General features: G+C 37.9%; 3 protein-coding genes across 3 annotated transcripts in view; 2 read left to right on the top strand and 1 right to left on the bottom strand.

Moving 5' to 3' along the window:
- MCM8 (minichromosome maintenance 8 homologous recombination repair factor) overlaps positions 1–22,564 on the top strand; it is a 46,126-nt gene extending 23,562 nt beyond the window's left edge. The window contains exons 14-21 of the mRNA XM_027840376.1: positions 3,876–4,017; positions 10,170–10,365; positions 11,066–11,285; positions 11,616–11,825; positions 12,878–12,954; positions 18,753–18,942; positions 21,604–21,697; positions 22,436–22,564. Of these exons, the coding sequence (XP_027696177.1) occupies positions 3,876–4,017; positions 10,170–10,365; positions 11,066–11,285; positions 11,616–11,825; positions 12,878–12,954; positions 18,753–18,942; positions 21,604–21,696 (1,128 nt within the window). The 3' untranslated portion in view covers position 21,697; positions 22,436–22,564. The remainder of the gene's footprint in view (positions 1–3,875; positions 4,018–10,169; positions 10,366–11,065; positions 11,286–11,615; positions 11,826–12,877; positions 12,955–18,752; positions 18,943–21,603; positions 21,698–22,435) is intronic.
- Positions 22,565–37,623: 15,059 nt separating this feature from the next.
- Positions 37,624–52,721, top strand: CRLS1 (cardiolipin synthase 1). The gene is made up of 7 exons (XM_027840331.1): positions 37,624–38,318; positions 41,074–41,211; positions 44,019–44,148; positions 48,102–48,187; positions 48,961–49,029; positions 51,199–51,290; positions 52,403–52,721. The coding sequence occupies exons 1-7, from the start codon at positions 37,839–37,841 to the stop codon at positions 52,488–52,490; spliced, it is 1,083 nt and encodes a 360-aa protein (XP_027696132.1). The 5' UTR covers positions 37,624–37,838; the 3' UTR covers positions 52,491–52,721.
- An 835-nt stretch (positions 52,722–53,556) lies between these two features.
- On the bottom strand, positions 53,557–70,284 carry LRRN4 (leucine rich repeat neuronal 4). Its single transcript, XM_027840330.1, has 5 exons — positions 69,955–70,284; positions 67,184–67,911; positions 64,573–64,777; positions 59,786–59,923; positions 53,557–57,686 (listed from the first exon to the last, which is right to left on the bottom strand). The coding sequence occupies exons 2-5, from the start codon at positions 67,878–67,880 to the stop codon at positions 56,411–56,413; spliced, it is 2,316 nt and encodes a 771-aa protein (XP_027696131.1). The 5' UTR covers positions 67,881–67,911; positions 69,955–70,284; the 3' UTR covers positions 53,557–56,410.
- Between the last annotated feature and the right edge of the window lie 1,805 nt (positions 70,285–72,089).

The following is a 72,089-nucleotide window of genomic DNA, read 5'->3' as shown; positions in this document are numbered from 1 at the left end:
GACTGTCCTGTACACATATTTAGATTCAAGCATTTCTAGAAAGGTTGTACAGTTTCTTAGTGGCCTCTCCTAACAATGTATTTTATAAGACAAGCTTTAGAAATTTAGAGCCTAGCATAGTGCTTTACACAGAGTAGTATATGCTTAAAATATTTGTTGAGTTGAATTGAAAAATGACAACTACCACCTTCTTGATTTGAACCTAAACATTAATTTGTTAAACAAATATAGTTATTAAGTATCTACTATATGTAAAGCATGCTTGAGAATCCCAAAATAAATAAGACATAGTCCTTTCTATCATTATGTTTTACAGTCTGATAAAGCAAGTAACAAACACAAATAACTATGTTATAACATAGAATGTGAAAGTCCAATAAAAGGTACAAATTTGTCAGTCAAAAATCATTTAAGTGCTGAATGTGTCAGGCATTGTGCCAGTCATTGAAGGTACAATAAGTGTAAAGTCAGTCTTCTTCCTTAAGAAGTATATGTTCTAATGGAGGAGACAACATATAAAATAACCAGACACCTACAAGAAATATATAGAATAGATGGAAGTTAGTATGACATGGGAAGGTGCTATCAGGTGAGAGGGAGACCAGAAAGGGCCTCCTGGAGTGACAGGTACTTGAGCTGAATCTTGAATGAAGCCAGGAAAACCAAGAGGTGGAGCTAAAGCATTTTAGCCATGGGTTCAGCCAATGCAAAGATGTGGAGTCAAGAGATGGCATGTCATGTTTGAGGAGCAGCAGGTAGGCCAGTGTAGCTAAAACATAGAGGGTGTAGAGGTGAATAAAGCGTAAGAAGACTGGAAGGGCAGGGTGGGACCAGATTATGTAAAGATTTAAGTGTCAAACAGAGGAGTTTATATTTGACTCTGGATGTAAGAGGAAGTCACTGGAGCTTATGGAGCAGGGAAATGACACGGTGAGACCTGTGCTTTAGAAAAGTCACTTTGGCCACTGAGTTGAGGATATATTGGATTAAGGAAAAGCTTGAGGCAAGGAGACCATTTGGAGGGCTATTACAACAGTCCAGGTAAGAGGTAACAAAGGCCTGAGCTAGGGTTGTAGCTGTATGAATAGAGAAGGGTACATACAATAGAAAGGTTCTAAAAGTAGACAAGTATTTATCATTTACTGTGCCAGGCACTGTGCTCAGCACTATTATATTATTTGATCTTCACAACATCCTTGAGAGGTAGGTGCTATATTATTATCACCATTTTACAGAGGAGAAAACTGAGACAGAAGTTAAGTGGCGTGCCCAATATCACACATCTAGTAGGTGTCTGAGGCTAGATTTATACTCAGGGCTTCCTGCCTCCATGCCTAGCACTCTATCCACTGTACCACTGAACTGATAAGGTCAGAAACCAGACTGCAGAGGATTTGGAAGTGAGAAGAGAGGAAATGAAGACACTAGTTGTAGACAGCTTTCTCAAGGAACATAGCCACAAAGGAAAGAGATAATGGTGATAGATAACAGAGACGTTATGCTGAAATGAGGGTAATATGATGAAAAGAGACTGGGGTGAAGAAGTAGATAGTGGGAGAAAATGACTGAATGATGTGAGATAAGAGGAGCTCATGAAAAATAGTCTCAGTTTTTTTAGTGAAGTGTGAGACAAGGTCCTCAGCTGAGAAGATGGGGAAAGGAGTGCTATAGGAGGCTTGGAGAAAAATGAGAAGGATTAGAACAGCCACTGTGGAGAGTGAAATAGCAGATCAATTAGGGAAGAATAGATTATTTATCCTGCTGCAGTAAGGGCCCAGTTGAAATTAGATATCGTAAATTTGTAGTGGATCTGGTCAGCACAGTTCCATGATTACCTCTAGCTCCATTCAGCAGCATATGGATAGGTGTGAAGGAGGATGATGGTGGGAGTAATTCAGGGTTCATATTTGGTAAGGTGTCATCATCAATAAGACAAGGGGCCTGTGAGGGTAGAATATGGTGTAGAGTTGAATTGATTTACTAACAGGTCTAGATAGGGAAGGGAAGAGAATGTAATCAGAGTGTGGGTAATACCTTGAGAAAGAGCTGAGGAGTGGATAGACTGGAGGTCGTGCTTGAAGATTAAAAAAAAAAGAGAATTCATAAGGCATAGGGAAAGGTAGAAAGATCAAAGATTATGAACTGATAAAAGAATTTATGGATTGGAGAACAAGGAAGTGGAACATTTGTAAGTGATGGCAAGATCAAATGTATGACCTCTGTGTGTAGGTGAGATAGAATTGAGAAACTGAGCAACTGAAAAGTTAGAGCAGGGATGGGGAACCTGCGGCCTCAAGGCCACATGTGGCCCTCTTGGTCCTCAAGTGTGGCCTTTTGACTGAATCCAAACTTACAGAACAAATCCCCTTAATAAAAGGATTTGTTCTGTAAAACTTGGACTCAGTCAAAAGGCCACACCCAAGGACCTACAGTCCCCTTGTATGAAGGCAGGAGATGGGAAGGAGGTAAGGATTGTGAGACAGGCATTAAACACATTGAGAAAAGAAGGAGAATGTCCTGGGGGTTGATAAATGACAACCATCAGGATCTAGATTGGGTGCTGAATTTGTATAGTTTGAACCACAGAAGAAGAGAGGACACTTAGTGACAGTGGTAGAGGAAATCTGAAAGTGCAATGGGGAACAAGGAGTATTCTGTCTACTCCACCAGGATTAGTGAAGGTTGTAGTGTGAGAGAAACTGTAGCCACTACTAGAAAAGGTGTCAATAGAAAGAGTTGGGGGCGGGGGGAGGTTAAAGTGAAAGTTTGTAAGTGATGGAGTAGTATTCCAGAGGGCACAGGGAAAGGGTTACACAGATCTGGGGTGGGACAGAGTTGAGGAGGAGGGGATAAAGTGAAGGTAGAAGAAGTAGGGAGTTAGCTTTGTACACTGGCAGCCTAGAGTTCAGAATCACTGGGACAGGGAGACTATGAAACCATGCCAACAATTTAGCAGTGAGTCCAAGTGATGGGAAAAAAGACTATTGAGGTTAGCAGATCAGATCCTACTGAAATCTTTGCTTGAAGTTCAGCCTTCTGACAGTTAACGTCTGTTGAGGGGTCTTTTGAGACTCCTCAAAGCCCTCAAACGAGACAGTTGCAGGTAGAGGTATAGGAGTCTGGTCAGGAGGTAGGGGTGACTTTCTTTTCCTGGAGAAGACCCTGGAGGGCAGGAGATAGATGAAATTTTTGGTCCTAGTGGACAGCCTGGCATTGGAAGTGGTCCTGAAGTAGGGAGCCACCAAAGCATAGGTATTCAGAAGATAGGAAGATTACTTTATGACATGGAGGTTAGGGAAAGCTTGATGGTGAAGTTGTCATTTGAACTTGGCCTTGAAGAATATGTATGAGTTGAACAAGTGGGGAAAATGTTCTAGATAGAACAAATAGGGCATGCTCAGAGAATAACTAATATTAATATGGCTGGGGAAAAGTAGAAGTAATTGGTCTGAAAAGCAAGGTTGCAGCCAAATCTTGGGAGTGTAGAATGTCTTGAATATTAGGAGGAATTCACTTTTCTCAGTAGCCAATTATGGCAGCATCCAAAGTTTCTGAATAGAAGCATGATCAGAGCTTTGCTTTGGGAATGTTCTACCACCAGAATGATAAATCAGTAGGGGGAAGACTAAAGACTGGGAGATTAGTAGTAAACTTGGATAGAAATAATAAGGAACCAAAACTTATTTTTGATGGTGGGGGTAGAGGGAATGGAGAAGAATTGATATTTGTGAGAGGTATATAAAGGTAGAATCAAGAGAAGTTAGTAATTAATAATAAAGGAAGGTTTGAGAATTCAAAGATGACACAAACTATGATATTTTTTGGTATGTTCACTTTTTTCTTTTCTTTTAGCGGCCTTACCTTATTTTCCTTAGGCAGTGTGTAATGTTGCCCCACGTGGTGTTTACGTTTGTGGTAATACAACTACTTCATCTGGTCTGACTGTCACACTTTCAAAAGATAGTGCATCTGGAGATTTTGCATTAGAAGCTGGTGCCCTGGTACTTGGTGATCAAGGTAAGAAACAAAAATGAAGCCAAGTGCAATAGACTAATGGTTCCTTATTTTTTCCCTCCTTAAATTCCTTTCTAGCATTTTTAATGTACTGCTTGCATAGCAGTAGTATGCATGGATACTTCAATAATTGGCAGCAAATGGTGCCAATATAATGACTAAAAATTTGCATAGCAGTATAATTAGTTTTTGTATTTTGAAAAGGGTGGCAAATTATTTATTGTTACTGGTACTCATTATGAATGTTAGCAGGTGTTGAGTATGAAAACTGGCAGTCTGAAGTATGAAAAATCATATATTAAATACTACATCACAAAGAGAATTATTGTATATACTACAGCTACGCATAGATATTACATGACACCAACATCTCTATACCCTGCACCAATGTAGACTACAATTCAATAAGTGCTTACAAGTCATCTAAATAAAAGATCAGTAGAACTATGGTGTTGGAACAGTGACTCACATCTCAAAATCTGTGGACTGTTTTGTTTTAGACCAGGGGTTGGGAACCTGTGGCCTTCTATGTCCTTGGGTATAGTCTTTTGACTAAGCCTTGAGGCTGCAGATTCCCCACCCTTGTTTTAGACAAATAAAAGAGCTACTTTCATTTAAAAAAAAAAAAGAAAGAAAGAAAAAAAGAAAAATTTAAGGTTTTATTTCATCCTTACATATTCTTTAAAAATTATTACTCTGTTACACTGTTCATAGTTGTAAAAGTTACTGCAAATCTAAAAATTCTTTTTAAAAATTTGTGGACAAATAAAAAATTGAGTATTTATGTGGACCTCAAAATGTTGATATGGATAATAAGTAGCCATATATATCAGTAGATGTTGATTCTCTCTCAAGAACCCTTTTAGCTAATAAGATCCGAGATTTTTACCATGCCTTTGGTATCTTGATGTCTTATAGAGTCATTAGCTTCCACTTGCCCAATCCTAATTTTTAAAGCATTATTTTCTTCAGTGAGCTTTTGTACCTTCTTTTCCTCCTTTTCCATTTGACCAATTCTAGTTTTTAGGAAGTACTTTTATTTAGTGGATTTTTGTACCTCTTTTTCCATTTGACCTATTCTGTTTTTTAAGGTGTTATTTTTCTCAGCATTTTTTGTGCCTCTTTTACCAAGCTGTTGACTCTTTTTTCATGATTTTCTTACATCACTCTCATTTCTCTCTCTCTCTCTCACTTTTTTTTTTTTTTTTTTTTTTTGGTGAGGCAGTTGGGGTCAAGTAACTTGACCAGAGTCACACAGCTAGTAAGTGTTTTGTGTCTGAGGCCATATTTGAACTCAGGTCCTCCTGACTCCAGGGCCGGTGCTCTATCCACTGTGCTACCTAGCTGCCTCCACTTTCATTTCTCTTCCCAGTTTTTCTTCTACCTGTCTTGATTTTTAAAATCCTTTTTGAGCTCTTCCGTGGCCTCGGACCAATTCATATTTTTCTTTGAGGTAGGATGTAGGAGTTTTTACTTTGTTATCTTCTGAGTATGCGTTTAGATCTTCCCTATCACCATAGTAACTTTCTATAGTTAGGATCTTTTTCTGCTATTTGCTCATTTTCCAGCCTATTTCTTTTTTATTATTCATTTATTTTAAACCTAAATACAAAATAAGAAAAGAAAAAAAGCATTGCCATGTGCACAGCAGAATAGATTTCTATTTCAAGAAAGTCTATATAATAAATACTACCATTGTGTTCAGAGCTGTCCATCTTTTCTTTGCTTCCTTATACGTTTTCGTTTGTTCTCTGCTATGCACTTTTTACTTTGTTCTTTTTTCTCCCTTCCTCTCTCTCCCCCCTACAAGAAGACTATAACTAAATGTTGATATGGACACACACATACATATACTTAGATATCTGTAATCATACTCATATATATAGACATATATATTCATATGCATCTATATAATACTGTACTATACTTGCTTGTCCTCTGGTTATCTGAGGGTAGATAACATCTTCCTTCATAACTCCAAGTCTTTCCATATTTTTCTAAGTTCACCAATTCATCATTTCCTATACCCCAGCAATAATCTAATCTTATACTGTCTAGTTATTTTAAATAATCTAAAACAATATTGATTAATATGGCTGATCTATAGTGGTTGATTAAATTTTAGCTTTAACTTTGTCTGAGATCATGATTACTACCCCCTAGTTTTTTTCCCTAATAAATTCTACTCTCGATCTTTGTTTTATGTTTGTGTGTCTCTCTTATTTCCTATCCCTCCTGATTCCTCTACTTTAGTTCTACCACTCCTATTACTTAACCTACCCCCCTGGCCCCCCGCAAAGATTCCCCCCTTATCCTCTTTCCCCCCCAACCCCCCCATTCTTTCCCCTTACTTTCTTGTTTTTATCTAAATTGAGAAGACTTTTATAGCCTTCCAAATATATGTTATTCCCTCTTTATCCCATTCCCATTAATCTAGACCCCTTCAAACCCCCCCTTATCTTATTCCCTCACCCTCTTATTTCTTTATACATTTAGAAGACTTTTATTCCCTCCTAAATGTTCTAAATGTTCTCTCTTTATCCCAGATCTGATGTGAGTATGGTTCCCTCTAAAAACTCCTCCCTTATCCTCTTCCCTCCCCCCCATTCCCTTAGCCTTTTCTTTCTGAATTTAGAAGACTTGTATACCTTTATAGATATTTATGTATTGTTCTCTCTTTAATCCATTCCTGATGAGAGTAGTATTGCAGAACTACCAGCCTTCCTCCCCCTTCGAATTCCCGTGTCAGTTCTTCCTCTTGCACCTCCTTTATATAAGATAATTACTCTTTTTCCCTTTTCCTAAATTGTTTTACTTTTTAGAATCATATCATACTCACCTCTCCCCCTATCTTTCTTTTGAATGACCCAATTACTAATAATAATCTTAGACATGTTTTACATATCTTCATAAAAAGTAAACAGTCTGTTCTTACAGAGTCCCTTGTAATTAGTCTTTGATTTGTATCTTCTATTTCTCTTGGATCTTGTATGTCAGATTTTCTATTAAGTTCAGGTTTTTTTGCAACAAAATCCTGAAAGTCTGGCAAATCATTAAATGTACATTTTTTCCATTTGAGATTATGCTTAACTTTGCTGGGTTTGATATTTTCAGCTGCATCCCCAGTTCTTTTGCTCTTCGATATATAGTGTTCCAAGACCTACTGTTAGTGTTGCTGCTGCTAGGTCTTGTGTGATTCTAATTGTGGCTCCGCCATAATTGGATTGTTTTTTTCTTGTTGCTTTTCATATTTTCTCTTTGAACTGGGGATTTCAGAATTTGACTATGATATTCCTGTAGGTTTTCCTCATAGGATCTCTTTCAGGTGGTGATTGGTGGATTTTTTCTATTTCTACTTTCCCCTCTTGTTCTAACACTTCAGGACAATTTTGTTTAATTATTTTTTGTATTATTGTATCAAGATTCTTTTTATGATCGTAACTTTCAGGTAGTCTGATTATTCTTATCTTTTGTCTTCTTGATCTCTTCTCCAGATCAGTTGTTTTTCTTACAAGATGTTTCATATTCTCTTCTATTTTTTCATTCTTTATATTTTGTTTTATTATTTCTTGGTCTCTTAACTTTGCTGGCTTCCCCTTGCCCAATTCTAATTTTCAAAGAGTCATTTTCTTCCTTAAGATTCTGGATCTCCTTTTCCAGTTGGTTGACTTTCTTTTCCTAATCTTCTGTTTTTCTTAGATTGTTCTTTTTTTTTTCCAGCCTATTTCTTGACTTCTAACTCTATGCTAAAATGGGGCTCTACTTCCAGAGTGGAGGGGACACAATCCCAAGCTTCAGGTTTTTTTGTGCAGCTGGTTTCAGAGGTAATTCTGGGAACCTGTAAGTTTTCAGTTCTTCCGAGGTAGTATGATCTAGGGAAAAGTGTTTACTACTTTCCTGTACTGTGCACTGGTCTGTGAGCAACCACAAGTATTCTTTTCCACCCTGGAACAGAGACCCAGGGTCCCTGCTGCACTGCTGCTGCAAGCTTTGGTGTGCTAGTGCTCCTCCTCATCCTGGGACTGAGACCCAGGACTGCGACCCTGATCTGAGCATGAGCAAAACAACAGAGTCCTGCCCCCAGTGCCAACAAAGAGACCCCAGTAATCTCCTTATGACCAATTGTTCAACCCCATTCCTATCTGGGCTGAGGAGTCCAGAAACTGCCACTGCAGCTGCCACTGATTTAGCCACCCCCAAGGCCTGCTTCTGGTTTGCTGGAGCCAGATCTGTGCAGGACTGTGCTCCACTCTCACCCTAGTATAATAGACCTTCCTGCCAACCTTCTAAGTTGTCTTGGGCTGGGAAATTGTTTCACTCTATCCTTTTGTGGGTTCTACCCCTCTAGAATTTGTTTTCAGTCATTATTTAAAGGGATTTGGAGGGGTTTGGCATAGAGCTCAGGCGAGTCCCTGCCTTTTCTCTACCATTTTGGCTCTCAAACTTCAATTATCTTGTAAATAATCCCTTAATATCATCTAAATGGTGCTGCCCCCAGTACATACTTCTTCAGTAGTTCTGAAATAAAAATTATTCACAGAAACTCTTCAGAATAGCTACATATAAAAACCTTGAGGGCAATATTTTGTGTGGGTGTCACTTATGATACTTATGATATATGCTATATTATGATACTTATGATATGCTATGTTAAATACCAGAAACATTTAACTTAGCATCAGCATCTAGAATCATTTATGTTAAAAGTTACAGTTTTATCATAAATATTCAATGTTAAAACTGGAAGAGTCCTTTAAGGCCCACTACTTTCTCATTTTGCAGAGGAGGAAACTGAAGTCTAAGGGTTAAATTATTTTCTTAAGGTCACATAGGTATTAACTAGCAGGTCAAGTATTTGAACCCAGCTCCTATGACTCCAAATTCAGTACTGAAAATTAATGTTGTAATTGATAAATTTAAAAAAAACCAGCAAATTATTTGGTATTTTATTTAGATAACTTTTAAGCACTTTTTGAATTGAACTCTATGATGGTACAACGTATAAGTGGTTTGTTATGAGTGATATTGGTATTATGTAACATTTCTGTTTAGCTATAGCAGGGACAACAATTCTCTTCATCAAAACAGGAAAATGATACATGTTGGAGAAGATGTGGGAAAATTGGAACACTAATGCATTGTTGGTGGAGTTGTGAACTGATCCAACCATTCTGGAGAGCAGTTTGGAGCTATACCTAAAGGGCTATAAAACTGTGTATACCCTTTGACCCAGCAATACCACTTCTAGGTCTGTATCCCAAAGAGATCATAAAAAAGGGAAAAGGACCCACATGTACAAAAATATTTATAGCACCTCTTTCTGTGGTGGCAAAGAGTTGGAAACTGAGGGAATGCCTCTCAGTTGGGGAATGGCTGAACAGGTTGTGGTATGTGAATGTAATGGAATATTATTGTGCTATAAGAAATGGTGAGCAGTCAGATTTCAGGAAAACCTATGACGCTAAGTGAAGTGAGCAGGACCAAGAGAACATTGTACACAGTAACAGCAACATTGTTCGATGACCAACTTTGTTAGACTTAGGTCTTCTGAGCAATATAATGATCTAAGACAATTCCAAAAGACTCATGATGGAAAATGCTATCTACATCCAGAGAAAAAACTATGGAGTCTGAATGCAGACTCCTTTTTTTGTTGTTTTTATTCTTTCTCTTGGTTTTTCTCTTTTGTTCTGATTCTTCTTTCACAACGTGACTAATGTGGAAATATGTTTAATATGATTGTACATGAATAGCCTGTATCATATTGCATGCCACCTTGGGAAGGGGGGGAATTTAGAACTCAAAATCTTATAAAAGTGAATGTTGAGAACTAAAAATAAAATAATTAATGGGGAAAAAAACCTATTCTCTTCATGATTTAATGTTTACTATATTTTTCATACTTCAAACTGCCAGAAACTAGCTGATCATTTATTGCAAAAAAAAAAGATATTTGAGATCCCGATATATTTCAACTTGAACTACTTAGATTTAGTGTATGTTAAGTGTGAAGTACTAGGTTATTGATTATGCATTTGCTTTTAAATTGTGATCTAGTTATATGTTTATATTTATTAGTTTTTCTTATGTTTAGCTTAAGAAAAATGCCACAATAACAGTTACTCCTTTAATCTAGGACTTTATTTTAATCGCAGGTATTTGTGGAATAGATGAATTTGACAAGATGGGGAATCAGCATCAAGCCTTGCTAGAAGCTATGGAACAGCAAAGCATTAGCCTTGCTAAAGCTGGCATTGTCTGCAACCTCCCAGCAAGAACTTCAATTATTGCTGCAGCAAACCCAGTTGGGGGACACTATAATAAAGCCAAAACTGTTTCTGAAAATTTAAAGTAAGTCTTTATTAACAGTTAATGACTCAATAAAATGGCAGGTTTTTCTTCTAATAGAGGTCATTTGTGACCAATTCTTGATTCAACTATGCTTTTGATGGTTCTGTAAAGGGCTACCTCATCAGTTTATTAAGAAATGGGCCAGAAAAAGATGTGGTAAAAGGTGGTATTTGAGTTGCGGCCACTTGTCCTTCCAAGGAAAGGTGTATCAAGCCTAAGGTTGGATGCAAAGTAGTATTAAGTAAAGGATATTGGGGTAAGGGGAGAAGAAAAGGGAGTAATAAGTATGCCCATTTCACTGATTTATAGGATAGGAAAAGAAGACTTCATGAGCCTATATGCCTGTGGCCTATATGCCAGGAATTACTGACCTTTACATTGGACTTAATGCTATGTTTGCTGATTGATCTTAAAAATGAAATTTCTCATTCTTTTGTTAACTGAAAATTTTATTTCTTAAATTTTACTTGGGGGGCAGCTAGGTGGCACAGTGGATAGAGCACTGGCCCTGGATTCAGGAGGACCTGAGTTCAAATGCGGCCTCAGACACATAACACTTACTAGCTGTGTGACCCTGGGCAAGTCACTTTAACCCCACTGCCTAGCCAAAAAAAAATTTTACTTAGTATTTTTGAGTAATTGGGGAAACAACTTTGTAGATTTTCTAGTTCTTGTTTCTTTTTGTTTATATATCTTCTAGAATTGGGAGTGCTCTGTTATCTAGATTTGATTTGGTATTTATCCTACTGGATACCCCAAATGAGGATCATGACCATTTACTTTCTGAACATGTGATGGCAATAAGAGCTGGAAAGAAGAAAACAGTTTCAAGTGCCACAGTGTCTCGTATGAGCAGTCAAGATTCAAACACCTCTTTGCTTGAAGTCATTTCTGACAAACCTTTATCAGAAAGACTAAAGGTAGACATTAGACATTACCTCATGAATACATTTTCTCCTCAGTTTTTTCTTCTGTTCATGTTTAGATGTGAGAAATTAATGTATTCTTTTTTATACTGCATTTATATTATATACACTTATGTTTTATGCCTTTACTTCATGTACCACGTGAGGGTTAGGGCCAGCATCAGTTTTATCCAAAATGATCAAACTCAAATAGATTTTGAGAGTCAGAATCTCCATTATAAGACTTAATATCTAGAAATTTTAAATATTTGATTAATTATTTTTTAGTAATCTTTCTATTTTGTCTACATATCTGTAATCCATATACTTGAATCATTGCTTTAGGTTTCTCCTGGAGAAAACTTAGATCCAATTCCACATCATTTATTGAGAAAGTATGTTGGATATTCTCGGCAGTATGTTCATCCAAAGTTATCTCCAGAAGCTGCTCAAATTCTCCAAGATTTTTATCTTGAGCTGCGGAAACAGACTCAACGATTAAATGGCACACCAATTACCACAAGGCAGTTGGAGTCACTAATTCGTCTGACGGAGGTTATTTTCTGTTGTAAATATTTTAATAATTTTTATTTCTTTAGTTTTACTACAGTTTTGCAATACTATATTAGTTTTAAAAGCAGATTTGGTGTCTTTCACGAACAGGCACCTGGATACTTCATGAAGTATACAATCAGGAAATAAAGGATATAAGTCCTTTAGTAGATCTGTTGAACACACACAAATACCATGCTGGTGAACCAGTTTCTTTGTGTCTTCCATTATTGCCAGTTCATTCTAGCCAGCGGGACTGCTGGCATTCTTTGCAAGATTTGACAGACCATAATCTCCTTTTGGAGTATCTGAGAAAAGGATATAAAGTATCTTAGAGCTCCAAACTACCAAAAGTTACATATATGAAAATTACAGGTTTAGAATGTCCAGTATTTTATTCTAAAACTTGACAGTTCTAGCATGGATAACGGAAGGCTCATACTTACAATAATCAAAAAGTCACTTTATCATTGTTAGAATTAGGGCCTTGTGTTGGCTAGTGTTGCTTAAAGTAAAACACAAGGGAGACAACTAAGAATTTAACTTCAAAGTAATTACATTTAAATTATTTTACATATTTTACCTTGGTGGTTTCATACTTAAGTACTTCGAGGGTCCATGACTTTATCCATGTGAGTACCTCCTTCACTGATATAGTTCAGAACACTTCCACACCTTAGCAGACAATCTTTGTGATTCCTGGAGCTAAAAATTTTGTCATCTACTTGGTCAACACTTCTGATGAGCTTCTTTGACCTTAGCTAGTCTGATCCACTCAGAAGAAACATTATAAGTCATCATGTGTTCATACTTGACAATGTTTCCACTTTAGTAGACCTGGCCACCAGCTGTACTCCTCTTACATAGCCTTTGACAAGCCAAGGTCATCTTCACACTGTGATGAGACCTCAAAGTAGGACTTCAGTGGAAGTGGCATACTGTTGCTGTACTACTATTTGAGATGATTAGTTCCCAGCCTATAACAAGCTAAAATATGTTTGGAGTTGCACCTTTAACATGAAATATAACCCTGATTGTTATGGATTTTGTTGAAGGCTCGGACAAGATTGGAATTAAGGGAGAAAGCAACCAAAGAAGATGCAGAAGACATAGTTGAAATTATGAAGTATAGGTAAGATTCTAATTTTAAATTAAGCTAAGAAATGATGTTAAATGAAATGACATTTTATTGTCATTAGAAGGTTAATTTATGTGTACCTGATTTTTCTACTGAATCACCGTACTTCTGTGAAAACGATTTTCATAACAATAATAACAGTGTGTACAACAAAATTGTTCTATATTTAAAACATACTACCTATACAATAAAGTAATTGATATAAAATATGACATTTGCAGGGAGACAGTTTAAGCCCATTATGGTTCTGCATAGCCCTAAAATCACCATCACCCCTACTAAGTAGTACTAAATATGGTCAAATAAAAGAGAAATTTCAGCAAAACACCATATTAATCAATTGATAAACATGGATGACATTAAAGTATATGGCTACACTGAAAGGTACATTAAACAGCTTCTTCATGGAAGCTTTTTCCAATGATATTCAAATATCATTTGGACTCAAGTGCGAAATTCTTAATTTACATCAAGGAAAAATATAACCTAAACCTTTGAGCTTGAATCCAGAGCATAAACAGAACACAGGACAAAGGAATTACTTATGAATAGCTTGATTTTCTCCAGGTAAGACATGCCAAGTATAAAGTCATAAAGAAGAAAGCTATGGTGTTAAGTGTCAAAAGACTTAGCAGCATCTGAAGTCAGAGTTCAGTGAGTGACTACTTTTAGAGAAATTAACACCTTTGCAATGCCAGTCTTAACATTTGCTTTTGTAACAGTAAATGAACAACAGTGGATTGTGAAGTATCCAAATAAAAATCTGTACAATATTTATGAAATACAGGGACCATCACCCAAGACAGCTATAGGAAGATTAAGAGCCTTCAGAAAAGGAGAAAAAGGGCATATAGATGTTCTTGGATGGCCTGATAAAAAGATTGAAAACTTGAGAAATATTTTTGGAACAGATTCCACTACAAAGCAGTAGGCTGACAAGATGCTTCTGGACTTAATTAGTATAACTTAAATTAGTTTCATTTACCTTTATCTCAAAAGCTTATTAGAAATCAATTAACTAACTCTCAAAGATGTTCTCACAAAAGGGGAAGTGGTGTGATTGATGATACAACATTAACCTCTTTGGCTGCAATATTCTTAATGCCCTCAAGCATATCTTTTTTAGTAGACTATTTGATTTCAAGACGCAGTTGATCAAGGTGCATACTACTACTACCACTTCAACCCTAAACTTACTTTCCTGAGGTAGGAAAGCCTGTCACTACCTCCTGATAAAGTCTGTCTTCCAAAAGTAGCTCATGAAATTAAACCTTTCTTTATAACTCTAACCCAGTCAATGATCATACTACACACAAACAATGGATTCTGAAACGACTTCTTTGTCAGTTACCAGTTATCTCCTCTTTGCTCATTTGTTATCACTTTCACTTTTATGATATTGTTTGGTGCTTGCTATGTCCAATGGCTTTTCTAACTCATTTTGAAGCAAAGCATTCATAATATACAAGCATAAGACTTCTAAGTATCCCATCATAATCTCAAAAGATCATTATAATGTGGTCCTTAACTCTCTCAAGTCTCTCGAGCTTCCTTTTAATAATGATCCCTATACCCTACACCCATGCTTTTAGTATAACAAGATGAAAACATTGTTTTATGAAGTAATCAAATGTAGGGAATTTAAGAGAGAGAAAAGTCAAAGACGACTTTGGAGGGTCTGGTATAGGAGACTGGAATGATGGTGGATCCCATAATAGAGATATGGTTGGCTGCTGGCTATTGTAGATCAGTTCTCACAGCATCGAAGGCATCAGTATTCACTTAAATGTTATTTTTGGTCTTTTGCCTTATGATCTACAGATTCTTCTTTTGGTAGGGGTGGAAAGGAAGGTTTCCCCTGGTCAACATTGCCCTAACAAACTGAAGTTAACAAGGTATAGATTAACTTCATTTGAATAAACTGGTCCAGTTTTTCATAGAATTTTTCTACTCCTATCTTCTACAATTAGTTGTTCATTAGTATTTAGGCTAAAGTTGTTTCATGATGAACTGATTACTTGTGTTTATCATGAACCTTGAAAAGCAAGACAACCAAATGCCTCTCCAAATTGTTTTTTGTTTCTGATAAAACCCAAGTCTGCCAAGTCATTTCTTAATCCTAGGAAGACCTGTGAGACATCATTCCATTTAGCATCAATTTCCTCATTTCTTTTAGTTTCATTTGTGGCAAGAATGTCAATGTGGATATAGTTCTGTTCTTCTAATACTATTTGTACTAGTGAGTTATTGGATAAAGTTTATGTATTAAATACTAACAGCTATATTAATGTTTACACCTATTCTAAGAACTATGTGATTCTTAGTATCTTCTATCCTGTTTTCTGCCACCATTTTTGTGGGAGTTGAAGGGGTTACACAAGATTGAGTTCTGGTCTGTATTTTTAACTACTTCATGAGTCACCATAACCAAAAATTTCATCACATAGTGGCTATCATTTTTGTGGTAAGTTCCTCTATACATACAGAATTCATAATCTTCTCCCAAAAAACCTAACGCTCTTCTAAACCTCTATATTTCTGTCAAGGGCACCATCATCCATCTGGTTACCCAGGTTGGCAATGTCAGAGTCATCCTGCACACTTTATTCTCCATCACCCCATGTACCTAATTACTTGCTAAATCATGTCAACCTCCAAAACATATCACATCTGTCCCCTTCTCTCCCCAATCCTGGGTCAGGCCTTTATCACCTCTCATTTAGACTACTGTGGTAGTCTAATAATTGATCTTCCTGACTCAAGTCTCTAACCTCACCAGCCTGTTCTCCACACAGCAGCTAAAGTAATATTCCTAATGCACAGATCTGATCATGGTATTCCCTTGCTTAGTCAACTCCAGGGGCTCCCTCTTTTCTCAATCATCAAATACATACTCCTTTGTTTGGCATTTAAAACCTTTCACAATTAGGCTCCAAACTACTATTATAGCCTTACCCTACAACACATAGTCCAGCCATACAGGATTTCTCCATGATTAGAATGATGCCCTATCTTTGTTTGTACCTCTATACTTTATTATGCTTAGTTTCCTCCAAAAATCAATTCAAACACTACCTGTTATATGAGGCCTTTCCTGATTCCCCTCCTCCCTGCCCCAGCTACTAGTGTTCCCCTCAAAACCACTATCCTGTATTTTGTATGTTTTACAGATACTATGACATAGCCATATAATATAATCTTTCCCAAAAAAATGTAATCTCTTTTACATTTTTGTAATTTTGTAATTTTTGTGTTTGTGTCCTTAGTATTTAGTACAATTCCTGGCATAGAATAGGTATTTAATATTTATTTATTGATAGATGCTTAGTTAGACTGGATATTTTTTAAAACACAACATTCTATTAACAGATGTATACTCAAATCCTTTCCATCTTAGTAAAATCTAGCACAGCCTTCATTCGGCAGGCATACTCTTCAGTGAGCCAGGGTTGCCTCCATGCTGTAAAAAAGCATTCAAATAAGAATTCTGTGTCAAGTCTGAAAAAAGGGAAATGAACAGAAGTTTTAAAAAATGTATTTTATCACTGTTGTTAGTGAAGTTGATTCTATGCCAAATAGTTACCATAATGAGAAGACTGAAATGAAGAGATATGGTATCCAAGGGCAACTGTAAATTTCTTCAGGGCAGAGATTATGTTTTCTTTTTTGTCTTTGTATTACCAATGCCGATCACAGTGCCTTTCATATTGGTAGGTGTGTAGTCATGTAAGAAAAAGCAAAAGACAGTTGAGGAAAAATTAGTTTTCAAAGTGCACGGCTTAAGACCCAGCTAAGCTAAATCAACCCAAAAGCATTTGTGGATGAAACAGAAAGAGTATAATAAATAGATGTGAAATGGAACATAGATGCTGATCTTTTCTCATCACAATAACAAGTCTGAAATTTGGATTCTACTACCTCAATATCTAATGTGCTCTGTCAGTTAAGTGATAGTGGCACTGAAGAAATTCGGTTAAGAAGGACAAATGGATAGTAAAGAGTTCCATGCTAAAGGTGACAATTTTAAAAGCAGTCAAGGATTGATTTTTTTAAAATAATTCTGACAAAAATTTATTTTCTCTCCTCCCTCTTTTGAACTCTTGTAACAAATATGCATTGTCAAGCAAAACAAATTTCTGAACTGGCCATTTCAGTAATATTGTCAGACAATAAACATTTATTAAGAGCTTATTATGTGCTAAGTACATAAAACCAAGAAAGACAAAAGACAGTCCCTGCCCTCAAGGAGTTTATAATCTAATGGGGGAAGACAACATACAAAAGAAGGCAGAAAAGCAGAGTTGGAGAGAAGGTGCCCAGCCCCAGGGCAAGATGAAAAAATCCAAAAGAGTGAAACCAGGTGGGAAATGAAGATATGGATAACCTCAGCTCCCTTCTTAAATGGAAGTTCTGGTTGGTGAGGGGTCTCAGTGGCAGAGAGTACTAACAAGGTGCAAGCTCCAGGGCTGAAGTGATCTTGCAAGATGAAAGTATGGTATTGAGGTATGATGGAGAAGTCCAGAGGAGTGCAGCTAAATAGGAAATGATGAGGTGACTGGCCTTGTCAAAAAATATGTTTCATTTAGCACCTTAAGTCTGTCATCTCTATCAGGTATCTCCCAGTGGATAGCATATTTTATCACTGATCCTCTGGAATCCTGATTCATTATTCCATTGATCAGGGTTCTTAAGTCTTTCAAAGTTTATAATGTTATTGTATAAATTGTTGTTCTGGTTCTGCTCACTTTGAAAACTATCTGTTCATGCCCTTTGACCGTTTTTCAGTTGGGGAGTGGCCATATTATAAATTTTAATCAGTTCCTTATATACCTTGAAAATGAGATGCATCAGACAAGCTTGCTGCAAACATGCTTTTCCAAGTTTCTTTTTTTCTCTTCTAATTCAAGCTACATTGATTTTGTTGGTGTAAAAATTTCATTTTAATATAATCAAAATTGTCCACTTTATGTTCTGCGACCCTTTCTATCCCTTGTTTCATCATGCATTGTTCCTCTGTACATAGATCTAAAAGGTAATTTCTTCTTTGTTCTTCTAATTTGTGTATGGTACCCTTTATGTCTAATTCATATATCTATTTGGGGCCTATCTTGGTGTACAATCTGAGATGACACCCTACACTTATTTACTGCCTTACTTGTTTTCTAGATTGAATTCTTACCCAACTAGCTGGGATCTTTGGGTTTATCAAACACTAGGCTACTGTATTCGTTTGCTTCTGTATGTTTGTGTACCTAATCCATTCCAGTAGGCAGTCTATATCTTAACCAATATCAGATTGTTTTTGATGATTAATGTTATGTAGCAGAGAGATCTGGTACTGCCAAACTTCTTTTCTTCCCACTTTTTTTCATTATTTTCCTTGAGATTCTTCACCTTTTGTTACAGTAATTTTCTTTTTTCTTTTTATTCAGTTGGAGGGGTTAGAGGGAAAGGATAAATAGCAATAAGTTGTCAAGAAAAAAAAAGAGGGCCATTGAAACTTTTTTAACACAGAGAATAAAAGTAGGAAAGCCAGAGAGAAACTTTGAGAAATAAGAAAACCTTGAAAGTTGCTTGTTGAAATTGTTATATACACTGGAAAGGAAACTCAGGATTTATAGTTTCATGTACAACTCTCTTTCTGTTTCATTTTGTATATGGAAATTCTCATTTTTTTTAAATTTTCTAATTTCAGAATAAACATTTTTTAAAGATGTGGTCTTTTACAGTCTAAAGGTTTATGACTAATTTTTGTTATCCCTACCATATTTGCCAAATCTCTTTTGTTTTAGTATGCTAGGAACTTACTCAGATGAGTTTGGGAATCTGGATTTTGAGCGTTCTCAACATGGTTCTGGAATGAGCAACAGGTCAGCAGCAAAAAGGTTCATTTCTGCTCTCAACACCATTGCAGAAAGAACTTACAATAATTTATTTCAGTATCAACAACTTCGACAGATTTCTAAAGAGCTAAACATTCAGGTAATATTTTTTTAAACAGTGCTTTAAGGTTTGCAGAGTGCTTTTGGTGGGGGTGAGGGGTAGGAAGGACCAGACCTATTTCATTGGCAAAAGGAACTCCCAGTAGGAAGCTCTACCAATGCACTTTCTCCAGAATTTATAATCCTAGAAAACTGAGTGGGGTACTAAGATGTTAAGAGACTTGCCCAGGGTCATACAGCCAGCAAGGGTCAGAGGCAGTGCTTGCATCTAGGTCTTTAAGACTCTCAGGCTGGCTCCCTTTCCACTCTTTCTTAGTGTTAAGATATTTTACATAATAATATTAGTGTTAAGATATTTTACATAATAATATATCAGTCACTTTTAAAATTTGCAAAACATTTTACATATGTTTCACGTCAGCCTCATGGTAAGCAAAGGTAGGTGCACTGCAGGTGTTATTATCCCTATTTCACTAGTGAGCAAACTGAGGTTCTGACAGGGTACCTAATCCAGGGTCATACAGCTAGGAAGTTTTAGACCCTGGGATTTAAACCTCTGACTCCAAGCACTACATCACACTCTCAAGGCAATACAGAAGTAAGCCAAAGTGTTCATTAAAACAAAATATGTATATTAGATAAGTTACTATAGAATTTAATATTAGCAGTCTACTACTGAAATCAGGATGTTTAATCAAGAATATACAAGCTCTGTTGCTATTTGGATAAAACTGAGTATTTCTTATCCCTCCTGAGTTATATTCTCAAGTTTTGTATTCCCATTTATTGTTTGGTGGTCATCTTTGTAAGGCATTATTGAACTGCATAAAGCTAATAACTGGACAAAGAAAGAAAATAAATTTAGAGGTTTTTCCACTCAAAGTTATCTACCAGTATGATTTTTTAACCATATAAGGGAATTTTAAAGGAAGTCACTTGTAGTGAGTATATTAAAGTGTTGGTTAAAATTTGTAGTAGGATTTTATTGTTTACTATTTAATTTCATAAATCCCAAACTTGAACACCTTCCTTTAAGCTACAGTGCATTTCTATATTATTTGTTTTCTACTTTGAAGGTTCCGTGGGAATTGGTGGGAGCACGTTGTGCCTCCTGGGATACTGAAATATAAAAAAGAACCAAAAGTAAAATTATTCACTGTCTCTTCGTTTATTTTCTTTTCAAAATTTTTTGTTGATGGATTCTGTTTTCATTTCCAAATACATCTCTTCCCTTCCCCAAATCAGAGTCATCCCTTAAAACAAAGAAAAAAAGACATGAAAAAAGAAGTTCAATAAAACTAAATATCACATTAACCAAGAAGGAAAGGATGTGTGTACATTTTTTCCTGGTTCTACTTACTTCACCTCTTATGTTCCTGTGTATTCTTCATATTCACTGTTTCTTACAACACAGCAATACTTCATTACATGTATGTACCATAATTTGATTAGCTATTCCCCAGTCAATGAGCATCTACTTTGTTTCCAGTTCTTTGCTTCCAGAAGTGCTACTGTAAATACATATTTATAGGTTATGTTGTGTATGTAGGAACTTTCTTTGACCTCTTTGGCTATTCAAACATTTCTTTAAATGCACAGAAGGAAGTTCAGGAGACAGTAACCACAAAGACAATTATAAAAATAACATGCTGAATTTATTATTATTTTTAATAAAACAAATGGCATAAAATAGAGATTCACATTAAATTTACAGGCTTTTTGTGTCTTGCTTTTATATGGAAATACTCAGATGTGGGGGGTTGTGGTGTTCAGAATTTAAAAAAAAATTTTTTTACAGCATTCAACCCCAGTTTTTATGAAGTATAACTGATTTGGTTCTCTTTTAACCTTCATTATGGCATAATATTAGTTCATATATCCATTCTGACTTTTTTGTGGAACATGGTACCAAGTATTGACCTAAACCTAATTTTTGCCTGCTTTCCAATTTTCATAGCAATTCTTGTTTGTTTGGGTTTTTGTCCAACATTTTGGGGATTAGGTTTGGTAGTTCAGTTATGATTTTTCCCTATTTAAGCTGTTCCACTGGTTCATATTTCTATTTTTTAACTAGTATCATTTATGTTTTTTTTAGCCAGTAATCTGTGTCCCAAATTGTTCAGGCCTATTTCCTGCGCTCATAAAGATCAGTCTATCTCTCGTTGGCTGTGCCATATCATCTCTAAATCTTTGTCACCATCACTACTCTGGGTGCCAGCTCACACATCCCTTCTCCTGGACTGGGATGATGTACATGGAAGCACACCACCTTCTCAGAGATGGTGCTGTCCCATAGTATTGTCTCCCCAGATTAAATCCATCATGAAGTCTGCCCATCTTCCAACACAAACACATACATCTTTCCCAGTTAAAGCGTTCTTTAGTAGACCCCTTTTATCACTTGCCTTCTCCAAGATCAAACCCTCCAATGCTTCAGATTCGGAGTGAGTCCTGCCAGTTATATGCTGGCTTTACATCCCTGGGCAAGTCATTTCCTTTCAGTGACCCAGGCAACTATCTAAGACTAGAAATAGCAAATGGCATCCATATGCAGTCTGCACTGGTAGAGAGAGTTTCTTCACTGATATAATTACCTATACCAATGAAATCATAGGTCTGAACAGGTATTCACACATAATTAATGTAAGAATTTTAGTTTGTTTTACAGTTTGCTTACACAGAATTTTCTTTTCTCTTCCAGGTTGCTGACTTTGAAAATTTTATAAGTTCACTGAATGACCAAGGCTATCTCTTGAAAAAAGGTCCAAAAGTTTACCAGCTTCAAACTATGTAAAGTGAGTTTCCCAGTAATAGCTTGTTTTACCATCAACAGTTGCTTTAAAAAAAAAGTTTTCTTTATGTGTGAAATGTAGAAGAAAGTATATCTAAATTTATTGTTAATATTAGTCATATAATTTTCTTAAAATAAAGCACAAAACTTAAATTTTTATAGTCAGAAATGCTACATGAAAAGACGACCAAATAGTAGATAAGGTAAATTAAATGCTTAATTTTTTTTAATGGCAGGCAGCCTCTTTTTCATTTTTCCATTTTCCCCCAAAGGCCAACAGTTGTTTAAATTTTCCTTATTAAGGATCAGAAAAAAACCTGAGATCAATCTCAGTCACTTTTTTATACTTATTTAAATAGTTCCAACAAAAAATTGTATAGATTTTTATTGGAGCTCATTTTTTCTTAAATTTTATATTACTAATTTAGAAATTAACATTTGAAATAAATTTAATTTTTAAGTAACTTTTTCATCTTGACATTAACTATTGTATATTCTTTAAAATTTTAAATTCTTCAAAAACTAGTTTTCATGTGTAAAATTCTCAATTTAAAATTTAAAATATTAATATTAAAATGAGTCAGGTTTTTATGCTTACTGTAAATGATATTGAAATTTAATTTTGTAATAAATATTTATTTTTTACTTTATGTGTACTCCTTTTTCTGTTTAACTAAGAAAATGAGAATTCAGTATAAAAAGGATATGACTGCTTGTTTTTTCTTTAAAATTTCATAAATAGGATAGACCTAAAGATAGGAAGAAAGCCTACAAGCTGAGTCTCCTCGCATGTTATGGTTCTGCAGAGTGGTTTGCGGTTTAGAGATATCATGCTTTTTAATGAACGAATGATTTTAAAACTATTTATTGTTTGTTTAGTTTTGTCTGACTAAAATGGTTATGTTTTTGTTCTTATCACTGATTCTAAAATGATCTATTTTTATTTTCTAAAAACCTTTTTTACTTAAAAATAAATATGAGATTTGGAGGAAGCACTATGGTACTGCTCCTTCTTCCCCATCCTTCCCCACCTCAAGTTACTTGTGCTCTTCAAGCTATATTTCATGACCTTTTTCCCTTAAAAGTTAGCTTTGGCATCTGTTTAAACTTTATCCAATATAAAAGCAGTGGTTGGAACTGATTGCCTCATTTCTACATGTCTCTGGCAGCTCCCTAGGATTTATCTACTAAGCCATAGATGAGTGGATACATGTATAATAATTGTGAGTTTTCTGTTGGTAGCAGAATAAATAAAATTATTAGCAATTTTTGCTGTTCAGCTGTATATATATATGTGCATTTGTCTCAGAGATTTCGTAACCCTATAGGAATGAAGGATATGAACCACTTGACACAGGTCACATTTTCTATCCCTCATATTCTGCAGAGCCAGGTAACATCAGTAAGCCATTGTCCTGGAAATTTTTTGAGCAATTGCTGCCAAACCCTGTTCTACAACCCACTATGGCCCCAAAGTTTCATCCTAATTCCACCTAGCCCTTCGCTGTGCCCTCTGGAATGCATGTTCCATAGGCAACACACTTCTCTTCATCTTAAATCTTTTCCTCACCCACTCCATCTACTAGCTCTTACTGAAACCTGGCTTTCCTCTACACAGCCTCCCTGGCCACCCTTTCCAGCACTGGCAGCACCTTCACTCATTCTTCTCACTGGCCTAGAAAAAAAGTTGGAATGTTCCTTTCTCCTCACTGTTACTTCCAGGTTCTCCCTCTTCCTCCATCACTCAGTAAACTCTCTTCCTTTGAGGTTCATGCTATTGATATCTACCACACAAATGTTATATCTATCAAACAAAATCCTGGCAGCTATTGTCTATAGATCATCCCAACCCCCCCACCCCTTCCTTCCTCAATGAGTTTTATTCTTGGTCTACAGTTTTCCTCTCATCGTCAACTCCTACTCTCACACTAGGTGGAATTCAATATTCATATTGATTCTCCCTCAAATACCCTAACTACTCAGTTCCTCAATGTACTCACCTCTTATGAGCTCTTCCACAAAGATCCACAAACCCTCGATTTTACCATCACCCACAAAATGGACCAACTCTTAAGATCAAAAATTATGAAAACCCACATCTAATCATTATCTACTGGCTTTTCACCTCTCCCTTTGCCTTCCTTTACTTAACCCTCTTCTTCATCTGTACTTTGACCTCCAGTCCCCTGACTTCTCAATTCTTTCCCAGTCTATCTCCCCAGTACTAGCCACTGTCTTTTCCCCATCTCAACCGCTTAGTGAACCAATTCAACTCTGTCTGCACTGTCCTCCTCTCTTCAATCCCCAGTTCCCTTATATGCCAATTATGCCCAGTCAAGCCTCAGCCTTGGATCACTCCTACCATTTGTTGCTTCCTTCCCTATATAGGTGTGGCTGAATGAAGGTGGAGCAAGGCATGCAAATGTTTTGACTGGGTTCACTACAAGTTTATGTTGTTGTTCAGTCATTCAGTTATGTCTGACTCTATGATCCCTTATGGGATTTTCTTGGCAAAGATCCTGAAGTGATTTTCCATTCCTTCTCCAGAGGATTAAAGTAAAGAGAGGTTAAGGGACTTGCCCAGGGTCACACAGCTAGTGTCTGAGGCTGGATTTGAACTCAGGTATTCCTGGCTCCTGATGCCCAACATTCTATCTACTGAGCCACATAGCTGCCCAACATTTATGTTACACAACGTCATTTGAGCCCTCAATGCTGCTAGGCAATCCTACTATGCCTGCCTTATCAACTCACTATCCTACTTTCCACAACAGCTCTTCCAAACGTTTTTTTGTTTGTTTGTTTTTTGCTTACGCAGTTGGGGTTAAGTGACTTGCCCAGGGTCACACTGGTAGTAAGTGTCAAGTGTTTGGTCTATTGCTGGATTTGAACTCAGGTCCTCCTGACTTCAGGGCCAGTGCTCTATCTACTGCGCCACCTAGCTGCCCCTCCTCCAAACGTTTTCATCCCTCCTCAAACCTCCCATGGCTCCTGTTCCTCCCACTCAGGTGAGAATTGTGCCTCATATTTTACAGAAAAAATTGAGGCCATTTACCATGAACTTCCTCCTCATCTATCACTTAGGTGCCTTCTGTTACTTTCTTCACCATTCTCACGTGATGAAATGGCCTTATCTTACCAAGGCTAACTCCTCTACTTATTCAAACAATCTCATTCCATACTATTTCCTCCAACAAATATATACTTTTCTGTTATCCCCATTCTTTCACTTATTTTCAGTCCCCCTCTCTACTGGCTAATATTCCTACTGCCTATAAGCATATCCATGTCTCTGTCATCCTAAAAACAAAAACAAAACAAACAAACAAAAATCCCTTACTTGATCCTTCTTTCTCTACCATCATTCCGTATCTCTTCTACACTTTGTAGCTGAACTCCTGGGAAAAGCCATCTACAATGGGTGTCTCCACTTTCACTCCTTTCACTCTCTTCTTAACCCCTTACAATCTGGCTTCCAACCCTATCATTCCACCAAAACTGCTCTCTCCAAAGTTACTAATGGTCTCTTAGTTGCCAGATCCAGTGGACTTTTCTCAATCTCCTCGTTTTCTTTGACTTCTCTGAGGCCTTTGACACTTGATCACTCTCTCCTTGTACTCTCTTCTCTCATTTTTCTCCCATCTCTGTGCTGATGATTCTTAATTCTACCTATCCTGCCTCAGTCTCTCTGCTGACCCCAACTGCCTTTCAGACATCTCAAGCTGTAGGCATCTTAAACTCAACATGTCCAAAACAACTCATCAATTTTGCCCCTAAACCTTCCCTCCACCCCCCATTGTCCCTATTACTGTAGAGGGCAATACCATCTTCCCAGTCCCTCAGGTTCACGATCTACAGGCCTTCTTGGATTCTTCACTATCTCTTATCCCCATATCCAAGCTGCTGTCAAGGCCTGTCAGTTTTACCCTGCAACATCTGCTGAATAAGCCCCCTTCTCTCCTGACACTGTCACTACCCTGATGCCAGCCCTCATAATTTCACACTTGGACTGCTGCAGTAGTTGGGATGATGGATCTGCCTGCCTCAGGTCTCTGCCTATTCCAATCCATTCTCCATTCAGCCACCAAAGAGATATTCCTAAAATGCAGATCTGACCATGTCACACCCCCTACTTAATAAATTTCAGTGGCTTCCTCTTACCTCCAGAAGCAAATACAAAATGCTCTATTTGGCATTCAAAGCCCTTCATAATCTAGTCCCCTCCTACCTTTCCAGTCTTCTTACACCTTATTCCCTAACACATAGCTCTTTGATACTGTGACACTGATTTCCTGGCTGTTCCACAAATGGAACACTATCTCTCAGCTCCAGGCATTCTATTTGTCCCTCATGCCTAGAATGCTGTACCTCTTCTGCTTTGACTGCTGACCTCCCTGGCTTCCTTTAAGTTCCAATTCAAATCACTCCTTCTATAGGAAGCCTTCCTCAACCACTCTTAATTCTAGTGCCTTCCTTCTGTTAATTTTTTCCTATTTATCCTGTATATAGTATCTACTTCCCAAGTTTGTTATGAGGATAAAATAACATTTGTAAAGTAATCTGCAAATCTTCAAGTGTTAAATACTAGCTATTTTTTTTATTGTTATGTCATTTCAGTAAATGTCTTTTCTAAGATATTAGAAAAGCCTATTGGCCGATTATCAATAGGAAGCACACAGGTGGAGACTGGTGGAGGCTTCTGAGCCACAATATTAGGAATAGCCACATACAGAGTTATCCACAGAATCAAAAGCAGCAGTCACACCTCTAGGGATCTAACGTGCCTATGCCAGTACAAGTTGGGGGGAGTGAACTCAGAAGCAGTGCTGTACATGCATTGACGAAACAGCAGGGGAGTATTGGAGAAGGCGTGGATGAGCTGATTTTAGCTTTCATCTTAAATTAGTTGGTGGCACTAGCTCTAGGAAAAGTAAATTTAAAAGATGAGAAACTTGGATTTAGGTTAACTCTTAGCAGAGCTCCCCTGGAAGACCAGAAAGCCTACGTGGACTCCCACATTATCCTTTTCCATGCCTTCATTTTGCCTTCTCCCATAGACCCTACCAGGGCTGATAGTCAGAAAAAGCAGTATGGCTGATCACACCACTTGGATTAAATGGGATTAAATGATAAGATGGAGGACCATCAGGCCTTATCATCTGCCTTGTCACTGCATCCTAAGGCCCTCTGGACCTTGCCAACTGCACTTTCTCTGTTGCCTTCAGACCCCCAGGCTTTATATCTGACCGGTCCTTAGGACTTTCAGGTCTTTCCATCCAATCTGCTGATGAAATCTTTTATGTGTTGTCTCCCTCACTTAGTGTATAAACTCCTTGAGAGCAGAGACTCTAGATTTTTCTGTTTGCATTCTCAGAACTTAGCACAGTGCTTGGCACTGATTAAGTACTTAATAAATGCTATTTATATGAGGCTTCCTACAGGGAGCTGGGGTCCAATTGTGGGTAAATGGCTAATTGTGACCCAGCAGAGTCCCACCTAGGTCAAAGCTCTCCTGTTAATTTGTTTTTCAGCTATGTCCAACTCTTTGTGACCCCATGGACCATAGCATATCACTGCTGTCCATGGGGTTTTTTTGGAAAAGATACTGGAGTGGTCTGCCATTTCCTTCTCCAGTGGATTAAAGCAAACAGAGGTTAAGTGATTTACCCAGGATCAGGAAGCTAGTAAATGTCTGAGGCAGGATTTGAACTCAGTTCTTTCTGACTCCAGGACCAGCATTCTATCCACTGGACCACCTAGCTGCCTCCTGTTAATAATGATATGTGATTCTTAAAGCTTGCAAGATCTATTGTGATATCCATGTAACTTGTCCTCTAATATGGGTACCTAAAGTAGTGGTGTTCTTCAGTGTAAGCAAGCCTAATTATAGGCTCATGGGCTAACTTAAACCTACATAAATGGTAGTATGTTACTATGTTAATTATTCACAAAGAGAGTGTCTCAGTTGCCCAGAGGTAGCACTCTTCCTGGGCAAGTAATCACTTAATTCTTCGTATTACAGTAGTCTTCTGAAAAGCTGCAGTATCTCCACTTGACCACCAGAGGGTACCCAGACTGAAAATGCCTAGATTGATTCCAGGTATTAAGTTCAAACCTATTATGGTTTTAGAGTTATCTACAGAAGTGACATGCCTCAAATTTGGAGTAGTTTTCAAGCGACCCATGTATAAGGGGAACCCTAGGTACCGTATATGGAAATTAATGAAAATGCCTCCACATCCTTAATTAATTACTGAGTAATTTGTGGGTAAGGAAAAAAACTGTACACCTGGAAGATAGATTTCCATACTACCTTTCAGATCTGGATGAAATTTAAAACTGTCCTTGGTTATTCAGAACTATTTCCTATACATCACAAGAAGGTCTACACCAAATCTTTCATACATACACCTAGCTACTTTTGGATGATATGTAAATGTTAAGCAAAATGCAAATTTTTTTTTTTCAAGGAAGTATTTTTGGAAAAGGGGGCTTTGGGGAAGAGAGATATTTTGTCCTAAAATAAAAATGAATGCATATAAGAAATAAATGGTAGTATACATATCATGAATATGGAACAATTTAGAAACCAAATTATGACACAGGTTTAAACATTATGTGGTAATGCACGATTCAGTTATTCTGACTAGGAATGTGAATTGGAAGAAGTTCAATTCCACAACCAGCTTTAAAGTGTGTTTGTGTGTTAGGCACTGTAGTATCCCCTAGGGGATACTAGTCTTGACCTGGTATAGCCTTTTCCAACAGTAGGAAAGAGTCTGTTTTTAGATCATAGCCTCAGGGCCTATTTAGTTATTTCATACCCAGCATGATTGCTTACAGAAGTCCCTAAATATTTGTCTGCCTTTTGAACTGAAGTCCTATGTTGCCACTAAAACTCCCTCAGTATAAACACTATTTGATTTATGTTCATAAAGTGGAAGAATCTCTTAGTCCAAGTAGCAGAAGCTGGGGAGTAGTGATGGAGAGACAGAAATTTCTGTACTTAGTCCTGGAGAAGTAGTAATCACCTTTCAGTCTAGAAAGGACTACAACCTAAGGGGGTAGGTATGAGATACTTTTCAATGCCTTTTGGGTCCCTGGTTTATGCCAAACACCTCAAAAAGCCATTGGGTGTTGCTACTGACTTCTGCTCTACTTTCCCCTAGCAACCAATTTCTGTCCTCCCTACATTTGTCTTTCAAGCACTTTCGAAACAACTCAGTAGCATTTAATGTAAGTCCTTATTGGATAGCACTTCCTGTAATTAATAGTTGATTATTCTGAGCTAATTAGTCAGAACGCTTGTTTCCTCTACTTTCCTTCTGCTTGGGTTTGGCTCTCAATCTCTAATTTGTTAGCAGTTCCATCTGAAGGTATATAAATGGGAGAGGGGGAATACTCAGTGCGTTTTGCCACTTTTTAAGTAACTGATTTTAAAAAGGTGATGGAAGAAAAGGTGAAGATTAGGTCTGTAAAATTTCTCAACTATTCTCTGTGGCCAAGTTTGTTCATTATAATTATATAGTGTTCAATTCCCTTTTGTTCTTTTCATTTATGTTATTATAGTCAATGTGTACATTATTTTATAAAGGTGGAGACTATAGGTTTGGAATATTTCATATAATAGTAATTGATATTTATGTAGCAATTTAAAGATTGCAAATCGCTACATACACATATATAATATATATATATATATATGCATATTACACTTTACATTGGCAAAGCCACTTTCATTTGATCCTTACCACAACCCTGAAAGAGTTGCTATTATTCCCATTTTACCTATGAAGAAACAGAGCCTGAAAGAAATTGTTACTTGTGTCAAGGTCACATAGCTCTTAAGAATCTGAAACTGAAATTTCAACTTAGGTCTTCCTGATTCCAAGTCCAGCACTCTCTCTGCTGAACCACCTATATAATTATTTGTTGTCAGACATCCTTGATAGGCTGGTTAGATTTGCCAAACTTTTTCCCCCTCTTTTTACCTCTTTGTTATAAGAGAGGCATTGTTGGTTAAGGAATAGGGGAAGATATTCTGGGAAATAAAGGAATGTAAAAACAAAAGATCAACAAAAATAAGATTATGAAAAGGAAAGCCTATGCATTTTCACTAGAAAAATACAAATTTTATTATCAGCTTAAATCATCTTTTTTACTATGTGTGCCCCTACATGCTTGGTGACAGTAGCTCATGCATTCAGTGTTTATGAGATGGTCTTATACATCATGATATAGAAACATTAAAATTATAAAATGTTTAAGTTCCCTCGCTATGTGCTTCTATTAATGTTTTAGTTTACTGTTCTGTCTTAATGTGCTAAAATTGGAACTGTGATTCTTCCATGTTTTCTGTTATTTTCTCCTTCAGTCCATAACAACCCATTCTGTTCATTTATTAACTAGCATTTTCCACTTTGCACATTTCTCGGAAATGTGGGCTGAGGAATCAAGGACAGTCCATTGTTAATGTCCTTGGGGGTTAGGAAAAGCTGTAACTTTTTAGACTGTTGTGATTTAGTCCCTTATTTTGCTGTTAGGCCTTTAAGCTCAAAGTACAAAATACACCCTTCATATTTTATAAACAACATTATTTTAAAATTTGTAATGTCGCAAATTATTTGCTGTATTTTTTATATCTTTGAGCCATTTTGTTTATCTTGTCAATTTGTATAGTACAACTCAATAAGAAAAAGAATTTGATAATGCCATATACATAACAGCAACTTTTGGATTTGGAGCCAGAGGACATGCATGCAAGTTCTGGCTCTGCCACGTATTATTTGTGTGACCTTGGGCAAATCAATTTCTTCATCTGTAAAATAAGAATATTGGACTAGATCAGGAGATCTTAACTAGGGATCTGTGAACTTTTGTAATATTTTGATAATGATATTTAAAAGTAATTGGTTTCCTTTGGAATTGTATGCATTTTATTTCATGCTTTTAAAAAAAATTATTCTGAGGAGTCCATAGGCTTTACTAGACTATTAAAGTGGTCTGTGATGCAAAAAAGGTTAGGAACACCCTTGAGAAAGAAAAATGATATAAACAGATCATCAGGATGGAAAAGGTAAATATGAAAAGCCAAGACAGTCCACAAAATAAAAAAGCTAGAGCCGGGATTCCTTATCTTTTTTGTATAATGGACCCCACTTTGGCAGTCTTGTGAAACCCATGGACCCCATCTCAGAATGTTTTCAAATAAAATAAGTCCTAAATTTTCAGGCAGAAGTTAGATTTGTTTTAAAAGATGTAATTTTTTCCCCACTTACAATCATAGACCCCCTGAAATCTATCCACAGATTTCCTTGAGAGGGTCCATAGACCCCAAGTTAAGAGTCCTTGATACAGATAAAGAAAGCAACTCACATTTGAACCTCAGACTGAAAAGTTGTAAAGATTTGAAATAAGTATTTATTGACATTGAAAAAAACACCTACCTAAAAAGGAATTGAAAAAAAAAAATGGTTAAAGGCAACTCCTGAGACGGCATGAAAAGGAAAAAACAGAACTATTTCCCTCTGCCCCTGTTATCTTACCTAAGTATATAATTTTTAAATGGGGGTCTAATAAGACTTTCTTCCTTTTGACTACAATAAGATTATTTAATAACTATCTTGACTCCTGGTTTACATTAGTGGCATAATAGTAATTTTGTCTGTTTCCTCCTTCAATAAATTATATTTTGATATGTGTCTGAGATATTAATGTTTCAAACATTCCTGAAAAATACCTGGCCCATTAAATTGCTCATTTTGGCTTCTCTTAGCTCTAGCTACCTGAACATAGTGGAGAGGAAACAACTGTTATAAATATTTATGGAGCATGAAAACAGAAGATGTGCTATCAGACCATCCAATCAACAAATAAGCATTTATTAAGAGTTTACTATGTATAATATATCCCTCAGAGCTATGGGTAGATGTATTCTTAACCAAACAAGAGACAGCCAATTACAGAAAAAAAAAACCATAATATTGATTATATAAAACAAAGGGTTCCACACAAACAAAATCAATATATTTAGGATAAAAAGGAAAGTCACCAAAAAATCTTATAAAATTCCTCTGATAAGGGTTGGTATGTAAGATATATAATTAACATATATACACACATATACGTGTGTTTTACATATTTACACATGTTTATATGCACACAATACATATTGTTTATGTGTGCGTGTATAAACATACATAGATACCAATTCATTTGCCAATAGTCAAATGATATGAACAAACACTTCTCAAAAGAACTGCAAACTATTAATACTCATATGAAAGAATGTCCACATCACCAATAAGAGATATGAAAGTCAAAATAAGCCTGAGGTTTCACTTCATATACTCCAAATTGACAAAGATGCCAAAGGTGATAAAAGTTAATGTTGGAGGGGTTATGGGAAGATGGACACACTAGTACATTACTGGTGGACCTATGAATCAGTACAATAATTTTGAGAAGCAATTGTGAATTACACAAATAAAGTAAATAAAATGTCCATACTCTTTGACCCAGAGAGACCATTACTAGGCTTATACCCCAAGGAAGAAATTAATAAGAAAGTCTCCATATACACAAAATTCTTTATAGCAGCAATTTGTGCAATAGCAAAGTATTGGAAACAAAGTAGATTCCCATCAATTGGGGAATGGCTAAACAAATAGTGACACATGAACATAATGGAATATTAACTCTGCTGTAAGAAATGATGAATACAGAGAAGTATAGAAAGATCTACATGAACTGATGCTAAGTGAAGTGAGTAGAGCCAAGAAAACAACACACAGTGACCACAACCATGTAAATGGAAAGAACCATAAAAAAAGACAAAAGTGAATGCTACAAAATTAAAAGCACTAATATATAAAATGGCTCACTAAAAAGGGAAGGCAGAGAGACAGTGGGTGAAATTGTTATTCAGTCATTTCAGTTTTGGCCAGCTCTTTGTAACCCCATTTGGGGTTTTCTTGGTAAAGATATTAGAATGGTTTGCCATTTCCTTCTCCAGCTCATTTTACAGATTAGGAAACTGAGGCAAACAGGATTAAGTGACTTGTCCAGGATCACACAGCTTTTTCTGGGGTTGCATTTGAACTTGGGTCTTCCTGACTCCAGGCCCTGTGTTCTATCCAATGTGCCACCTAGCTGCCCAAACATAACTGCAGATACCTCATGGGAGAACTTAACTCACATATTCAGATTATGAGACTGATAACTCTACATATATATATCTATAGATATATATACACACACACACACACACACACATATACATATATATGTATATGTATATGTCTCTACCTACTGCATCAATGAGGTTCCTTAGGTTGAAATGATGATGTTAAAAAAAAAAGTTAGGGGCAGCTAGGTGGCACAGTGGATAGAGCACCGGCCCTGAAGTCAGGAGGCCCTGAGTTCAAATCCAGCCTCAGACCAAACACTTGACACTAGTGTGTCACCCTGGGCAAGTCACTTAACCCCATTTGCCCCTCCCAAAAAAACCCAACTTTTTTCTAAAGGAACTTGCTATGCACCAAGCTCTGTGCTAAAAAGAAAGAGGAAACAATCTCAAGAAGCCTATAATCTAACAGGGGAATAAAAAGACTGGACCTGTGATTTCCTTGTTATAGGAGACTTCCAGATGAGAACATTCCTTTCACCAATGTAGGAAGGCACCTTCTCTGCAACTCAGATTACTGAAACATTGAATGACCTGCCCAGGATCAGTCAGGGGTGGGTCAGGATGAGTCAAAGATGGAATTTTAATTCAGTTCTTCCTATGTTTAAGGACAGTTCTCTATCCCAAGCTGTCTCAGAGGTAGACAGAATGTAAATAGATAGATACATTTTGCCTATAGGGTAGGTGGAAGGTAAACTTAAGAGAGCTTAGCTGGGACAGGTGAGAGCCTCCTGCAGAAAGTGACATTTGAGCTCAGTTTTGAATCCAGGGATTTTAAAGAGAATGTAGAGAGAGCATTCCAGACTTGGAAGACAGCCAGTGCAAAGGCACAGAGAGGTGAAACAGTGTTGTGTCTAAGAAATAAGCAAAAGGGTATAAAAAGGAAATGACTGTACCCTTGCCTTCAAAGGAATTTATTAAAGGGGGGAGGGGGTGTGAGAGTAGGGAAGGAATGAAACATGCAGAAGTTAGAATATGAATAATATTTTGAGAGGTCAATAGCGGCATAAGAAATTTGAGGACAGCATGAATATTTAAGCTGGAAGGATAAAGAAAGGTTTTGTGGAGAAAAATAGCACACCAAACTAGGCTTTGAAAGATATTTACTTCACAGGAAATGTGAGGAGAGTCCATTCCAGGTGCCAGGGGGAGGCTCATGCAAATGTATGGAAATCAAAGAGCAGTAAGAGACAAAGAATAACAAGTTCAGTGTGGCTTCAGCAAAGAGTATGATATGTAATGGAATAATACAAAATATGCATAGCATAAAGGTTAAATGGTAACTCAAACATCTAGATTTAGGTAATAAGAATCAGAACCACGTTTGAGGCAGAGGGAATAACAAAGAGTAGATGGATACAAGTCCACTATCAAGACGACATGGATAAGTCCTTAGTTAAAGAACTTGATTATAGAGTTGTGTTAAATGAGATTTTGAACCTACACAACTCAGGGAATAGTGGTTATCACTAATAGAGATTGGGGTGGTTAAGTGACTGTGTGGGAAAAACATTAAGTATGCTTTTTGATAGGTTGAATTTTAGGTGTCAGATGTCCTGTGGGCAGTTGGAAGGTCAAGAGAGAGATTAAGGCTTGAGATAACAGATGTTAGAATCATTCATGCAGTATTGAAATTATGGGAGCAGACTGAGGCAAAGCAACCACACTGAAAAAACCAAAAGATCACAGAAACCACACAAGATGAAAAACACCTGATCTCTTTACCAGCTATTTTGCATGAAATTATAAATCTCTTTCAGGTACTCAAATGAAGTAACAGTGCTTTACAAATCTTAAAGCACTATATAGATACTAGCAAATACCGGACAGCTTGCTTTTCTTTTTAAGTGTATAATAAATTTAACATGTTACTTTCCAAGCTGTCCTGCTTATGTGATTCCTTCTGGCCTTGTTTTTGTCTATTTCAAAAAATGTTCCAATGACCTTTTTTTGATCTTTTTACAATCCTATCCTAGCTCCCTCCCCTTGCTCACTCTATCCTCAATTGAGGGGGAAAAAAAAGGAAAAAATATTTCTAATGTAACCCCTGCCCCAAAAATCATCAGTATGGGTCATTGGTGGAGATGAATACTCAGCCTTGCTCCAGAAGCAAGACAGCTTCAGTCTTCATCAGTACCCCCTGAGGATTCATTGAGTTTTAGTCTTCAGAGTCGAGTCTTTGGGCATTTCTGGCTTCCAGCTCAAGACAGAAGATGGAAGAGGCCAACCTCACTTCAAGTTGCTGAAGGAAAAGATTCTGGGAAGACATGAGTAGAGCTGCAGTCTCCATTATATATACACCTATTCCCAGCTTGATTCCGTTTCCCTGTGGTTGAGATCTAGGAAACCCTATCCTGATTAAGCAGAGTTATCCTGCTCCTAAGGAAAGAGCTCCTTCACTCTGTATTGTCTGGTATACATTCTCTTATGTATACCTTCTCTGAGTTCTGTTTTACTGTGATTTGGATAAATGGAATTCTTTGCTATTCACTATGTGTTAACTGTGGAACAGGTTTTTGGTAGTAAAGGGGTTAAAGCCTTGGATATAGACCTTGGGGGGGAGTCCCCCTTCTCCTCAGAAATAACAAAGCTGAGGCAGCTAGGTGGCACAGTGTATAGAGCACCCGGCCTGGAGTCAGAAGAACCTGAGTTCAAATCCAGCCTCAGACCAGACACTTGACACTTACTAGCTGTGTGACCCTGGGCAAGTCACTTAACCCCAACTGCCTCATCCAAAAAAAAAAAAAGGAAGGAAATAACAAAGCTATCCGAAGTTAAACTGAACCTGATCATATCCTGTAACATTTAAGGGAGTATACAGATAATTCTTCTAGCCCAGTACCACTCCTCTCAGAGGAGAGAAGAGCAGTCTCAGGACAAGAATGAAAATCTTTCTTGGAGGCGGGAGAGAAGAGGCTGGAGATGTCTACTCTGCCTCCAGACATACAAAATGACAGGCTTCTCCTTACACGTGGGGTTCTTCCCTACACTAACAAATATACCGTAATTAAGCTAAATAAATCCCCACAAAAACTATGTCCTAAGGAGACTGCAAAGAAGCACATCGAGGACAGGGCTTTGGGGCATATTTATATTTAGGTAGCAATAGGAGAAAGAGTAATCAGCAGATAGAAAAGAAAATCAGTGTCACAGAAGCTAAAGGAGAAGAAAATGTCAAGGAAGGGAGTGATTATTAATGAAAGTTCGGAGATGTGGATTGACAGGGCCACGGGATTTGTCAATAAGGAGAGAAATGATAACTTATGGAGGAAGCAGCTTTAGTAAAATAATAGTGAAAGAAGTCTGATTACAGCAACTTGTGGAGTAAGGAAGGAGAGGTATCAAGTGATATGCTTAAGAAGAGAATAAAAATATTCTGGTGTGACTTAAGTTTAGTGAAGGTAGGAGAGGGCTAAGAGAATGTCTCTAAATTCTGAATCTCCATTAGTTGTTCACTTTAATGCCTTAAAATTTTGACTCCTTTCACTTTTGTCTTAGGTACATAGACTTTTGTCTATTATGGAAGAGAAAGTAACAACTTTAATTACAATAAAGCCATATTCCAAATTACTAACACTTTCTCAATGTTATATTGGTTCATTTTCAATTGAAGGATTTACTTTGCAGAATCATTTTTTGTCTAAGAAATTAATGCGCTACAGCATAAACTTTCAGAAAGTTAATTCAACCTGAAACAGAACACATCTCTGATTGACTCGCCCAAGGTGATATGAGCGCAAAACAAGAATTCAAAACTGGAGCCAACCGTATTCACTGCCCACTTTCATTGCTGTTCCCTGCGTGTGTATAGTTCTGGCATAAATAAGACAAATCCCTCCTCGTTACAATAGGGTGCTGCTTACGGAGCATAGTCTTTCCTACCCAAGTTTCTGTTGCCAATTGAATATGCTACAACAGCAACTCACCCAAACAGTTCCAAACAAGGCTACACTCATTTAACGAGCACCTACTATGTGGCTGGCACCGTGCTAAGCAAACACACCGTCAGCATAGACTAGAAGTCCTACACTGGAAACAAGCCCACCTTTGACATCCACCTTCCGCCTTCCCTTTCCTGCGCCCCATCCCACGGCCCTGGCTCAGAACTCCACGAGCTCCCGAGCGCTCAGACGCCGCGCTTCTCGGCCGGCCCACGCTCGAGGGAAGGCGGGAGGGCGTAGCCTCCTCCGGCCCTCCACGAGGGGCCGGCCACCTCCACCTGTCCTCCCCAAGTAGGAGCGGGACGGGCGCCCGCAGGATTTAAAGCGAGGGAACTGCGGCCCCGTTCTGATCCTGGGAGCGCTGCAGACATGCCTACGGGAGGCAGTGGAGGAAGGGGGTGTCCGTGATGCCAGTGCCCAGTCGGAAGAAGCAGACCGAGGCTGCGGGGGCGCAAGCTCTCGTCTCCCCGCCCAATCCGCGGGCCCCCGTCGTGTGCCCCTCCCCCCGCCCCGCTCCCTGATGGAATGTGTCCCCAGACCACGGTCCCCTCTCTCCTCGTCTCCGGGGCTCCCTTCGTGGCTCGCGCGCCCGCTCCCGGCGTCAGCCGCCTCGCGCCAGTTCCCCGCCCCGCCCCCTCGCTCATTCCCGCCGGAGGCCGCGCTCCGCGCGGCAGTAGGAGGCACCGTAACGGCCCCCGCAGTCCTCACTAACGGACCCGGTCGGGGTAAGTAGCGGGGAAGGCACCGCGCTGTCGTAAAAGTGTCGTGAAAGGGCCCGCCCCTGGCCACCCTTGAGGCCACCTGGACGGGGGCGGAGGCGGCTGGTCGTTCCAACACAAGCATGCCGGTGTCCGCTCGGGGGACGCGGCCTTGCCGTGGGGCTAGTGGGTCGTGAGGGCGACCGAGGGTTCGCCTTCATGGAGAGGCGGCTCTTCTGCGCTTCTTGCTGCTCCTGCTGCTCCTCCTCAGGCCGCTGAGGCGATTTCCGCGCTCTCTCCACGCCCGGCCGCCGCGGGGCCATGCTGCCGGCCTGGCTAAGCCGGGGGTCCCGGGGGGTGTTCCACGGCGCCGGCCGCAGCCTGTCGCGCGCGCCCCGGGCCCGCAGCCCCGTGTCCCTGGAGCGGGGGGCCTCTGCGGGGGCCAGGATCGAGCGGGAGCCCGCCGAGGAGCCGGTGGCGGCAGCCCGGCGGTGGTCTAGGGTGGGCGGCCTCGAGGAACTCCTGGCGGGCGCTGGGAGGCGGCCCCGGCCCGCCTTGAGCCCTGGCCCCGCCGCCTCCTGCGGCTGCTGGGGCCTCCTGCCCACCCACTGGGGGCTGCTGCCGCCCGCGCCGGGCAGCCCCCGGCCCAGGACTGGGGTCCTGGCCGGTCTGCGGCTGGTAGTGTCCGGCCGAAGGGGACACAGCTCTGGAGGGGGAAGGGGGGCCCCGGAACAAACGCCGGAGGCTGCAGGTGCCAAAGGCGTCTTGAACTCGGCGTGGGACCAGCGTCCCTCGAGCCTGGTAGGTAGCCAGGGGCGGCACCTGCGCCCTCCCCCAGCTCGTGGGCCAGGGCTCCTGCCCGACCCGGAGCTGCGGCCGAACCCGACGAGCGAGCATCCCAGCGTGGGCCATTGAGGGTGTCACTGGCGACAAAGCCACCAGCCGGCCCGTGCGGCGGCGCTTCCACGCGCGGTGTCTGTGCCGGAGCTGAAAAGTGGTTTTCGTCTTTGTCATTAGATGAAAAGTATCGTTAAGTGAACTCTTCTTGTTGAGGAATCAATAACAGGAACACAAACTTTCAGCTGACTTAATTTTAAGCATATGACTATTTGGTTTTCAGCTATACCCCAAAAAGACTAGTTACTTTGAGTTCTAATCAAAGCATTTATAGCTTTGATTTTTAAAATAAAAATGAAACTTCTTTGCTTGAGATAGGAAATATTTTCCAACACTTTTTTTTTCATTTGGTACCTGGCATCTGTTAAATATGGACCAAACATTAAGTCAGTCAACGGAGTTTTAAGTGTGGGAGAACTTTTGTCGTCATGATAGCAAATCTCACTCCAATTGTTACATCTTCAATTGTTGTGTCTTCAGTGGCCCTCTATTAGGCCATTCCATCAGATGTGCAGCATGATTTGAGGTAACCACATCAAGGCAGAAGTATAAGCTGCCTTAATAGCTAAAGCATGTTGGCATTTGAGTGCTGTATGGTTTGAGGTTGCCATATCCTGGCAGAAGTTCCTTCATAAACTTCAGTCGTTTCTCGAGCATGACACAGGTTGAGTGTCATCTGGTTGGGTAATCTGAGATTAGCTTCTTTAACTTTTTGAGAGTTTTACAAATTTAGCTTAATGATTGTGAATTAATTTAGTAATATATTCTAACTGACCTGAATTATGTGGCAGAAACAAACTAACTCCTTTCACCGGTATCTTGGGATCCAGTCTAGCTTCTTCAGTCATAATCATCAAATTAATTTACCTGGATGTACAAGACTGTTTATCCTTGATTGTTTTATCTCATTCGTTCTCCCAAGAATAATGCTTAATATTTTTATTCTGTTTTTTGCTTTTTATTTCATTACCCTCAGCCATTAAGTGATTTATCACATTTTTCTTCATTGTCTCATTGGATATGTTTAACTTGCTCTATACCAGACCGTGCCTGGAAGTGTACATCTTTGTTCTTTGGACTGTGGCAATGGAAAACAGAGTGTGACCTTTTAACTTGAATTTTGACACACTCCTAGTAGGGTTCAGTTAAATTATGTAAGGGGGCCCATTGAACAAAATCCATTCCACAGTTACTTGTTGAATGTCTGCCCTGTGCTAGGTGTATTATGCTATGTGTTGTAGGACAGGTAGCTGGGGAAGGATACAGAGAAAGATGATATGGCCTAAATAAATGTCTGAAGATTTGTATTCCACTTGAATTACTGAATGACAGTCCTATTTCACTGTAGAGTACTTTTCAGACATTGTGTTTTTTAAAAAAACAAACTAGGTTTAAAAACATTGGTTGCCAGATTCTGTTAGAAAAATGTAGTACCTTCAGAGTACTCTTTTTTCTTAGAATCTTTCAGTTAAGATTTGATTTTTCAAATGTGTCTTCCAAGTTTCTATGAAGCACCAAATAATGGGACAATGGGTCTCAGGGTGAATGAGAAGAAAATCCCATTAGGGAGTTAGGAGTAGCAATTCAGAGTTGGATTTTAGGAAAGTCACATTATTGGAAGAGTATTTCTGTTCTACCATTTACAGCTGAAGCTTTTAAGAATTGAAATGTTGTCACTTGAAAAATTTCTTGCCAAAAATATGGGAGCTTCTTGAAGGCAGCTGCAAATCAGCTAATTTGTCACTTTCAAGTTCAAATAGCTATTTGTAACTTTCAAATCGTTTTCAAGATGAAGCATAGATGCCAATATATTCCATAAACATCTGCTTAGGGAAGACATTTGGTGGAAGAAATTAGTAGGGAGGCCCTGAATTTTAGGGTGGGGTGCTGTTTAAATTTAGTTTCCCAGTTCATAAATTTCTTTAAAATTGTTCTGGATTGTGTATTTTCCTTAACTTTCAGCAGGGCATCTGAGTAGAGATATTCTTTAGACCAGCCTTAAAGGCCTTACATAATGGTACCCAATCTACCTTTGTAGCTTTATTTTCCTTTCATATACCGTGTCTAAGCTGGACTAAAGATTGTTCCACAAACAAAAGCCATGCTTCTTTGCCTTTTGCTCATTCTACTATACACAGTGGATGAAATGCCCTCGTGAAATCTCCACCTTTTAAAATTCCATTCTTCAACAAAACTTAAACCTCCTTCCTAACCATTTCTGAAAGCATAAACTATTTCTGGCTTTTTTGTTTTTGTTTTTGTTTTTTTTTTAGTAATTTGTATTTGCATTTTTTTCTCTTTCCTTCTTTCTCTTCTTAATTGACACACTTCTACTTAGGAGGCTGCTTGTAGAAGCAACCAGAATAACTGTCTTGTTTATATTTCCCATTAAGACGTAGCACAGTGTAATCCAATTAATGCCTAGTAGGAGTTGAATAAATTTTGGTAGACACAGAACTAAATTAATAGTGACTCAAATTAAAGTATATTCATAGTCCGTGATCCTGATTATTGGTGGGGAGGGAAGATTCTGCCAGAAAATTATTGGCTTTCTGTTAAACCACTCCTTTAATCTTTTTAGGATGTGATAGTACTAGTTTAAAGTTAAAAACAATTAAAGTATATATTAATTTTTAATTTTCTTGTTTTTCTGTTCCAGTATGAAAACCCATGGACAATCCCAAATTTATTGTCAATGACAAGAATTGCCTTGGCCCCAGTTTTGGGTTATTTGATTATTGAAGAAGATTTTAATGTTGCACTAGGAGTTTTTGCTTTAGCTGGGCTAACTGATTTGGTGAGTTATAATATGTGTCTACAGAAATTATGTAATTATATTGAGCCACTGTAGTCATTTATTAAAAGAGCCAGTGAATGTTGCTATACAGTAATCATCAGACAAATCTATAAAATTTGAAGTCAGTATTGTTGTTAATCTCTTAGATGCATCTATTCTCAGGTGGTAGCAATTCTTAGTATTCCTTTATATTTAACTGTTACTTCAATAACATAGTACTCTACATTTGTACAGCTGGTGGGCATTTTTGAGGTGTTGTCATGTCTAAATAGTTCATACAAATGAAAAAATTGAGACACAGAGAAACTAAGTAAACTGCCTAATATTACATAGCTAGTTAGTAGCAGAGCTGGAACTAGAACCCTGTGTTCTTTCTGTGAGACTGTACTGTTCGACTATTCAGCCAAACTGGTGTGGTTTGTGTGTGTGTGTGTGTGTGTATGTGTTTTTTATGAAGTTATCTTGTCTTGAATTAGTTTGTCTTTCTACTTACCTCACCTTATGTAATTATTGTAGCCCCTATTGTCTAAACTCAACCTTTTCTTATAGTTTATAAGTGTACTTGAGTACTCTTCTTATACCTTTGTAGTTTACCAGATTTTTTCCTAGTGGATGGCCCATTATTCATATATATCTACAACGTACAACTTTTCACTAAGGTGATGATAGTCTACTGTTACTTTGCCAACAGTCCAATATTTAGTGTGTTCGATGAAAACACAAAACATTAAAAGACCCCCAAAATAAAGATTCTAATGGTTTTAAACCTTATAGTAATTTTTCATACACTATTCAAAACATGTATTAATGTATTTTCTTAATGTAAATCTATTCCACCAATCAAGTTTATGCTTTGAAATTTACTTGTCTTAATTTCATTTGCAGTAGTAAACAGGAAAATAATATTCCATATCAAAATTTTTGATCAGAAAGTATTTATCTAGCATATTTTTATGTAACATGATAAGCAGAGATCAGATTGTCAGTCAGTCCATCTGTAAGCATTATTGAGCAACCTACTCTGTGCCAGACAGTCTGCTGAGCGCTGAGAATATAAAAAGAGGCAAAACATAGTCTCTGCCCTCAGTGATCTCATAATCTAAAGGGGGCAGGGACACAACAATATATTAAAAGAAGGAAGGACTAGAATTAAGCACTTTCTATAGAAGAAGGGATTTTAGTTGGGGCTTAAAGGAAGGCAGGGATGCCAGTAGGTGGAGCTGAGGAAAGAGAGCATTCCAGACAATAAGAGAAAGTGCTTGGAGCTGAGAGACAGTGTCTTGTTCAAGGAATAACAAGAAGGCCAGTGTCACTGGATCAAATAATACTTGGTGGGGGAACAAGGTATAAGAAGATTGGAAGGGTTCAGGGGGGTAAGGACTTTGAATGCTGAGCAGTAGATCTTGTATTTGATCTTGGAGGTTCCCTGTCGGGAACCAGTGGAGTTTATTGATTAGAAGAGGTAAGATGGTTGGACTTGCACTTTAGGAATATCACTTTGTTGACTGAATTGAATGGAGCATGGATTGGAGTAGAGAGAGACTAGCAGGCTATTCCATTAAGGCAGGCATGAGGTGATAAGGCCTGGACCAAAGTGGTGGCAGTGTCAGAGGAGACACAGGGACATATTTGAGAGATGCTGCAAAAGTGAAGTTAACAGGTCTTGTTAATAGATTAGATAATGGGGGGGAGGGAATGAGAGATGATGAGGAATCCAGGGTGACAAACTCAGGTTTCCATCCAGGGTAACTGGGAGGATGGTGTTGCCCTCTATTGTAATAAGGAAGTTAAGACATGGGGAGATTTTAGGGAGGAAGATAATGAGTTCGGTTTTTGATAGGTTAAATTTAAGATGTCTACTGTACATCCAGTTCAAGATGTTTGAAAGGCAGTTGGAAATGAGAAATTGGAGGTAAGCAGAGAATTTGAGGCACAATAGGTAGATTTGAGAATCATCAGCATAGAGATGATAATTAAATCAATGGGAGCTAATGAGACCACCAAGTGAAGTAGTGTAAAGGGAGAAATGAGAACCCAGAGCAGAACCCTGTGGGACAACCAAGGTTAGAGGGTTTGACCTGGATGAGGAGCTAGTAAAGGAGACTGAAAAAGATTGTGGTCTGATAAAAGAACTAGGAGAAATTGGTGTCCCAGAAACCTAAAGACAAGAGAGTATTTAGAAGAGGTGATCAACAGTGTCAAAGGCTGCATAGAAGTTGAGGAGAACGAAGAATAAGAAAAGGCCGTTGGATTTTGCAGTTCATAGAACATCAGTAACTTTGAAGGGAATTGTTTCAGTGGAATGATGAGGCTGGAAGCCTCAGGCCTTCTTGAGGATTGTGCCTCATACAAAGACAGAGATTGTTGATGCTATAGAACATGGGAATAACTGAACAGGCACTAAAAATAGTGTATAACTAAATCATATATTACCTGTATTAACCACCCAAGCTGCACACGTAGATTATTGACATAGTAGAGAAATGATGAAAATTACAGGTTTATAATTGAGAAATTTTTAGAAGTGAAATGTGTAACAATGAATTAAAGAAGTATGGGGAGAGGGTGTATAACATCAAATTTTAATAACACTTCAGTTGATTTTATATGTCTTGTAAATAACATATTTTTTGTTTAGCAATCCAGGAACGCTGCTTTATTTTTAAGTGATCTCTCATAGAATTAACAGATTGCCATTAGTGATTTTTTTTTTCTGGTGTATATAGCAGGATCTTGTTGCTGTGAAATATCTCTTGTAGATTAATGATGACATTTGTTTAACAAAACAAAAACTCTTCTATTTTCAGTTGGATGGATTTATTGCTAGAAACTGGGCCAACCAGAAATCAGCATTGGGAAGTGCTCTTGATCCACTTGCTGATAAAATACTCATCAGTGTCCTATATATTAGCTTGACATGTGCAGATCTTATTCCAGGTAAGAACTCAAAACTAATATTCGGTATTGTGGCAAATTTCTTACAAAATTGATTTCTTGGTTTTAAGGAACTTAGTGGCAAGAAACATCCTCTACCAAAGCATATCAGCAACTGATTTGCAACTTATAGTCTTAATAATAGTTGCCTGGGTCTTAGAGGTTAAAATGATTTGCCCAAGGTCACATAAAACCACTATGTGTCAGAAGCATGATTAGAACACAAATCATCTGATTCAAAAACTCTAATCAGACATGTAATGTTCTTTCTGTCATAATAATATTGTGATAAAGTCTAATAATAGGCCACAGATTTCTTTTAATCAAGGAAAATTTGATGCAAAAGTTTCTCCAATTTAAATTTTTCACCAACAAAAAATAATATAATTTGGTTATAGAACCGTATTTGTTCTTCCTTAAAATGTAAGCACTAAGTCAATTTTTATTTCTTTAAGAGATTGAATGCTCAGAACTTAAATATCTAAGGTAAATTTTTTTTTATAAACAGTTCAGACTCTTTGCTGAGAGATACTACAAATTATTTTTAATACTATTTTATTTTTTCTCCAGTTACATGTAAGAACAATTTTGAGCATTTTCTTAAATTTTGAATTCCAATTTTTCTCTCTCCCTCTCTCATCTTCCCCCTTCCTAAGATGGTAAGCAGTTTGATAGAGGTCATACGTGTTCAGTCTCGCAAAACATATTACCATAGTCATGTTGTGAAAGAAGATATAGACCTAAATGAAAAAAAAAATAGTATGCTTTCATCTTCATTCAGACTCCACCAGTTCTTTCTCTGGACGATGGCATTTTTCATAATGAATCCTTTGAAATTGTCTTGGATTATTGTATTACTGAGAAGAGTTAAGGCATTCACATTTGATCATTGTATGGTATTGCTATTACCTTGTACAATATTCTCCTGGTTCTGCTCAATTAACTTTGTATCAATTCATGTAAGTCTTTCCAGGTTTTTAGAAATCAGCCTGCTCATCATTTCTTATAGCACAGTAATAGTCCATTGCAATCATATACCACAATTTGTTCAGCCATTCCTCAGCTGATGGGCATCCCCTCAGTTTCTAATTCTTTGTCACCACAAACAGCTGCTTTAAATATTTTTGTACAGAAAGGTCCTTTCCCCTTTTTGAATTATTTTTAAATAACATCTGCATTTGTATTTTCTTATATTAAACCTTTTGAAAGTAGTATCATGATTTTCTGAAACACATGACTATATTTTTTCCTAATAGACGCCTACTTAAGAAAAATGAGAACTCTAGAAGTTTGAATATTCCTGCTATATTTTATATCTGTATTACACAAAATTCTATTCAACTCAACAGATGTTCATTGTGTACCTACTGTGTGCAAGACACTGTACTAGTCACTGGCAATATAAAAAATGAAAAACCTAGATGGCACAGTGGGTAGAGTGCTGGATTTGGAAGCAGAAAGGCCTGAGATCAAATCCTGTTTCAAAAACTTTGTAGCTGTGGAACCATGAGCAAGTTACTTATCCTCTATCTGACTCAGTTTCTACCTCTATATAATGGGGGTAAGAATAGCATCTACCTCCCAGGGTCATTGTGAAGATCAAATGAGGTAATAAATGTAAAGCATTTTGCAAACCTTTTAAAAGTTCTAGATAAATGTTAGCTATTAGCTTCTTGAAGAACTTTCAGTCTAATGAGAAGATAGAGCATATATGCAAATAAGTTTGATCCAAAATAAAATGTAATAAAGGCAAAGGAGAAGAGAAAAGGTTCTCTAAGAAAACTTGAGGAGATTATTTTTTCAGCTGGAAGAGATCAGAGTGTTTTAAGATTCATGAAGGAGGTGGTTTCATAAATATAGGAAAATTATATTTCACTTCTGTTGACATCTTAGATGGGTTGAAACATTAGGTACTTACTATGTGCCAGGCACCATGTTGTATTGTGGATACAAATAAGTACAAGCCAGGAAGACTGCCCTCCAGGAACTTAGAGGTAATGGGGGAAGGACAGCACATAAAAAGGGTATTGTCAAAGTGAGGAAGGGGACAGCTGACACAGTCTGCTATGGAAATCCAAGTAGTGAGGGGAGGGTGGCTTCACTGCCAAGAGTAAAGTAGAGAACCTTGAAGTAAACAAACAGAAAAAGGCCTGCGAACAGCCAAAACGTCTCAGAAACATCCACATACAATACCTGAGTTTGTCTTGTCTCTTCACTTAAAATAAAGAGCATTTGTACAAGTCCTGCTTTATGCTACTGTGGTAGAATCTGAAGGTAGAAAAAGAAGAAATTAACCAGGGCAAGTTACTTAACCGTTCTGAGCCTCCCTTTCCTCATACTTTAAAAGGGGGCTAATATTTTGACCAGTCTTCCTTAAAGGCTGTTAGAAAGACAGTGCTTTGGGGCAGCTAGATGGCACAATGTATAGAGCACTGGGCCTGGAATCAGGAGGACCTGAGTTCAAATCCAGCCTTGGATACATAACACTTACTAGCTCTGTGACCCTGGGCAAGTCACTTAACCCCATTACCTAGCCAAAAAAGGGGGGGGGGGGGTTAGCTAGGTGGCCTAGTGGATAGAGCACTGGATTCTATCCACTGAACGACCTGAGTTCAAATCCAGGCTCAGACACGTAACACTTACCAGCTGTGTTACTCTGGGCAAGTCACTTAACCCCAATTGCCTCACCAAAAAAAAAGAGAGAGAGAGAGAGAGAGAGAGAGACAGTGCTTTGCATACTATAAAACACCTAGTTAAATTTAAGTAATATATTGGTATTAGGAGAGGCCTTCTGTCCAGCACTCAGTCTATTTAGATATAGCCTTCCTCACAGTCTGAGAGTCTCAGTTATGTTTTCCTAACCCAGGAAATCAGTCAATGGTAAAATTGGGGGATATTGTTTCTTAGAAGCAAACTCCCTGGCAGCAATAAGGAATAGCTGAAGACTTGAGAAGTGAAGAGGAAGACATTAAAAAATCTTTAAATAGGGGCAGCTAGGTGGAACAATGGACAGAGCACTGGCCCTGGAGTCAGGAGGACCTGAGTTCAAATCTGACCTCAGACCAAACACTTGACACTCACTAGTTGTGTGACCCTGGGCAAGTCACTTAACCCCAATTGCCTCACCCCCCCCCCAAAAAAACTTTAAATAGTAGCCTCTGGGGCCTTTTAATCCTGTATACATCACTAACCCTTGAAGGCATCATGGTATATTACAATACAGTACAATAATTGAGGTTCACAGTGAAACTCTGAAGTGATCAAGAAAAGGGTTGTGGTCTGTATAATCTTTGAAGATGGAGAAATGATTAACCCATTCTAAAAAGTTTTCCATGCACTGTGATTAGAATTTAAATGTTTTGGGATGCAAGAGAGCAAACTGCATTTAATTTGAAAATTTATGTAGAACACTTTCCCTGACAATACTGAGTAAATGGGGTATTTAGATGCATTTATTAATGTCAACTGGACATAACTGACCTCTAACCTGTGGATAGCTGGAGCTGAACAAAGCAGGCTAGAGACAGGAGAGTCAGGAATCAGACAAGTTTAATTTCAAAGTGAGGGAAACGGCTTGCAATGCCTGTGCCAGGGTGAGGGGACCCAAGGCATTGTGGGGACATCTCAATACTCATACCAGTGGCTATGCAAGTGAGTTACAACCCTGACAGTGAGGGATAACAGCAACAATGAGACAAGTTTGATTCATGGCTTCATGACTGGAACATGGCTACTTGTCTGAGCTTGTCAGGTTCTTGTCCGACCTCAGCAAACACCTGGTGCTGGTCAAAGCAATATGACAATTATGTGATTTTGTCAGAGGGTGAGTGCAAAGCATTGTTGTTATGCCATGCTCAGGGTAGAGCTTGCTTGCTGGGCCTTAGCTCGGGAAAAGAGGGTGTCTCCTAATATCTTGACAGTGTATACGTTAAGATGATTTCATTTTCACTTTTCAGTTTCACTTACTTACATGATTATTTCAAGAGATATAGTGTTGATTGCTGCCGTTTTTTATGTCAGATACAGGACTCTTCCATCACCAGTAAGTAAAAAATGTACTTTATTTTAAAGTGAGATTACTTAAAACTTTATAGAGAGAAAAAATTCTGTGAAGACCACAGTCTTGAAGTGTTATTCTGACATACAGTGGGGGCTATTTGTTGAAATATCTTTTAGTGATGATTTTTGATCCCTTAACCAACTGATTCAATTAGTGGTTTGTTTATTTTTTTTTTTAAAAGCATGCATCATCATGCTTCATAAAAGAGACTAAAGTAATTACTTAATAACATGAAAATACAACTAAATTTAAAAGGTGCAGGAACTTATTTTGTAAGTTCATATTTCTTTTCAATTAATTGATTCATCTATTTAATTGAATATTATCACAGACTTAATAAAAATTGTCTTTTAAGGGCAAAAGCCAGCATGTTGTTAACTCTGCTTAGGACTACTCTAAAGGATTTGCCTGATGTCTAAATCACCAGCTAGATTCTAACTAAATATGATGGATTTTTTAAAATGATACTGACTTTACTATTTTTAATCCTCCAAACTAAAAGTAGTGATTCTAATTAAAATACAGTTTTAAACAGATGTTTTGTTATGCATTCAATTTGATTTAATCAAATGATTCCATTAATCTCTTGATTGCATAAAGCAGGACCTTGATGTATAATGTATTGCAGATATTACTATTTATATTTTATTCTATAAGTTATACATAAAATTTGATCATAGTAAGTTTCTAAAAATTACAGTTTTTTCTTTTCAAAAGTAAACTACATATCCAAACTTTTATTATCACTTTCACAGCGAACACTTGCTAGATATTTCAATCCTTGCTATGCCACTGCTAGGTTAAAGCCAACATTCATCAGTAAGGTAAGGACAATATAAACTCTTTCAGTTCTTTATTTTACACCCTTTTTTAAATCTCTTTTATTATGTTGTTCATTCCCAATATTAAAGATGCACTTAGATTTTTTGTTTCTTTCTCTGATTATAAAAAAAATTTTCATTATAGCATTTTGCTAAAATAAGTGTAGGTCCTTGGATCTGCTGAAGCTACAGATGAAACATGGCTTCTCATTTAATGAATTAGCTAGCAAATGATACATGCTTATGACACATTAGAAGAAAGTGATGTCACCTACATACTTCTATCTCACCGGCTTTCCTCCTCAAGTTCCTAGATCTTTGTCAGTCTTATGATTAGTTTTATTGGAAGATTAGGAATTTTAGTATACTCTTCAAGGTGATTTATATTTGAATTGGGGAAGGTGAAGAGTGGAAGGGTAACTGGTCTTGGACAAACAAAAAACATTTCTGCTGCCTTCCTGCAATGTAAACATCACATATAATCTACTTTTATTTGTTACTATCACATGCAAAGGAACAAGAAAAAGCATTATTTCATAGGATAGTATCAAAACACTAAGACTATATATGCCCAATTTGCTCTGCTGGATGCCAGGATGCAAAAATTGCATCATTTCACAGTAACCTGTACTTAGTAGTGATATGCTTTTTTTTTTTTTTTTTTTTTTTGGTACGTGAAGGTGATATTTCTATAAGGGTATGCTATGTACTTGGAACTGCTTCTCTAATAGTAACAATTTGCATTTCCCTATCAGTGCCCCATCTCCAGTTGGTTAGCTTGGAGTCTGGCCTTGGAACAATTAACTGGTCTACAGGGGGATGGAAATCACATCCTTGTTCTCATAAATACCATGTTGTAACCAACTTAGCTAACCTGCTCTAATGGGATTTTAATTTTGTCTGTATTGTTTTGGCTTCTAAATGCTATATATTCAGCAGCAGTTGAAAGGGAGTAACACTAAATTGGCAGGTGATTCAAGGAAGGATAAGGACAAATGTTTCAGTGTCTTATCCTTGGAGGTAGGCCTCCAGGTAATAATATTAGTAATAAGAATAAAATAGTTATAGTATTTGTTATATGCCTCTTTCGTGACCACAGCAACCCTGTAAACTTCTTAAGTGCAGGGACCATGGATTTTCTAAAGTTGATTCCTTCCCCCTCCGTCACTCAACCTTTGCTAGTATCACTTAGCACAGTGTCCTGAGTATGTGGATGTTTAATACAGTTTTGCTCTTGTTAGTATAAGCACCTTTTTGAAGTAGTTCTCTTTTTTATTATTACCTGGTTGGGAAAGTAGTAGTATAACACAAGTAATAAGGTGTTATGGTCTCCTAATAGTCTTTTTCCCTTGTCTATACCACTTCCCTGTTTTCTTTCTTCATTGTTGTCTCTTTATACTCCAGTCATAGGGTCAATATGTTCTTTGTTCCCTTTTCTTAGTAGTCCCTTTTTCATGCCCGTATATTAGGGACATCCTCCCAACTCTGGAAAATTTGCTTCAGTGAGGGTGAGCAATGAGATGAATATTTAACATTGATGGGCCAGGGGATGGGTGGTATAGTGAAAAGATCACTGAATTCAGAAGCCCTAAGTTCTAGTTTTGGTTCCACTATTAACTTGATGTACGACTTTAGATAAATTATATCATTTCTATATTACCCCCATCTAAACAGTGGAGATAATAATGCTTGCCCAATTCACTCCATAGGGCAGAAAATATTTTACTTTTGTTTTTGTATCCCTAGCCTACCATAATACATGACATAATAATAGGTAGCTTAATAAATGTTTGTTGATAGGGTTGTGCAAATAAACTGAGATCATGTGAGATCAGTTTGAAAAATTATTAAAGCAATATACAAATGAATGATGTTGGTATTATTTCCAAACTAGTGCTATTCTTCTCACATCCATATAGAATAACCTTGCAGATGTATTCATTTGTAAATCCTCAATATAATTAAATAGCTAAAATTTCTTTAAAAGAAAAGTATGTATGTGTTATTTTTAATTTCTATATCAGGAATATTTCAGTTCAACATCTAACATTTGGTGGATGCTCTATCTTAAAACAGCCAGTTTCATTGTCTACTTGTCCGTGTGCTACATAATTGAGAATAGATCTAGGTGGCCTTGATTTATTTTTTGCCTAAACGTTTGTTTTTCTGTAGGTGAATACAGCAGTTCAGTTAATTTTAGTGGCAGCTTCTTTGGCAGCTCCAGTTTTCAATTATGTTGACAGCATTTATCTTCAGATACTTTGGTAAGGTAAAATTTTAATTTATCACTCTGAGAATTTTAATGTAACTGTCTTGGTAGTTTTAAAAATTATTTCATCTGTAGTGCTACTTTGTCAGCAGTATCAACAGTATTGATAATAATCTGTAGCATTGAAAATGTACCAACTTTATAAGTATTAAGTGTTGTAGCTTATTGTGATATTTGTGTATACTTTGCAATTGTGAGATTTTTTTAAAGAACACAGCTTGTATCAACTGATCATTTTCCCACAAATAATCTCTTGTAATATTTTCCTTGAAAAATAAGTTAATCAAAACTGCCTGTATGCTAATTATATACATTCCTATTGTGTTTTCAGCTATTTGTTAAGAGAAAGTAATGATGTGTGCTTGAACCTTGATAATTTGAAACCAGCATTAATATATTTTATTTAAACTGAATACCATTTCCTTTTAATGTTTTCTTCATTTGCATTATTATGCAAGTACTATTTGTGTCATTCTTTTGGTTTTGCTTTATTCTGCATCATTTGTAGAAATGTGAAGTTACTAATTGGGGCAGCTAGGTGGTGCAGTAGATAGAATGCTGGGCGTGGAGTCAGGAAGGACCTGAGTTCAAATCCAGCCTCAGACACTTAATGCTGTGTGAGCCTGGGCAAGTCACTTAATCCTATTTGTCTCAGTTTTCTTATCTATAAAATGAGCTGAAGAAGAAAATGGCAAACCACTCCATTATCTTTGCCAAGAAAACCCCAAAAAGGGGTCACAAAGAGTCAGACGTAACTGAAAACAACCAAACAACAATAACAAGTTATTACTGATTGCCATACAATTCTCAAAGTCATCCATTCCATCTTTCAAATATTTGATTGTGTTTGATGCATACAACACAAATCTTTTTTTTAATGGTTAAAAGATCATTTGACTTTTGATAATTTTTTCAAATTGTCTTTTGAAAATTATGCCTACTAAACTTTAGCTAAACTTTCTGTTAACTGATGGCAAATTTTAACATTTCATTATCTCATGGCTCATATAATGTGGAAAAGGAAGTTTAGTATAAGGCAGGTACATTTTTTTAAAAATTGTTATAACCTGTATTTCTTTTTTCTTCTTACTTCCCCTACAACAAAAGGTGTTTTACAGCTTTCACCACAACTGCATCAGCCTACAGTTATTATCATTATGGCCGGAAAACAGTCCAGGTGATAAAAGGCAAATAAATGTCATCCATCATTGTTAGCTGGGAAGCAGGAAGACATCTACATCAGAATCAGCTGGTAATCTACAGGAGTCTCTCTTTTTTGTTAGTTTGGAAAAGACTTTATCAAAACATAAACCATGTCAATGTCATCCCAATTGAAGTCAAGTGCATTGAAATTAAGCTTAAATCATGTACTGTACATATGTGGAATTTTCCAATGTATTTTTAAATAAAAATATAATTTGGAATTTTTTATCTTAGATTTCTTAAAGTAATTTACAATTCACCAATTATTGTTAGTCAATTTTGAATTTTTTTAAAGAAATATTTCCTGAAAATATAGTTTATATCCAGGTTCCCTTGTTTATTAAGTAGAATTTTCATTCTTAAAGCATTGTATGTTACCAGGTCAGTTAAAGGGAAGGGACTTAAGATTTAATGTGAACTTATATACAACTTAGGTGAAGAGTTTTATTTTTCAAATCTCTGGCCTGTAGCAGTTGATAATGGATATGTCATTTGTTAGATTGGTGATATGTATGACAAGCAAAGTTTTATAAAGAGGGTTTAAGATGCAGTGTGTTTTGAAAGTAAAGTCAAACACGTACCAGAGTACTTAAGTTCATGTTACATCTTCCAAAATCTTTGATGCCTAATAGTTATTTGTTATTTATGTCAGGATAACGAGTAACAGAATAATTATAGCTTAACATAGGGGAGGGCTTATCTATTACTGTTTGCTAACTAAGGATCAATGATTACTTTATGACTTTGCACTATGTTCCTAAAATAGACAAGTTTTCATAATATTAGAAATTGTATTCATGTGATATATAACTTAAAGATGTGTATTTTTCCAAGGTTTTTTTTTTTAACTTAAGGAAATCTTGTTTTCATGAAGATAATAAAGGAATAAAATAGCAGAAAATACTATTGTTTCATTAAAAGCCTACTAATTTCCTTGATGCTGAATTACCAACAAACCAGTAAACTCTTTATTTCAAACACTAAAGTTTGTAAAGGTATGTGGATCACTGATGAACCAAAACTGAAATCTTCATAAAAAATGAACTGGAAAAGTAGAATTTGGCAAATTATTTTAGTTGCTGCTTTTCATTGTTGTATTAAGAGACAAGTAGGTGGTATAGTGTATAGAAAACCAGACCTGGAAGCAGGAGGGACCCGAGTTCAAAAATCCAGCCTTAGACACTCATGAGCAAGTCATTTAACTTCTGCCTCAGTTTCCTCATCTGTAAAATGAGTGTGCTAATAGCAAAATTAAATAGAATTTGTAAGATACTTTGCAAACCTTAAAGCACTATGTAAGTGCTATATATAAATTATATTATTGTTATAGAAAGTGATACAGTAAGGCATTGTTTCAACAATTAATAGCTTTCTGGGTATTTTCTACATTTCTTTCCCTATCCTGGGTTAAGTGGTGAGCAGCAAAATATTGTACTTTCCACTTTATTTTTTAAGGCTTGTCCTTTGGATAGAGGTAAATTTTATTATTACCTTCTCTGTAGTTCTTCCTTACCTTAAAACACAAACACACACACACATCCAGACTTCCAAAGGAAAGGAACATGAACAAGTTGGACTTTTGACAGTAGAACTATATAGATGATCTTTTATCATTCTAGTTTCGTAGTAGGAGTATTGGGTTTTTCTAACTAGGTTTACATACTGAGGAGATGCTGAAAAAGTTGTGATTAGCCAGCAAAAGTAACAATTTAGAAGCATTACAGTAAGTTGCCTTTAGATAGAAGATATTATGAAGGGGAATGCTAACACAAATTATATAGTGTTATAAGGTTATATATTGATATAAAAAGATTTTATATACTCAGTATGCTTCTTATTGCTGTAGATAATGGGTTGGCAACCTTTTGTGTGATAAAATGTTCACTTCTGATGTTTACTAGCTCTTCACTTCCCAGAGCTTCTGACTGACCTTTAGGTGATCTGACCCAACTTGGAGCACAACTGAAGCCCTAGACCATAAATATTGACATTACTTTGTGTTGTACTGCCAAATTTTGGTTGATTTTAAATCTAATTCAGTTATAGAATTGTAGAGCTGAACTGTAAGATAGCACAGGGCTAGGGTTAGGTTTGAGAGGCACACCTTCCTTGTCTTCATTCTCTGCTCACATATCATGTACATTACCTTGCCTGGGTATTTTTTTTTTTTTAATAGGATATCATTTACACATAGGTGGGATTTGTGAGAGGACTATTTGTTAGTCTAAGCACAGATGGAATATGTATGTTTTGATTGCATGTTAGGGTGAAAAGGGTTTGGACCAATTTGTAAAATATCTTAAGCTCATGTACCATATTGCCTGTGTAACTTGAGTCCAAATCATCAGATTATCTTAGGTTTTCATGTAGCTTTTTAAAACTTTTTACATCTATAAAAAGACCATATGATTCAGCTGTTTGTTATGACAGTGTTACCACATTGATTCTACCATTTTACAAATGTGAGTATAGCAGTTTGAAGAAAGTTTTTTTTCTATACAAATAAATCCTAAAGCAGTAAACCAAACTCAGTAAATATAGCCACCATTAAAGGCTTTAAGCAATATTTACTTATTCTTTGTTTTTGTGAAAGTAAGAAACAATAAGAAATCAAAATCGCATGGTTTGTAAGACTAGAAGGAGAATTGTTTTTATCTACAGGTATACTTATAAGAATTTATTTTGTCCATGTTTAATACACTAAAACCCCAAAATGTGTTCTTGTTTCCTTTTTCTCACTAGTAGGTTAGATCTTTTTTAGAATCTTATAGACTGAAGTTCATAGGAGTAGATGTTGCTTTTCCCAGGTACTAAGAACAGAGTAGACACCTTGCTTGTGTCTCTGGAAAGTAGTTGGTACTGGTATTTTGACTTTTGAAAGCAGGATATTTTAGCCATAGAAGTGAAATTGATATACCAGGAATCCTGTTTACCCCCAGCCAATATAGCTAGAAGCTCTGTCTATACTTATATCCATATATTCCAACCTTCAGGGGAAGAATCCACTCAAATCCTTGTACAAATCCCTTGCCCGGTGTCATGTTATCAGTTATATCTTAGCTGGACTTGATGCTTAAAGAAGGCAAGGCCGTAATGTGAGAGTCCTTTGCTCACATTAGGATTTTACATTTCTATTTATATGTTTCTATTAAATATTGAGGTGGCACCAATCTGTGAAATATTCAAGGGCTTAACCAGATAGTACATCAGATTGCATTTAGCAGACATCCAATAAATGTTGAACTGAACTGAACTGCTATACCTAGTACTCCAGACAGTATGGAAAGACTCAATATGGAAAGACGATATGTCTGTTGTCTTAAGAATGAACCTGAGTTTGGAGAAGACCCATCACCAGTTTGGCAATAGGGTGAAAATTATTTGTCATATTATTTGTTTAAGACCTATCTCCTAAAAGCTGTAGTACTCAATTGACATGATTGTTGAGGGGCTCAAAGGAGATAATGGCTATAAAGCTCCTTTCCAAGCCTTAAAGCACTATAAAATTGTCAGTTCTTGTAATCTAGACAGGTTGAAAGGAGTGCCTATATACAATGAATTGATGGGTTCTTGAAGTATAAAGTGACCAGCAATTATCTGAGGAGCTCTGGGAATGACCTAGTGTTGCACATAAAATTGCTTCCCTCCATTTTCTACCTATTCCCAGAAGTGGAGTAGTCAAAAAGGAAGATTTGGAAACCGGTGATTACATTCTTTAGCACTCTGGAAGCAGAAGGCAGTAGTGTTCATAGTGACAAATCATAGGATCACAAATTTATCACTAACAGGGTCCTTGGAGGCCATCAATCTCCTCTGTTTTTCCTTGGTAGGACTTTGACCTAACTTGATCAAAGGTTTCCAGTTCGCTAGAGTGAGCTTTTAGGCAAAGGCCTTCTTGGTATTTCTCTTAGGCTAATTGAAAGTCTGAAGTTTTAATGGATAGTCAAATGCTGGGTTTTTGTAGGAGACAAGATGTGTATCATATTGTTCCATATGTCTTGTTCTGCACTTCTTATAAAGACACACAGACAGTATAAAGGTGCTAAGTAAAAGTAGTCCACTTGTGCTGCACAGACCTGCAAAAATGAATAAGAAACTTGGCTTTGTTGTAAATGTGGTGCATGCTTTTCTCCATTCACTGGTTCTGGTTAGACTCAGACCTGCTTTGTTAGATGCCAACACACACACGTTGTACGTTGTACTTGGTGAGAGCCCATGCAAGGGGTGCTCCCTGGCTATGGCATAGATCTCTTTCAGCACTGTCTGTTTCTCTGCTCTGTCTTCACGGTGGTAGATAAGCTGATACATTCGCACCACTGAATTGGGTGCACACCAGTGAATGAGTGTGGATGTATCAGTGGTCTCAGACACCTCCTGGAGTTTAGGTGGGTCTGGGATAGTGTCTTCTCCACTGAGGCCAGGGCACTGACACCGTGATGATTTCTGTAGTATATCACATGGAGTTTGGAGATGCTTACAAGGATGATAATCACAGAGGTTATCTTGCTTAAGTACATCCTTCCTTTCCTCTTCCTCCTCCTCCTCCTCACTGTAGTCATCCAGCATGTAGATTGGAATCCCTATGACTGAAGCGCTTGACTGATGTCCCTCAGTGGTGGTCTGTGCCCTTTGATTGGTCTGGGGAGTGCTCACCATGTGTGGGAGAGAGGGGATCCTGGGGTGCTTCCTAGGGAATGGGGTAGAGGCTGAAGTAGATACTGAGATACCTGGTCCAATAGTAGATTGATTAATGGCATTTTCTTCCCTTAGTTTTGTTGGAGCTGTTCTTCCAGTCCTGGGTGGAATGGCTAAGTCACTAGGACCTACTGTAGGGACTGTTGTAGGGATGATTGCTATCCTTCCAACACTGTGGGTAGGCAGAGCAAGTTTCAGTGTATTAGAGGTAGCTTTCTTGCTCAGGATGGGATTTTCCTTGGTAGTGTTTGGATATGCTGTGGGCTCTGTTTTGTGGAAATTGAAAGAAGCCAGTGTCACTGGTTGATTTGATCCACTTAATGGTTTGTTAGAGGAATTGTTATCAGCACTGCTTTCCAAGGAAGGAGGGCTTGATATGATAAAGGTTGTGTTTCTTTTAGAAAGACACATGCTGTACAGCTGGGAGAGGGAAAGAGAAGACAAAAATGTACTGTCAGGGTCTTCAGCTGGAGTACAAATAGTGTCGTTGGACCTAGGACAGTGAGACAAATCAGTTAGAGAACACAACATGAGTGTTAGCTTGATGATGGGTCGATGGAGGGACTAAGCAGGTGGCTTTGGTATGATTTAGGGAGACCTAAAGTGGCCTCTACATACCCAATCCTGATCCCTGCCAAAAGGTCTCAGATTCCTACATGAGTCATTCCTTTGGGTGAAGGGCCCTACTGAAATCAAATGTTACTGTGAAGAGAAACCTGTAGTAAGCTATTATCAGCCATAAACACCTTAAACTAATTTGTTTATCCAATAAGCTTTGGAGCAACTATAGGAGCAGTAAACTTTGCTAGGGAAGTGTGGAGTGAAGAGAGGAAGGTCGAATAATGAGGTACTGCCTGGGGCATAAGGCTATTCTGACTATGGAAGTGGAGCGAGAGCCATTTGAGAGCTAGGAGCTAGTATGGATGCCTTGAGCCCTTAGTAGGGGCTAATGAAGAGAAGGGAGTTGAAGAAGCACTACCAATAAACTTCCCTTACTGCATAGTTGTGGAGAGGGTCAGCTCTGAAGAACAGGTCTGAAAGACAACCAACACCCATACATTTCACTTTTTACCTAGTAATTAAAGGGCTAAGGACTTGATGAGGAAGCAAAAGTGAGTTCAACTTTCTCACAAGAAATATCAACTTCCCTCACCTAACCTTTACAAGAACTGCAATGCAGAAGGACTTCTTTGTTTTGATTACTTTATCTTCTATTTTCCAGGAGCTGATGAACAAATCATCAAGTCGAAGTAACATCATGGAGAGATTTATGAGGGAGGGAGTGTTGAGAGTAGATGATTTCTAAGAGCCCCTTTTTAGCACCACTATTGTTTGGTTAAGTTCTGTCCTTCCCTGAAGGTCTTACTCTGATGGATCATCATTTAGACATGGAAGTGACCCAGATTTCTCAAAGGCTGTGCCAAAAAGTGCAAGTTCTGTCAAATCCTAGAAAATTGGAATGGCCTCCAGGATGGGATAAGTGATAGGACCCTTGTTGCCCAGAGATTAGCTTCTCAAAGTTCAGAAGGATTCATCACTGGGATGGCTGCAAAGTGATAAATTTTTTGGCAACTCTTGAAGACCAGCCACAAAATTATGCTTTTCCCATTTACCAGAACATCAAGCAATCCTTCCTTTTTTACTTTGTATTTATTTACATATATTTTGTATATACTTAGATTTGTACACCTCTCCCCTGATTGAATATAAGCTCCTTGAGAGAAGGAACTTAGACTTTTGCTTTTAGATTCCCATCTCCTAATAGTGTTTCTGTAGTGTTTAATAAATCCTTGTAGATTGATAGATTGAGCAGCTATCATCTGTGTTAGTGGAAGGAATTTGGATACTGACAAAATTCCAGATCCTTCAAGTATGGAATGAAGCCCTTTGTAAAATATCCTTAAGTTTTTTAGCTACTTTTTGATCCTAGCAGAATAATTAACCTTTGCATAGCTCTATCTCAGAATTTCTTGTTAACACCCAGTGGTAATTAAACTTATCATGCAGTTTGGATGTCCTATATCCCAATTCAGTACTCTTAGTCTGGAGCAAGAAATCATAGTATTCGTGTTTGTGGATTAAGCAGTCCTGGGATTTGGGACAGTTGAGGAATCATCCTAATAAAGGAAATGAATAATTCCTAAGTGAAATATCCATCAGAATAAGTCATTTAGCATATAGACTATTGTTGAAGGGTTATATGGGCTCTGCATTTGAATAGGATATATTGATAATGCATATATTGATAATGCATATATTGATAATGCAGTGAGCAGTCTGGGGGTCCTACTTTCTCTTCATAATTGGACAGTGATATCTGAAAAACAGTGACAAAGGACCATGTTGATGCCTTACTCCAGAGAAATAAAATTCTTCTGTGCTATTTATTATACACTAATATTATTATTATATTAATATATAATAATATTATACACTAAAATCCTAGGCAGAACAACACAAATAGAGCATAAAGTAGCAATAACAATAGGAAACACAGAAATAGTTTGTGTAAGAGCTATTAGTAAAGAGTAAGCCTTATCTGAGGCCCCCCCCACAACAAAATCCTTACCAATGAAATAATGAGCCAGTTACCTGCTCAGGACCATTTTGTCTGTGTTAGAGAGGAGCCAAGACAAGTCACAGCTGCAAGTTAAAGGATTGCCATACAGGTTGATGAAAATGACCTGGGAGGAATCCAGAGTCCATGGTTGGAAGGAACTCAAGTTGCAGCTGAAGTACAAAAAAGAAAGGATAAGAGAAAGAGGGGCTAGGTACAAATTATGTCAGATAGTTTTATTATTGTGGTTATTATTACAAGGGTAATAGGAAATGAATTGTATCAGCAGACAAGAGAGTTGAGTCCTGGGCCCACTTCTACCATTAACCAGCTATGATCTTCAGGTCACTTAGTACCTTTGTGTCTTGCTTTTTACCTCTGTCAAATAACCATTTCTTACCTCAGCCTCAGAGGCTTCTGGTGAGAATCAAATGACATATCTGTGAAAAGCACTTTAAGAACAATAAAGCACAATAAATTATTATGGAATGAGCACTTAAGTTTGTGGTTAACAAGGATTGAGAACCTACACTATCCCAGATGATGGCCTCTAACACTGACATTTCCCTGTCATTTTTGAAATGTTATATTACATTAACAATAGTAGTTAATGCTACTTTTTTTTTAATCCCTTAGATTTTCTTAGGGTCAAATCATCCTACCAATTGCACACACTTGGATACTGTGTGTGTGTGTGTGTGTGTGTGTGTGTGTGTAAAGAGGGAGCAACAGAGAGTGAGACACTATATCCTTAGAAGATGGCAAAAATGTAGAAAGGAGGAATTTAGGACTGATGTCGAGCTATCTCTAGTCTCAATAATTTTAACTTTAGAAAGTGGTAAGCACATTTCCCAATCTCTCCAGAGATAACCTCAAGATCTCTAGCAATTTATTCAGCAAGTGGAAGAGAGTGAACTCTGATCATGACTTAATTTTGTTCTAATTTTTGGTGTTCTTTTACTCAAAATTAGCTTATTGCTATCAGTCCACTGAAAGTGGTTTTAGATTGACCTCTGAAAGTATCCTTGGCCTCACTGAACTAACTCTGGGTTTTTGTTTTTATCTTGTGTTTTCCCGGCTTTGTTGAATTATATCATCTCACCCCAACATTCTTGTATACCTTAATCATTAAACTGAGCTTCTAGCACAGTGTAAAAAGAGGAAAGGTTACAAAAAGGTCAGCCTCCAGCTTGCAGGTGGGGTATGAAACTGGAAGAGTTCATCTACTTTTCCTTGGACATTAATGGGAAGATTGTCTTCATGTGAACCTTAGGGTTTATTTGTTTTTTTTTTTTTAGCAATCAACTGGCAATCTGCTGCAAGTTATGATTGAAAGCAGGGTAATGTTTTGAAAAGTACACTGGATTTGGAGTCAGATAACCTGAATTTAAATCTCAGCTTTGTCTAGGTCACGGACAAGTCTCTTAACCTCTTCTCAGCCCCAATATTCTCAGTGGCAAAGGGGTTTGATGAGTTGGGTGAATTAGGAGTGCCCTTTGAGCTCTAAACTCTGTGATTATCTTGGAACAAAACCTCATACTAACATTCATCAAAAATGAGCATTGTTCAAATCGACATGATATAATGGGGGAGTGCAGGATCTGGGTGAGAAGACCTGGGTTGGAATCCCAGTTCTGCCACTTACTACTACTTGTGTGATCTTGAGATCTCAGTTTTCTCACCTTTAAAACAAAGAGGACTAGATGATCTTAAAGGTGTTATAGTTCCAAATCTATGATCATAGAATCCTCAGCAATACTCTTTTCTACAAAATTCATGGCCCAGGACAATTTCCCCAAATAGCTGTAACTTAGTAATGACTGCTTATAGACTGGAATAGCAATAACAGTTTTCTCCTAGGGTTGGTGGAGTTGCATGAAATAATGTGGATAAATGGGAACTTTGCTGACAATACAGCCAGTTCAATTCAATTCACTTTAATAAGCTTTTATTTAGTGCCTATTATGTATAAGTTATCATACATTTTACTGGCTAGTGACATGCCTTTTTTTTTTTTAAAGAAAAAGAATGTTCCACTTGTTTGACTCAAATCTAGTTTTTCCTATTGAAGATCCTTCTCATTTTTAGTAATGTAAAAGAAATAAGCAAGGTCTCTAATCTGCATGTCAAGCGTCTTGTCAATATATTTGGCAAAGAGGAGGAAAGGGAACCAGCACTAATTACTGCCATACTATGTACCAGACACAAATGTCTCATTTGATTCTTAATTCTGTGAAGTAGGTGCTATTATTATTATTCCAATTTTAGAATTCAGGAAACTGAAGCTGACAGAGGTTAAGTGACTTGCTCAGGGTCACACAGTTAGTAAGTATCTGAGGCAGGATTAGAACTCCCATCTTCCTGATTCCAGGCCCAGCACAAAATCAAGTCTTTCTGACTCTAGGACCAGCACTCTATCCATGGCACCACCTAACTGCCTCAATTTCAGTTGATTCTTCAGGCAGTCTCACAGTTTTTAGCCTGAGCCAAGGTTTAGGATAACTCTGGCCAGGATCAGATCTCAGCAAAATTATAAAATTTTTCTTCAGCACCTTCTTTTCAGAGCATTCTTCTCCGCCAATTCCCTAAATGATGCCCCACTGCCTGCTATTCTCTGGTGATTGATGACAAAACTAGACTTGCTCCCTAGGCAAAATATAACCAGTTCCATCCTTCCCTCACATCAAAATGGAAACAACTGGTGGAAAGTGCACTGAATTTATTATCAAAAACAAAATGGATGAAAAATGAATATTGACCTGTATGAGGATAGGAAGCCCATTAAAATAATGCATTAATATGTACAACTTTGAGAAGTACTACAAATGCACAATTAGGCCTAGAATTTAGTAGAAATGGATCAAACTAGATTACATTTGGAAAAAACGCATGGTGCTTTCAGTGTTTGCTAACTACTGTGTACCACAAAAGCCTTCTTTTTTACACCAATATTCTCCCAGGAATGAGAAATGACTCCCAATAATGGAACACCTTATCTCAGGAGAAATAAAATTTCAAATAGCCCACAAGCAAGTGGAAAAATGTTTGGTGTATGTATGTAGGCTGTAGCAAATTACTTAGAATTATGTGTGGCATAAAAGCTATTAAAGACATGTATGACCAGAAAATGAGGGATGGGATAAATAATGTCACAAAAATATGTGACAAGATGGACAGCTTAATTGTTGCACTGGTTTGGAAGAACAGAGGGATTGCTCAAGGGCAGTGTTAGGAATTACCAGTGAGGGAATTCCTAGGTCTACACAGGTGACAGCACATTTGTGATTTCATGGCTCAGTGCCAGTGACTTGCCTGAGGCACAAGAAGGTCAAATGACTTTCCTCAAGCCCTGTAGCTAAGAATCAAAGGAGAGACTTGAATTTGGATAATCCTGACTCCAAGTCTATTCCAGCTGCCTCTTGTACTGACACCTCTGAAACAGAAAAGGAATCAGGAGAAGGCCTGTAGTACATTGGGTATATCTTCTGTGCTACACAATATGGACAAGAATCCCACAGAATGAAAAGTCACGGAGAGGCTGTGACCTGCATCAGTGGAGGGACTACAAGACAGTGAAAATACATCTTACCAGTCTGACAAAGTAGGAGGAAAACCAGTAAAAATGTATCTGTTCTTAGTGCTGTTCCCTCAGGACCCTGCTCTCTTCCCCTAGAACTGTCTGGTTAGCTAATATCTTAGCATATGCCAATAGGTTACTGTGTTGCCCCTATGAAGTTAACAACTAATGGGCCTCCAGAAGACCATACACAAACAAGTTACTGTAAGTACTGGAATACTGGGCATTTTTACTGAAAAAAACAAGGAGCCTTTTTTTTTTTTCCAAGAAGGCAAAGGGAAATCTGGTTCAGCAGTCATTTCCTATATACATATATAAGTAGTACCAATCCTAGACCTGGCCATTCCTTTTTACCCTTCCTCAGATTCATGGCCCCCTTTCCCCATGTTGGCACGTGCTCTGTTTCTAGTTTTTCATAGTTTCTGGCTTCTGAATTTCCCATAGTTTCAGTTTTCTCTCCCTAAACTACTCCTTACTCAGTCATCATGGATGCTTTGTTCTCGTGTGGTACCAGGTACTGAAGGGTTCTACACCAATACTCCCACACATTCCAAGATATGGGGCTGCTAAACCAGAACTGCACATTCGCATACAAGAGAACTGGAAACCTTATCCTACCATGCTATTTCTAAGTCAGAATTTAACAATGACCCTGAAAGCTATACTGTCAGAAGCTAAAATAAACCTCAAAATAAATCTTTGAAAGCTCAGGCTAAGATTTGAGATTCAAGCTGCTGCATACATGTCTATGCCTTTAACCAGGCTGTAATTCCCTTTTTAGACTTAACTACAAAGATGGATAGCTTGGATTGACTTTGGTTTCCAGTGTGGCCTGTCTAAAGGGATGTCACAGTATAGGAACTATTCTTCTGGATATGGTTGACAACTGCCTATGTGGCATAATCCATGGGACCTGTGAAGGCTCACTTACCCACAAATAATCTCACCAATTCAAGGGACATAATGTCTCATATTCCCCCCATTAGTGATTTTTTTCCTTTTGAGTTGTGTCTCTCCAGGTTCTTCTTTTAAAATAAAAAGGTCTCAGAATAGAGAGAAAAGGATAATTAATTAATTTCCTCATTCCTTTTTGTGGATGCCATGATAACCTGAGATACTGATATGTCCATAAAAATTACTTGGCATAAATGAAAGGTATTAAATCATTAATGCCTTAGGATTTCACAAATGCAGACACACAAACACGAAGCATATGGATCTGAGATTGCTCCGAGAAACACTTACTTTTGGAGTAGAAGAGACTGCAAATGAGGAGTATCTTCAAATATTTCTGTTTTCACAAAACTCAGGGCTTGAGAGTCTTGACAATCCAGTACTTTCAGGTTAGGTGTAGCCTTGAATATTTCCCCGTCAAGGCTTTTCAGTCTTGCCATCCTCTTCAGGTAGAGGAAGCTGAGGTTTGGTATGTCTCTGGTCCATCCTAGCTGGACTGAAACACAGGGAAAACTACTGACCATACAAAGGGAAGCAAAAGGGAACGGGCCCTAAAAGGGAGTTAGTTTCATTAAAAACAACAAGACAGAATTGACAAATGGTATAATTTCATGAATGTGAGAGCTAATTAGAACTTTGAAGTGAAACTCAAAAGACCACATTCTAGATTCCTTAGTCAGTCATTAATCTAGAATCTCAACTAGAAAATATGGCTTATGAGAAGGACTGGATCCAGAAATGAAAGACTATTACCTCTCATTGATGCACAGAACTGGAATCTAGTCCAACATCATCATCAGAATAATAGGCTCATCATAGACCTAGAGCTGAAAGAGACATAGAGGTCATCTAGTCCAAACCCTGTCATTCTACTGAGGAAAAAATTGAGGTGAAGTGACTTTTCCAAAGTCACACAGGCAGTAAATAGCAGTGCCAGAATTCAAAGCCATGTCCTCTGATTCCAAATCCAGCCCCATTTACCTGAGGCGAAACTGAAGCTCAGAGAGGTTACTTGCTCAATGTTACTCTGCTAGTAAAGAGAAGTCAGGACTGGGACCTAGACCTTCTGACCGTCAGCCTAGCATCTTTCCCCTTACATCATAAAAAGAAAACTAAAGAATAATCAAACCCAGCACAGTTCTCTCAAGTAGCTAATAATGTGCAGATATGAAACAGAATGGGGTAATTAGTGGAAGTAAAGGAATACTGTTAGGCAAACTACTGTTTTTTTTACTTTTTGATTGATTTTATTTTCTGACTACCCTACAAAACCAAAAACTTCACCTTCTGAGTTCCATTCCACTTCCTAAATTTTCTTGCTTCTCTTAAGTGGGATTTATGGTGGAAAAAAATCTGCTTTCCTTGAAATTAATTTGTATCGGTAATGATAACAACAATAATGGGCATTTATATTGTGCTTTAAGGTCTGCAAAATATTTTACTTATGTTATTTCACTTAACCCGCATAATAACCCTATGTTGTTATTTTTGTTGTTGTTCAGTTGTGTTCAGCTCTTTGTGACCCCATTTGGGGTTTTCTTAGCAAAGATACTGAAATGGTTTGCCATTTTCTTCTCTGGCTCATTTCACAGATATGAACTGAAGCAAACAGAGTTAAGTGATTTGCCCAGGGTCACACAGCTAGCAAGTGTCTGAGGCTGAATTTGAACTCAGGTGTTCCTGACACCAGGCCTGATGTTGTATCCATTGCACCACCTAATTGCCCCCAAAACCCTGCGAGCTATGCACAATTATCCCCACTTAATAGATGAGAAAACCTAAGGCAAAGAAAAGTGAAGTGACTCGCAGTCAGATAGTTAGTAAATGTCTGAGGTGATATTTGAGCTCAAGTCTTCCTGACTCCAAGTCCAGTGTTCTCTTTCTCCAGTAGGCCAATTAAATAAGGAAGTATGGGAAAGGACTGGCCTTTCAGTGGTCTGAACCTAGAGTGTATACTTGAGTCTATCAAGTCCATCAATTAATAATTATTTCCTGAGTACCTACTAAATTTCAAGCAATTACTATATATATATATATATATGTATCTATGTATGCATATGTATATATTCCTAAGACTGCATTGGTTACTATTATTCACTAAAAAACCAGTTTTGTACTATGCTTTCCTCTTCATCCCCTTGTGACACACCACACACACACACACACACACACACAGAGACAGACACTTTTAAGTTCATATATATATATATATATTATATATGTCCATGTATGCATGTGTTTATATACACATAAAAACACATGTCTGGAATCTTCCTGAATCCAAGGCCAGCCCTCTAGTTATGATGCCACTCTGACCACTCTGTCTCTGAAGCAATGAAGATATGAATACAAAAGCATGTGTGTATGTGTGCATACATATGCATATATACACACTTATATACATGCACAGATATATGTGTGTATATGTATATGTGTATAAATATAATTATAATTATATATAAATATGAGTCTATGTAAATATATAATAGACTATGTAATACTATAAGTATTATATTATATATATTTATGCATTGTATTATATATATACACAATATATTAAAAATAAATATATATACTTATACACTTATACAAATACACACACACACTACAGAGAGAGAGAGAGAGAGAGAGTGTATGTGGGTGTATACTTTTGTAGTCACAACTTTGCTTGAGAGCCACAGTGGCCTTGGAGTCAGGAAGATCTCAGTTCATGTTCTGCCTCATACGTACACTGGCCATTTGACCATGGGAAAAGCCATTTCACTTTTCAATGTTCCCCAAAGTCACCTAAGTTGCAGATGAGGAGTATCATTAAAAAAGGTTTTTACGCCCCAGAAATTCTCCACTATAATGTTTATTGTTAAAATCTCAGGCCCATTCCCAGAAAATTCCTTAGCCTTACTTTCTTGAAGAAAAGTCCCACTGAGATCCAACACTTCCATGGTATGCATAGGAGTTCTTTCTCCAACTTGGCCTAATATTCTTTGAGCAAAGGCTGACTCTTGAATTCCTTCTTGGTCATTTTTCCCCAACAGCGTAACTGACAGGTTAAGGAAGCGTAGGGATGGAAAGCAGGAAAATGCCCCAGGTTGGATTTCCAGAATAGGATTTCCCACAAGCGAGAGCCATGTCAGGTTCCTTAACACCATGGTTTGGCAGCTGGGCATGGATGACAGCTTGTTGTAGCTTAGGTCCAGAGTTTCAAGGCTCTCAAAGACAGGAGTTTCCCCAAAGTGAAGCTCTTGGATCAAATTGTTCCTCAGGATAAGAACTTGAAGACTGGAGAGGTCCCTCAGGTCCCGATCTCTCAGTTCCTTGAGCTGGTTGCTGCTTAGGTCTAAGCTTTGTAGTGTCCTTGGCAGACAGGGAGGGAAGCTTTCAAGGCTTCTGTTCGCTAGAAACAAGGTGGCTGTTGTTGTCTTGTTGAACTCCTCGCAAGATAAGCTAGACAGACTGAGATTGTCCTCCCGGGGACCAAGCTGGGCAACTCGAAAGACAGTTGCCATTGCCTTTGGCGCAACGGTACCTTCTTTGCCTGGTGGGCTGTCGGGTGCTGCCCACCCCAGCTCCATCGTGGAAAGCAGCAGCAAGAACAACATTCTGTGGTTCCAGTAGCCTCCAACGACGGACCTTGTGGGGAGGGGAGGGAGACAAAGACCATCAGAAGGCTTAGCCAACACAATTGCTGTTCGATGCCCAGAAGCAGTTTCTAAGTAAAAGGCTAGTTTTTCCTACTATACCTGGAATGATTACTTAGAAGCAGGGTATGTAGATGGGTTTTTACTAGAATGAAAACCAACTCTTCTAAAAGCCTAGAGGAAAAAGCCATTGCTATAACCTTAGAAAAGCCTGGGATATTTTGACATGTGGAACATCAGACCTTAAAGACCCCCATGGTCAACACCCTCCTAATAATCCCTGAGGACCCAATGTATCACGTTAGAACATTAAACTGGCACTGCTGGGCTCAAAGAGTGAGCTTGAAAACTTGATGAATCCCAGTTGAAATCCTTTCCCTGCGGAAGGGGATGGGGGGAGAAACCATGGGCTAAATTCCAGGGTCTCTCGGAACACAGTCTATTTAAAAAAAAAAAAAAAAAGATATTTGCTTAAAAATTATGAGCTTGACAAACATCAACAAACACAAACATATCTTTATACAAAACAAAGTAAAAGAGGATTGAATATGAAACTAAAAGTTTCTATTACGTACAGCTTGATTTTTTTTTTTTAAGGTATATAATACATTTAACTTGTAGCACCAACTCTATGCTGTGTACCTCTGTCTCCTGAGCGTCTCTTCTGGGTGATTTTTAAAATGTTACACTGTTGTTCTTTTTTGGCATCACTCTCTCTCCTCTCCCGTCTCCACCCCCCACCCTCAGTCCCCAAAAAGCCCTTTTTTGTAGAACCCAATCTATTTTTATTGTGGTGCTATTTAAAGAGACCCTTTGGGTCACATTTTAACACTAGGGTTCCTTCCCGCATGACGGGTCTCAGGCTTCACTTCTGTAAGACGAAGAAAGGATCCTAGAGCCAGCTGAACCCAACACTCCCAGAGAACACAGACACCCCGAGGAAAACCTTTGCTTCCCTGTCTCAGTCTCTGACGGATGGCTTTAGAACTTCTGTGAGAAGAAATCAACACACCAATGTCACAGGTACTTCTTTAAGGTGAGCAGTTTAAATATCATCATCATCATAATTAACATGTACAGAACACTCTAAGGTTTGAAAAAGACCTTCTATATGTGAACTCATTTTAGCCTCAGAACACCGGGAGATAGGTGCTGTTACCCCATTTTAGAGATAAGGAAACTGAGGTTAAGCGACTAGCTCAGAGTCACACTGGCAAGATTTGAACTCAGGTCTTCCTGACTCCAAGGCTAGCACTATACCCACTCTACCACTTAGCCACCAAACTACAGAGAGTCTTGGAAATACACTGACTCCCTCAATGCTACAGAAACAGCAAGCTTCAGTGGATAAGTTACTTGGCCTGAGAGTCAGGAATATGGAGGTTCCTCAGGAATATGCCGCCTCCAACACTTCAATCAATCAATCAGTCGGTAAACATTTATTAAGCACCTGCTATGTGCCAGGCATTTTGCTAAGCCTTGGCACTTGAAAATTATGTGACCAAGGGTAAACCCCTTAATCTCTGTGAGCCTCTATTTGCTCCCCTATTAAATGGGGATAGACCTCACCGAGTCAATCCAATGAGACGATGTCTCTAAAATGCTTTGCAAATTGTACTGTGCTATATAAATGTCAGTAATTATTAAGTTGGGGAGCAAAGAAGCCCCTGGCATATGGGCTTTTGAAGCTAGTTACTCCCTCAGTCCTGCTATCAATAACTGCACTAACTCACAACTGATGCTATTAATTGTGCCCCCAGCCACTTTCTCTGTTGCTCACTGGAAAGTCTGAGACATGAGCTCTGGTCCCAGCCATATATCTAAGCATACGTTTGACTCTAGGAAAGCCAGTTCCACTGTCGGGGCCTCAGTTTCCTCCTCCATAAAATGAGGAAGCTGGGCTGGGTGATTTCTAAGGTCCCTCCCAGTTTCTATACAACACAACCGTGAACCTGAGAATCCCTGCTCTTGAAAATGGGGTGAGGAGCAGGATGGGGGTGAGCTTCAAGAAAGAGTTCATTCACTTTGTACTCACCGCGCAGGCACCTTTTGAATTATGGAGCCCTCCAGTCTTCCTCAAATTCCCTCGGCTCCTTTTTTTTTAAAATAAATTTTGACAAAGGACTTGTGAGTCAGCCAGCAGCTTTGTTCACAATCCCAGTGGCAGCTCTACGTTATTCGCCCCCCATCCACGTCCTTTCTGCCCCTCCACCCGTGGTTAGGAGCAGAGCTTACTCCAGCCCTCCTGAGCCCCTCCTTCTCCTCCTCCTTCTGGTCCTCCTCACTCACTGAGCTTTTGCAGTTATTAGCTTCTCTCTCCTTTACTCACTGGCCCCTCCCCACCCTCCTCTAGGTCCAGCTCCTTTCTGTTACAACTTCCCAGGCTCTTTTGCTTTATACATGGCCTGAACTCCCTGGGAGTGAAATATGGAATGTCCCTGCTCTCTCAGGATCAGGGTTAACAAGGGTCAATAGGGCTGGGTAGTCAGGCAAGAGCAGCTTCATCCTCATTTCTCAGGAATCTGCTCCACCTAGACTTTTCCCGTGCCAAGTGGTTGCTGTTTCCCTGGGACAAGTGGAAGTTGAATGGTGAGAAGAGAAAAAAACTCTCTCCCTTTTTACCCAAGGCAGGACAGCCAAATGTCAATCCTGAATGAACTCTGTGACCATTTATGTTCAGTAGAGTCTGATGACCAGTGCAAGCCTATAACAGATTCCAAGAACAATGAGAGCCGCGCCCCTCCCCCCCCCCCCCCCCCCCCCCCCCCGGCCAAGTGTCTTCTCCACAGTCAGCTCTGGGCACATAGTTGACACCTAAAAAATACTTGTTGATTGATTAGTTTATGTGCAAAGTGGGAGGAGGAAAAAGGAGAAAGGAAAGAATGAAGAGAGGTCTGCTCAGAAAGGCCTTTAGTTACTCTCAAAAGCAGGGATAATAAAAGTGCATTAATCCATTGTGTCCTGTTTTCAGTATACACATTCAGATGTTTTCTATTCATTTTGCAGTGGAAATCTGTTTCTAGATGATATAGCCAGATTTGCTTTGTGTTTTATTTCATTATAAATCTACAAGAAATATACATTTGTGGAATTCCCAAGATCAGTCAATAGTCAATAAAAATTTATTAAGCACCTACTATGAGCCAGGCACTATACTAACCACTGGAGATACAAACATGAAAAAAGAAAGTTTTTGCCCTCAAGGAGTTTACAATCTAATGGATCATTCTTGCCACCTAACAAAATATCACTTTAACTTAGACTGGACTAGATCACATGGGACATGTTTAACAGTGGTATTTGCACACTCTGAGTACCAGGGAAGTAAAGCTGATTTTTTCTAATTTAATGTTTTTGCTCTTAATTAAATTTAAAAATCACCAAAAAAGAGAGAACAGTTCCATATAAAAAAAAATGAGGAGTATCTGTGAAACTGTAAATCCCTATTATATACAGCTTACTTAAAAAGAAAAGTACAATAAATTCAATGTTACTTTTTTATTTTTGCAAGTGTTAATTATCCCTCCCTCCCCCTGCTCCTCAAACTGAACAATAAAAAATCTTCCACTAAATAAATAATAGAAATAATTCCTTTATTTATAAAAAATAACAACAAATATGCAAAGCTGTCTTGCTCATTATGTTTTCCTCTGTTCACTTCTGTGAATTCTTTAAAAAATGCTTTGATGACCCTCTTTTGTTTCTTTTATTTTTTGCTTTTAGCAACACCATCCTTAGCTTGAAATGGAGCTAGCTAAACACTAGTTATCACTAGTTTGAAATGGAATGTAGTGAAATTATCAAAAAAATCTTGGCCCCATAGAAGATATATGAAAAGATATCTCTCTGGCTTCTTGGAAGCCATTCTGGAAAAAATAATTTGGAACTATACCCCAAAATTCACTAAATTTTGTATATCCTTTGGTCTAATGATACCTCTACTAAGCCTATAACCCAAAGAGATCAAAGAGGGGAAAGAGTCTTATATGCATAAAAATATTTATACCACCTCTCTTTGTTGTGACAAAGAATGGGAAGCTAAGGGATTACTCATTAATTGGGGAACAATTGAACAAATAATGGTATATGAATGTAATGAAATATTTTAGCATTATAAGAAATAATGAAAGATGGCTTCAGTCAAACTTGGAAAGATTGAATGAGGAAAGA

The sequence above is a fragment of the Vombatus ursinus genome, unplaced genomic scaffold (assembly GCF_900497805.2).
Source record: "Vombatus ursinus unplaced genomic scaffold, bare-nosed wombat genome assembly UNPS02014841.1, whole genome shotgun sequence".
Lineage (NCBI taxonomy): Eukaryota > Metazoa > Chordata > Mammalia > Diprotodontia > Vombatidae > Vombatus > Vombatus ursinus.
The sequence above is the reverse complement of the archived record's forward strand: the minus strand, read 5'-3'. Positions and strand labels throughout refer to the sequence as shown.

Bases quoted from the DNA above. Each gene is read 5' to 3' on its own strand.
- CRLS1 (XM_027840331.1), top strand. From the start codon at position 37,839: ATGCTGCCGGCCTGGCTAAGCCGGGGGTCCCGGGGGGTGTTCCACGGC. The intron at 38,319-41,073 runs GTAGGTAGCCAG...TTTCTGTTCCAG, and splicing joins ACCAGCGTCCCTCGAGCCTG to TATGAAAACCCATGGACAAT. The intron at 41,212-44,018 runs GTGAGTTATAAT...TTCTATTTTCAG, and splicing joins TAGCTGGGCTAACTGATTTG to TTGGATGGATTTATTGCTAG.
- LRRN4 (XM_027840330.1), bottom strand. From the start codon at position 67,880: ATGTTGTTCTTGCTGCTGCTTTCCACGATGGAGCTGGGGTGGGCAGCA. The intron at 59,924-64,572 runs GTAAGTGTTTCT...TTTGTACTTCAG, and splicing joins CAGTCTCTTCTACTCCAAAA to CTGCAACTTGAGTTCCTTCC. The intron at 57,687-59,785 runs GTAACTGGCTCA...TCACTGTCCTAG, and splicing joins GACAAAATGGTCCTGAGCAG to GTCCAACGACACTATTTGTA.